Consider the following 71,019-nt stretch of genomic DNA (forward strand, 5'->3'; position numbering starts at 1 on the left):
CCGAAATGCCTTCTACGCAAAGCGGCAAGCCCCGGGGGAAACCATAACTGGGTTTGTGACCTCCCTCCGCCAAGCCGCCCGGTTATGCAACTTCTCAGAGTTGGAGAACATGCTTCGTGACCGCCTCGTCGGTGGCCTGAGGGACGAGATGTTGCAACGACGCCTCTACGCCAAAAAAGACCTCACGTTCCAGATTGCTCTGGAGGAAGCCCTGGCAACCGAAGCCGCCGAGAGGTCAACGCAAGAGGCACGACCGGCCCCGCCATCCCAACCGAGGGTCTACCACGAAGACCTCACCGACGAATCCGAATCTGACAGGGAGGAAGTACACCGAGTACAGCGGCGCACTCAAGCAGCACACACACCACAGCAGCCTCGACGAGAAGGAGGGAACTGTGCAAGCTGCGGGGAGAACCACGAGAGGAGGACCTGTCGTTTCCGCAACGCAGAGTGCAGGCAGTGCAGAAAATTGGGACACATTGCCCGGGTGTGTCGGGCTCGACTCACCCGTCGACAAGCATCAGATGACCGACCCAGGAGCCCCAGGTCACACGGCACCATGCACCAAGGCAACTCGACGGAGATCACGGACTACCAGGTATTCCAGTTGCCCCATCCCAGCACAGAGAAAATTTATATAGAGGTACAGATAGAGGGAGCCCCATGCCGCATGGAGCTGGACACGGGTTCAACTCTATCCATAATCTCGGCCCGAACATTAAGGGAACTGTGCCCTAATGGGGGTCCCAAACTAAGGCCGGCCCCATTCACCCTCCGGGACTTCCAGAAACGTAAGGTCCCTACAATGGGGGTGGGGACCTTCAGGGTGCAATATCGAGGGCGAAAGCAACAATTGGACTTGCTGGTAGTTAAGGGCCCCTACGTTAGCTTACTGGGACTGGCATGGTTTGGACCTCTGGGGCTAGCCGTTACCGGGGTGAACCGCACTAGCTTACAAGTGGACGTGGACGCCATATGCAAAGAGTTTCCAGGGGTTTTCGATGGGGCATTGGGACGATATACAGGACCCCCCATTGCCCTACAGCTAGACCCCGCTGTACGACCCATCAGGCACAAGGCCCGCCGGGTCCCGTTCGCCCTGAAACCCCGCATAGACGAGGAATTGGACCGGCTCGTGGAGCAAGGAGTGCTGGAGCCGGTGCCCAACGCCCCCTGGGAAACTCCAATTGTCACACCCGTCAAGCCTAACGGTTCGGTCCGCATCTGTGCAGACTACAAATGCACCATAAACAAGGCTCTCACGGCCCATGCATACCCAGTGCCAGTGGTCAGCCATGTCCTCGCCACCCTGGCTGGGTCAAAAATCTTTGGCAAACTGGACTTGGCCCAAGCGTATCAACAGTTGCCTGTGGACGAAGCCACAGCAGAGGCTCAGACGATTGTGACGCACAGAGGGGCATTCAGAGTAAAGCGGCTGCAATTTGGCGTTAGCGTGGCACCAGGCATATTCCAGAATCTAATGGACTCTCTCCTTAAAGGGATTCCTGGCGTCACCCCCTTCTTCGATGATGTACTGATCGCCGGGCCCACACCAGAGGAATTTGAGGACCGCCTCCGCTCCGTCCTGCACCGTTTCCAGACGGCGGGCCTCAAGGTGAAGCGGGAAAAGTGTTTACTGGGAGTGCCGCAGGTGGACTTTCTGGGATTTAAGGTGGACGCAGAAGGGGTCCATCCAACCGGTGACAAGGTACGGGCCATTTGTGAGGCCCCAGCGCCCAAGAGCAAGCCCGAACTTCAGTCATTCTTGGGACTATTGAACTTTTACCATGCCTTCCTTCCCCATAAGGCAGCGGTAGCGGAGCCCCTACACAGACTCCTAGATAAAAGGGCCCCTTGGGTGTGGGGCCAGCGACAAAGGGCCGCATTCCAGGCAGTCAAGGACTTGCTCGTCTCAAACTCGGTCTTGGCACACTTCGACGAGAGGCTGCCAGTGGTGCTGGCATGCGACGCCTCTCCCTATGGCATCGGCGCTGTCCTGGGACACCAACTCCCGGATGGAAGAGAGGTGCCGGTGGCATACTTCTCCCAGACGCTTGCTGCAGCCGAACGAAACTACTCACAGATTGACAAGGAGGGTCTGGCAATCGTGAAGGGCGTAAAAAAATTCCATGATTTCTTGTACGGGCGGCCCTTTACCATAGTGACTGACCACAAGCCGTTGCTTGGCCTGTTTGCCCCCGAGAAGCAGACCCCCCAAGTGTTGTCTCCACGTGTCCTCAGGTGGTCAATTTTCCTTGCCGGCTACCAGTATGCACTAATCCACCGCCCTGGGAAGGCGATGGGCCACGCAGACGCACTCAGCAGGCTACCACTACCAGAAACAGGCCCCGACCCAGCGCCTGCGCAAGAGGTTATGACCCTGGAGCTGCTTCCCGACCGACCCATTCAGGCACAAGAAGTTGCGCACCATTCCACAAAAGATAGGGTCATCTCCCGGGTCCTGGACTGGGTGTGGCGAGGATGGCCCAGCAGCAGCCCCGGGCCAGAATTCGCTGGCTACACAAACCGCAAACATGAACTGTCGGCCCACAAGGGGTGCCTGTTATGGGGAAGCAGGGTTGTTGTTCCCCAGCCCCTCCGCAAAAGGGTCCTCACAGCCCTACACGAGACACACCCAGGGGTAGTGAGGATGAAGGCCCTTGCCAGGAGTTATGTGTGGTGGCCGGGGATTGACAGAGAGATAGAGGCCTGGGTCCAACACTGCCAGACCTGCCAAGAATCCCGCCCGGATCCCCCAAGGGCCCCAGTCCAGCCCTGGGAGTCCGCCCGACATCCATGGTCACGCTTGCACGTGGACTTCGCTGGCCCCTTCCAGGGAAAAACATTCTTCATAGTGGTGGATTCCTACACCAAATGGCTGGAGGTTGCACTGGTACCGTCCACTTCTACGGCGGCAGCCATCCGGGTACTACGTAAGCTGTTTGCAACCCACGGGCTCCCGGACACCCTCGTCTCGGACAATGGAACCGCATTCACGTCAGAGGAGTTCCAGACCTTCACAGCGCAGAACGCCATCCGCCACATCCGCTCAGCACCATTCCACCCTGCCACCAATGGCCAAGCGGAGCGCATGGTGCGGACCACCAAGGACAGCCTCCGCCGCATAACACAAGGGGACTGGGAATACCGCCTTGCCGCATTTCTTCTAGCACAGCACAGCACCCCAAGCACAACGACGGGCCGGAGCCCAGCTGAACTACTCATGGGCCGGCGCCTTGCAACTAGACTGGACCGACTTCACCCCGACAGAGCTCAGGATGAGGTAGTGGTGGGGAAAGGCAGGAACCCCCGGACATTTGTGGCCCAGGACCCAGTGTATGCAAAGAATTTTGGGGCAGGCCCAGCATGGGTACCCGCCACAGTCACCAAGGTGACCGGTCCCGTGTCGTACGAGGTACTAACGGAAGGGGGGCAATGTTGGCGCCGCCACTGCGACCAGCTACGGCGACGATTCCCAGGAGGAACCCGGGAGGAGAGCGGGACAGAGGGGTCCCAAGGGGACAGCAGGGCAGTGAGGCCTGTAGAGCGAGAGGGGTGGGCAGGGGAAGCAGAAGCAGTAGGCACAGAGGGGCGCCCCGAGGCTGGAAGGACACCGGAACCAGAGTCACAACCTAGTGGTTCAGTGGCGCCAGACCAGACAGCCCCGGCACAGCCAGCAGCCTCGGAACACGAGCCAGAACCAGAACCCCTGACCAAGGAACACCCCAGGCCACAACGCACACGGAGGCGGCCAGCAGACCTTGGGGACTACGAATGCAACTTCCCGGGCAGGACTGGAACTTAGAGGGGAGGGGTGTTATGTACTGAGCTGAATCCTAGAACAATAGGATTCAGAATCAGCGGGAGCTACCCAATCCAACTCCAGGTGGAAGTGAATCCGCAACCTGATTGGCCTGCTGGAGCAGCCAATCAGTCGGCTGGCAGAAGTGAATCTGCTACCTGATTGGCCTGTAGGAGCAGCCAATCAGGCTGCAGGCAGAAGTCAATCCACAATATAATTGGCCCACAGGTGTAGCCCTGAAGTAGCCAATCACGCAAGGCCCATTGTGTAAATAATGTATATAAGCAGATGGTTTTGGGAAAAGAGCCTTTCGTCTTCTCTTCTTCTCCTTGATGAATATGAGCTGAATAAAGAGCATGAAACTCACTCTCGACTCCGAGTATATTTCACGCAGTTTGGTCAAACTCATGTTCGTAGCTTCAAGAACACTGCCCAACCATCTCGTCCTCTGTCGTCCCCTTCTCCTTGTGCCCTCCATCTTTCCCAACATCAGGGTCTTTTCCAGGGAGATGGTATTGTTCAGTACTTCAAAGGTTTGGACCAGATAACCAAAGGAATGGAGTCTAGACTATTAGTACATAAACTGAACCCTCAAGACACGTGAGAACTAGTTTATTATAGTACCACAATATGCGAGGTCTGCACTGGTGGGTGAGTCCCCGGCACAAATCTCACCCCAGCCACAGTCCCTGAAGCCTCAGTCCCTGCTCCCTCAATCTGCAAAATGGGACTAATAATACTGACCTACCTTACAGGGCTGTTGCAGCACAACTACTACCAGGATGAAACATGCAAAGCACTTAAATCACACACAATGCACTATGCAAATGCTACGTGGTACTGATGTCTGAGAAATGAAATACTGTATCCCAAACCTTAAGCAAGCAGCAATTTCCCATGGGGATTTACTCCTTATTCGGGAAGCTGTGTGGACACTTCTTCCCATGAAATAACCCTCTAAAGCTCTTTAATTTATGCACAATATACAGTGATATACAGACCTGAATGTGTAATACAAACACTGCAGAATCGGTTATTATATCCCCTACATTAACAAAAATATCTTAAGTCTTTGTTCGTTGGAAACGAGCCCTTTTAGCACTTACGGTACATCTTTCTCACTGCTGCCACCTAGAGGTAGTTGCCACTACTTGTTAGCAGCTGGAACCAATTGCTGTTCCAAGCAGTACTGATTTCCTGTACCATTAGCAGTCCCAAAACAAGGGCGAGATCACAAGGTGGAGCCCTTTCCATTGCCAGGCAACCCTTCGCTTGATGGATTTCCACTCATTGCATAGCCACTGAAGGCAGAAGATTGCAATCTTTTCTGTGAACCGCCCTGAGACCTCTAGGTATAGGGCGGTATATAAATTCAATAAATAACAATAACAATAACAATAACAATAATAATAATAATAAATATGTGTGTTGGGGTATTGATAACCATAATAGATTCTCAATAAATTATCACCTGATACTGAAGGTTTAACCAAGTCAGCACAGAAAGTGGGCCAGGAAGACATCAGAGACCCTTGCTATAAGAAGCCGTAATTGTTGGAACCGCTTCTGCTCTGGCTGATATCTTCACAATCCAGGGACTCCTGAACCCTCTGTTGGCTGTTGTTCCTCCTCCATCTGAAATCTTGGATGCTCTGGCGCATAAAGTGTGTTTGGTATATGTTGTAAGACCCAGACACAGGATTTTGAAGGCAGTAGATGACCTGCAAGAGATCACAACACAAGGAAGGGAGAGTGAGCCAGAGGGCAAACAGGAATCGGACAACATGGGTGATAACCCAGTATACCTGAAGGAGCGTCTCCACCCCCATCGTTCTGCTCAGACACTGAGGTCCAGCGCCGAGGGCCTTCTGGCGGTTCCCTCACTGTGAGAAGTGAGGTTACAGGGAACCAGGCAAAGGGCCTTCTCGGTAGTGGCACCCACCCTGTGGAACGCCCTCTCATCAGATGTCAAGGAAATGAACAACTATCTGATCTTTAGACATCTGAAAGCAGCCCTGTTTAGGGATTTTTAAAAAATGTTTGCTGTTTTATTGTATTTTTAATATTTTGTTGGAAGCCATCCAGAGTGGCGGGGGAAACCCAACCAGATGGGCCAGGTATGTATGTAAAGGTAAAGGGACCCCTGACCGTTAGGTCCAGTCGCGAACGACTCTAGGGTTGCAGCGCTCATCTTGCGTTTTTGGCCGAGGGAGCCGGCGTACAGCTTCCAGGTCATGTGGCCAGCATGACAAAGCAAATTCTGGCGAACCAGAGCAGTACATGTGTAAGGGGGAGAGAGTATAGAGAACCTCCCCCTATCATCAGGAGCAGCTCCTCCCCAAGCAGCCATGGGAGCGCAGGGTCTGAAGGAGCTAGTCAGGAAGCAGAGAGGGAGAGCCAGGGCTCCGGCAGCAGGGAAGAGCCCCTGCTCCACAGGCGGGAAGAGAGAGAGACGGAAAGGGGGGAGAGGGAAAAGATGGAGCATAGACCCTTTCCCCCGGCAGCGGAATTAAGAAGGAGGAGAAAAGGGAGGAGATTCGCTGTCCCCAGGCTCTTATGTTGGTCCAAGGGGCGAAAAGGGGCAGTGCTGGATTCTGACACGGAATGAGAGGACATGAAACCGATAGCTCATCACACTGTAAATAATGTGCACCAATAAAGACTCTGAAAGGCAAGCGTGTGGAGAGGCGTTACTTGACAGTAAGAGCTGTTCGGCAGTGGAATTTGCTGCCAAGGAGTGTGGTGGAGTCTCCTTCTTTGGAGGTCTTTAAGCAGAGGCTTGACAGCCATCTGTCAGGAATGCTTTGATGGTGTTTCCTGCTTGGCAGGGGGTTGGACTGGATGGCCCTTGTGGTCTCTTCCAACTCTATGATTCTATGATTCTATGATTCTATGATTCTATGATTCTATACTCAGGAGTAGCCGTAATAACCTCTGACAACACGGAAACATCGTTTACCTTCCTGCTGTAGCGGTACCTATTTATCTACTTGCACTTTGACATGCTTTCGAACTGCTAGGTTGGCAGGAGCTGGGACCGAGCAACGGGAGCTCACCCCATCGTGGGGATTCAAACAGCCGACCTTCTGATCGGCAAGCCCTAGGCTCAGTGGTTATGTATGTATGTATGTATGTATGTATGTATGTATGTATGTATGTATAGATAATATAAAAATAAAATAAAATAATTATAGCTGTTACCCAAGACAACCTTCACCAGATGTCTTTTTGTCTGGGAACTTTGGCATTCATTCTTTGGCTTTTTCTAGCTGGACCCTCACCATATGGGTGGGAAAGAGACTTTGACTCTCTTGCACCCTCCCATATTCCTCTGACGTATCCCGGTCCCTCATGCCCATCACAGCATCTTCTGCAGATGGCAACTTCCCCCATTCCTTACCATGCATCCGATGCACATCAGGAGCACGACACAGAGCACAACGGCTGGGCCCAGGAGGAGAGGAAGAGCCCATTGTGGGAATTCATTTCCTGCTGGGTTGAAGAAAAGAGAAAGCATAAAATAAAAAGTATCTTTGTTCCCCCCCCTCCAAATAATATTTATTGATTTTCAACATTTCAACACAAAAACAAAAAAGCAAAAATAAAACATTTTTTTTTTTAAAAAAAATCAATTCTTACATTAACTTGACATTGTGGACTTCCTCAATTCCCCCCCCCCCCACACACACACTGGGTCCATTTATTAAATCTAAATTAAGCAATTTTCCTTTATCATCTTAAATCATTCTAACACAATTTTCCCATTATTTCACAACCAATTCTAATCTACACAAAGAAAAAAACCACATCGACTATCCTCAACCTATAATCCATTAATTAATCCAAATCTAAATTTGTTTTCCCGTCCATCTCTAATTCTTCCTTTAGCCTCACAATTTATACCCCCAAATTTTCCCATACATTCAGATATTATTTCTTCTATCATAATAACCTTTAACCACATTTAACCCTGGACTCCGGATCTCCCAGATGTATCAACCAGCTCCATAAAACATTCCAGTTTCGGACCATCTTAATCAATCAGAAAATAACCCATTATTGCTCCTCACCCTATTCCCACCCTTTCGCCACCTGTCCACCACTCTCCCTTCTTTGTCCCCTGCTGCTTCCCAATAAAACGTATCTTTGAAGTAGCTGGAGATAAGGAAAGTGCCTTGATATGACTGGGATACGCCCAGCAGTAGGCAAGGCACGATGGCTGATTTCTGTTTGAATCCAGGGCTGTGCCTATGGAGAAAGCAAGAGCCGCTTGGAGTGTGATGCTGGCAACCCCTCCATCATAGACTCAGGTTGAATATATGTGTAAATAAACCATACATCCTAAAGACACCACTGTCTCCGCTGTGCCTCAATTCCAAAAGAAAGCACTAACCCTGGGTAAGTGTCTGGAACCCCTGGAATCTCACACCTCTCAGAGACTGGCGTAGCGTGTAACAATATACTTGAATGAAATCATAGAATCATAGAGTTGGAAGAGACCACAAGGGCCATCCAGTCCAACCCCCTGCCAAGCAGGAAACACCATCAAAGCATTCTTGACATATGCCTGTCAAGCCTCTGCTTAAAGACCTCCAAAGAAGGAGACTCCACCACACTCCTTGGTGGCAAATTCCACTGCCGAACAGCTCTTACTGTCAGGAAGTTCTTCCTAATGTTGAGGTGGAATCTTCTTTCTTGAAGTTTGAATAAACTTACCAGCAGTAGTGATAGCTGACTGAGACGTTCCTGCGGCTGATTTTGCGGTAGACACACCATTGGCACCAGATGTCCCAGTGGGAGCGGTTCCAGCTGTTGAGCAAATGTATTGTCATGTTAATTTCTGCTGTGCCTTCTGTTTTGTTTCCCAGCTCTTCAACACGGTATCATACTTGTTGTGCCTGCCAAGATATGCTATTTCTGGCATGGCTGTGGTAGTAACACAACAGGAGGTCTTGTTTCTGGCCACAAAGGCAGTAGTAGCTTGGATGGTGAATAGGTACCCTTGTCTGAGGTGTAGGATCATAAGAAAGAAATAACAACAATTCTTACCTGTTGTTGGTGTAAGAGTGCTTGGAGCGGCTTCAGCAGATGGGGTTGTGGATTCCAACAGGGGAGCTGCTGATTTCAGCTCTGTTGTAGGAACACTGCCAAAGGTGGTTTGAACTTGAGAAATAAAAACAGTCGTAGGAGTAGAAGTAATAGTAATAGTAATAGCAGGGTTATCTGAATTAGTCATACACAGTGTAAAGTGATCTGATGATTTTTCCTCGTCCATTTCACCACTGTGTCCAGGCAGTGGCCCAGGGACTTCAAGTGTCTCCTGCTTCAGATGTCTGGAGAAATAGATCTGAGTGTCATCAGCATACTGATGGCACCTTGCCCCAAAACTCCTAATGACCACCCTTAATGGCTTCATGTAGATACCAGATAGCAATGTAGATAAGGTAATCCCCTGTGTCACCCCATAACACAGCTGCCAGAGGACCGAAAGAAACCCCAATGCTACTCTCTGGGCTTGGTCTTGATTGTAGTAATACAGTACCCCCTAATCAGTGGCAGAGCTTCATGCTCTGGCCCCGGGGGCGGGGCTGGTGCCCGTTATGGGGGCGTGGCACACCTCCCGGAGGGGCGTGACACGCGTTCCGGGGCAGGGCACGCATTTTTGGGGTGGGGCAGGTGCCCGCAATGGCGCCCCTTGGAGCCTGCCGCTCAGGGCGGCCCGCCCCCACTGCCCCTATCTTCCTACGCCCCTGCCCCTGATTCCTATTCCCTGGAACCGGTCCAGGAGTATACCATGGTCAATGGTATCAAAAGCCAACAAGAGATCAAGAAGCAGGAACAAGGTTGCACCCCCTCTGTCCTGCTCTCTCCAGAGGTTACCCATCAGGTCAACCAAGGCTGACTCAGTTCCATAGCTAGCCCTGACAAGATCGCCACCTTTCAGCTTTGGAAAATCCCCCAGAGCGTTCTGGGACACATCAGGTTCCATCAGTCTCCAAGGACAGGCAATCTGAACAGGCCCACCACCCTTAACAGGTGGGAATGCCACCATTAGTCCAAACTTAACCATATAATGGTCCAACCATTAGTCCAAACTTAACCAGATAATGGTCCAACCATTAGTCCAAACTTAACCAGATAATGGTCCAACCATGACAAGGGAGTTTATTGCATTCCCCTTATATTCACTGCATTCCCTCCTATCACCTGGAGCTAGCCCAACAGCAGCCTCCATTTTGGTGAGTCAAAACATCCTTCAGACACTAACCCTTGAAGGATAGGTCATGAGCAAGCAAAGCAAAGTTATGTTGAATAAACAAATTAAACTCTAACCTGTTTTCAGCATTGAGGTACTTGTGCCTTGAGGAGAGGTTGCATCAGGTGTTGTGGTGGAGTCAAATGAGGGAGTTGTTGATCCCAACTCTGTTGTAGCAGAACTGCTAAGTGCAGTTGATGATATAACGGTAGTTGTAAAGGTTTCAGGAGAGGTTCTTTCAGTCACAGTTGAGTTAAACGCTGCTGTAAAAGTACTACTTGTACTAGCTGCAGAGGTTTCAGGGTTGCTTGTTTCAGGTGTAGCAGTGGACTCAGATTTGAGAGTTGTTGACTTCAACTTTGTTGTAGCAATAATACCAACTACAGTTGTTGTTATGACGGTACTTGGGGATGTTTTAGAAATGGTTGTTTCAGGTATTGTGGGTTCAGTTAGGGGAGTTGTGTAGTCCAAAACTGTTGAAGCGCCACTGCTAGCTTCAGTTCTTGCTGTGACTGTAACAGGGGCAGTTTCGCGAGAGATCGTTGTAAGCATTGTAGTAGATTCTAGTTGGGGAGTTGGGGACTCCATCTTCATTGTAGCTGTAGTACTATCTAAAATGGTCTGTGTAACTGTAGTTGGAGAGGTTTCAGGAATGGTAATTTCTGGCGTTGCAGTGGATTCAGATGTGGGAGTTGTGGCGTCCATCTTTGTTGTAGCACTACTAGTATCTAAAGTCATTGGTGTAATTGCAGTTGGGGATGTTTCGGGCATGGTAGTTTCTGCCATTGTAGTTGATTCAGATGTGGGAGTTGTGGAGTCCATCATTGCTGTAGTAGTACTGCTTGCATCAGTTCTTGATATGACTATACCTGGAGAGGTTTCAGGGGTGGTAGCTTCTGGCGTTGTAGTAGATTCCAATTTGGGACTTATGGAGACCACCTTTGTTGTAGTGATACTAATATCTAAAGTTGTAGGCATAACTGTCGTTGGGGAGGTTTTAGAACTGGTAGCTTCTGGCATTACAGTGGATTCAGACGTTGGACGTCCAGAGTTCATCGTTGCTGTAGTAGAACGACCTGCCTCAGTTGTTGATATGACTGTAGCTGGGGAGGTTCTAAAAGTGGTAGTTTCAGACATTGTAGTGGATTCAAATTTTAGAGTTGATGATGCCAACTTGGTTGTAGCACTACTGTTAACTTCAGTTGTGAGAATGACTGTGGTCGGGGTGGTTTCAGCAGTGGTAGCTTCTGACATTGTAGTGGATTCAGATGTGGGAGTTCTGGAGTCCATCTTTGTTGTAGGGCTACTAGCATCTAAAGTTGTTGGTGGAATTGTAGTTGGAGAGGTTTCGGACCTGGTAATTTCTCCCATTGTAGTTGATTCAGATGTGGGAGTGGTGGAGTCCATCTTTGTTGTAGCGCTACTAGTATCTAAAGTCGTTGGTGAAATTGTAGTTGGAGAGGGTTCGGACCTGGTAGTTTCTCCCATTGTAGTTGATTCAGATGTGGGAGTGGTGGAGTCCATCTTTGTTGTAGCGCTACTAGTATCTAAAGTCGTTGGTGTAATTGTAGTTGGAGTGGTTTCGGACATGGTAGTTTCTGCCATTGTAGTGGATTCAGATGTGGGAGTTGTGGAATCCATCTTTGTTGTAGCGCTACTAGTATCTAAAGTCGTTGGTGAAATTGTAGTTGGAGAGGGTTCGGGCATGGTAGTTTCTCCCATTGTAGTTGATTCAGATGTAGGAGTTGTGGAGTCCATCTTTGTTGTAGCACTACTAGTATCTAAAGTTGTTGGTGTGAATGCAGTTGGAGAGGTTTCGGGCATGGTAGTTTCTGGCATTGTAGTTAATTCAGATGTGGGAGTTGTAGAGTCCATCTTTGCTGTAGCGCTACTAGTATCTAAAGTTGGTGTTATTGTAGTTGGAGAGGTTTCGGACTTGGTAGTTTCTCCCATTGTAGTTGATTCAGATGTAGGAGTGGTGGAGTCCATCTTTGTTGTAGCGCTACTAGGATATAAAGTCGTTGGTGTAATTGTAGTTGGAGTGGTTTCGGGCATGGTAGTTTCTGCCATTGTAGTGTATTCAGATGTGGGAGTTGTGGAGTCAATCTTTGTTGTAGCACTACTAGTATCTAAAGTTGTTGGTGTAGTGGTAGTTGGAGAGGTTTCGGACTTGGTAGTTTCTCCCACTGTAGTTGATTCAGATGTGGGAATTGTGGCGTCCCTCTTTGTTGTAGCGCTACTAGTGTCCAAAGTTGCTGGTGTAATGGTAATTTGAGAGGTTTCCGACTTGGTAGTTTCTCCCACTGTAGTTGATTCAGATGTGGGAATTGTGGCGTCCATCTTTGTTGTAGCGCTACTAGTATCTAAAGTTGTTGGTGTAATTGTAGTTGGGGAGGTTTCGGACTTGGTAGTTTCTCCCATTGTAGTTGATTCAGATGTAGGAGTGGTGGAGTCCATCTTTCTTGTAGTGCTACTAGTATCTAAAGTCGTTGGTGTAATTGCAGTTGGAGAGGTTTCGGGCATGGTAGTTTCTGCCATTGTAGTTGATTCAGATGTGGGAGTTGTAGAGTCCATCTTTGCTGTAGCACTACCAGGATCTAAAGTTGTTGGTGTAATTGTAGTTGGGGAGGTTTCGGACTTGGTAGTTTCTGCCATTGTAGTTGATTCAGATGTGGGAGTTGTGGCGTCCATCTTTGTTGTAGCGCTACTAGTGTCTAAAATTGTTGGTGTAATGGTAGTTGGAGAGGTTTCGGGCTTGGTAGTTTCTCCCATTGTAGTTGATTCAGATGTGGGAGTTGTAGAGTCCATCTTTGCTGTAGCGCTACCAGGATCTAAAGTTGTTGGTGTAATTGTAGTTGGAGAGGTTTCGGACCTGGTAGTTTCTGGCATTGTAGTGGATTCAGATGTGGGAGTCGTGGAGTCCATCTTTGTTGTAGGGCTACTAGTATCTAAAGTTGGTGTAATTGTAGTTGGAGAGGTTTTGGACTTGGTAGTTTCTGCCATTGTAGTTGATTCAGATGTGGGAGTTGTGGAGTCCATCTTTGTTGCCTCGCTACTAGTATCTAAAGTTGTTGGTGTAAATGTAGTTGGAGTGGTTTCGGACTTGGTAGTTTCTGCCATTGTAGTGGATTCAGATGTGGGAGTGGTGGAGTCCATCTTTGTTGTAGCGCTATTAGGATCTAAAGTCGTTGGTGTAATTGTAGTTGGAGTGGTTTCGGGCATGGTAGTTTCTGCCATTGTAGTGGATTCAGATGTGGGAGTTGTGGAGTCCATCTTTGTTGTAGCGCTATTAGTATCTAAAGTCGTTGGTGTAATTGCAGTTGGAGAAGTTTCGGGAATGGTAGTTTCTGCCATTGTAGTTGATTCAGATGTGGGAGTTGTAGAGCCCATCTTTGCTGTAGCGCTACTAGTATCTAAAGTTGTTGGTGTAATTGTAGTTGGAGAGGTTTCGGACATGGTAGTTTCTGCCATTGTAGTGGATTCAGATGTGGGAGTTGTGGAGTCCATCTTTGTTGTAGCGCTACTAGTATCTAAAGTCGTTGGTGAAATTGTAGTTGGAGAGGGTTCGGGCATGGTAGTTTCTCCCATTGTAGTTGATTCAGATGTGGGAGTTGTGGAGTCCATCTTTGTTGTAGCGCTACTAGTATCTAAAGTCGTTGGTGAAATTGTAGTTGGAGAGGGTTCGGGCATGGTAGTTTCTGCCATTGTAGTGGATTCAGATGTGGGAGTTGTGGAGTCCATCTTTGTTGTAGCGCTACTAGTATCTAAAGTTGTTGGTGAAATTGTAGTTGGAGAGGTTTCGGACATGGTAGTTTCTCCCATTGTAGTTGATTCAGAGGTAGGAGTGGTGGAGTCCATCTTTGTTGTAGCGCTACTAGTATCTAAAGTCGTTGGTGTAATTGTAGTTGGGGAGGTTTCGGACTTGGTAGTTCCTGCCATTGTAGTTGATTCAGATGTGGGAGTTGTGGCGTCCATCTTTGTTGTAGCGCTACTAGTATCTAAAGTTGGTGTAATTGTAGTTGGAGAGGTTTCGGACTTGGTAGTTTCTCCCACTGTAGTTGATTCATATTTGGGAGTTGTGGCATCCATGTTTGTTGTAGCGCTACTAGTATCTAAAGTTGTTGGTGTAATGGTAGTTGGAGAGGTTTCGGACTTGGTAGTTTCTGCCATTGTAGTGGATTCAGATTTGGGGGTTGTTGGCTTAAAGTTTCTACTAGTCAATTCTACTGTTGGTAGTATCATATTCATGAGACCGCCTAGATTTAATCCTGTGAAGATGTATGATCTTTATAATAGTTTTAAACAAATAATATTATAGTTTCTGGTGTTTGATCTATTGCTTAGTTTAAACTTTCAAGTCTATAGTAACCACATAATCCCCTTTTTGTTACAGGTAGGTAGCCGTGTTGGTGTGCCGTAGTCGAAACAAAATAAAAAAAATTCCTTCCAGTAGCACCTTAAAGACCAACTAAATTTGTCATTGGTATGATCTTTTGTGTCGAAAGCTCATACCAATGACAAACTTAGTTGGTCTCTCAGGTGCTACTGGAAGGAATTTTTTTTATCCCCCCCCTTTTTTGTGTTAAAGATAAGAAATGTTATCTCTACCTGTTTCCATATCTCCCTTTTGACATCTTGTATAAATTCTGAATTGATATCTTGCCCAGTCATCTTTTCCTACAGAAGGGCACTTTCTACTGCATTGGAAGCACTTTCGCCAGTCAGGGATCTTAAATGAACCAAAAGTAGTCCTACACCTCCTGTTCCAAACCCGTCACTTTTTGTTTCTGCAAAAGTAGTGGGGGCAGAAAGTGAAGGGGCTGCTGGTCAAGCCTCAGGATTCTCTTCCTACTAATCTCCTCCCATCACTTGCCGCAATCTAAAAGGAGCAGTAGCTGCTGTCCTTTAGCTGACTTCATCCAGCACTTATCACCACAAGTTGTCAACACAAGAGGGGAGCTTGGGATCAATGTATCATTGTCAAGTGTGTTGCATGCAGCTTCCTGACAGGTAAGGAGTAAATCCAAGTGGGTAATTTACCCCAGATTCAAAAGGAAATCCCCACGACTCCTGAGGCTATTTCTCTTCAAAATCTCCCTGGGGAATGGGGAAGGAAGACTGCACAATACCCTTTGAGCTGATGCCTACATTTATATGCACACTTTATCTGGTATATGTGCATTTTTGTGCACAGGACATTGCTGGAGAACTGCATTACCAAAATTGGGAGCAGTGGGAATTTTGAAGAATGGCTGTGCTTCGGTCTGCATATTGTTTCGGGAAATGCAGATTAGGCGAGTTTGCTGTTAAAGGTGGGCTGAATCGAAATTCTTCCCAGTCCTCAGCTCTACCTCTGAGACACTACTGGGGATAAAAGAAGGGTGTGTAGGGCCAGGAGAAAACAGATTGAGAAGGCCAGTACACATAAGAAAGAGATGAAAGGATGAAAAAGAAATAAAGGTTAAAGGACAAATACACCTCAGAGTGAATAACTTTGAATGAGTGATGAAAAAGGAAGCCTATGCAATCAAAAGCAGATAAATAAAATAGAAATAATAGATAATTATATAGAGACAAATATATAATGTATGACATATAAGAGAAATCTGAGTCAACAGTGTGATGCAACAGCAAAAAAAAGCCAATGCAATTCTAGGCTGCATCAACAGAAGTATAGTGTCCAGATCAAGAGAAGCAATAGTACCACTTTATTCTGCCTTGGTCAAACCACACCTGGATTACTGTGTCCAATTCTGGACACCACAATTTAAGAAGGATATTGACAAGCTGGAATATGTGCAGAAAACAACCAAGATGATAAAAAGGTCTGGAAACCAAGCCACATGAGGGGAGAGTTGGATATGTTCAGCCTGGAGCAGAGAAGACTGAGAAGACTATTTAACCACCTTTGAATATCCAAAGGGCTGTCACATGGAAGATGGAGCAGCTTGTTCCCCACTACTCCAGAGGGCAGGACCTGAACCAATAGGTTAAAACTACAAGAAAGGTGATTCCAAATAAACAATAGGACTTGCTGCGATCCCTGCATTGCAGGAGATTGGACCACTTGACCCTTGTGTGGGGCGGTGGTGGAGGGGGGGTTCCTTCCAACTCTCCAACTCCCCAATTCTATTATTCTATATTTTTTACATGATTGACAAGTCAAACCATGGGCTCACCAGAGATTTAGAGCCATCTTCTCTCTCTCTCTCTCTCTCTCTCTCTCTCTCTCTCTCTCTCTCTCTCTCTCTCTCTCTCTCTCTCTCTCTCTCTCTCTCTCTCTCTCTCTTTGCCTGTTGTCTTTGTCCATGGAGTTTTCTTGGCAGTGATTACTGGAGTGGCTTGCCGGTTCCTGCTCCAGGTGGATCACGCTTAGTCAAAACTCTCCACTATGACCTGTCCATCTTGGGTGGCCCTGCACGGCATAGCTCATAGCTTCTCTAAGTTATTCAAGCCGCTTCGCCACGACAAGGCAGTGATCCATGAAGGAGCTTTTAATGAGGGTGAAAGAGGAGAGCGCAAAATATGGTCTGAAGCTCAACATAAAAAAAAAACTAAGATCATGACCACTGGTCCCATCACCTCCTGGCAAATAGAAGGGGAAGAAATGGAGGCAGTGAGAGATTTTACTTTCTTGGGTTCCATGATCACTGCAGATGGTGACAGCAGTCACGAAATTAAAAGTCGCCTGCTTCTTGGGAGAAAAGCAATGACAAACCTAGACAGCATCTTAAAAAGTAGAGACATCACCTTGACGACAAAGGTCCGTATAGTTAAAGCTCTGGTTTTCCCAGTAGTGATGTATGGAAGTGAGAGCTGGACCATAAAGAAGGCTGACCCCCGAAGAATGGAAGCTTTTGAATTATGGTGCTGGAGGAGACTCTTGAGAGTCCCATGGACTGCAAGAAGATCAAACCTCTCCATTCTGCAGGAAATCAGCCCTGAGTGCTCACTGGAAGGACAGATCCTGAAGCTGAGGCTCCAATACTTTGGCCAGAAGACTCCCTGGAAAAGACCCTGATGTTGGGAAAGATTGAGGGCACAAGGAGAAGGAGACGACAGAAGACAAGATGGTTGGACAGTGTTCTCGAAGCTACCAACATGTTTGACCAAGCTGCGGGAGGCAGTGGAAGACAGGAGTGCCTGGACTGCTCTGGTCCATGGGGTCACGAAGAGTCGGACACAACTAAACGACTAAACAACAACAACAACTCTTTTTTTAATAGGCCAGAGTAATACTCACATTATAATCTTAAAAGCTTTGAGGAAAGTCCACCATACACAGTAGAGAGCCATAGAGAACCCGTGATTAATCCAGCTTCTCTTTCCCAGCAGGCCCAGGCCAGCAGTACAAACATTGTGGTTTAAGGGTCACCCAACAGCTTCCATCCAATGAAGCTGCTTGTTGGAAGATTGAGGGCAGACAAAAGAAAGGACTCCTTCACACAACACCCAGTTAAACCATGGGAGTCCCTCCCACAAGATGCTGTGAGGGCCAACAACTTTTTAAAAAGGGTTAGATAAATTTAAGGAATGATAAAGCTATCGACACCTACTAGCCACAGTTGCTATGTTCTGCCCTGGCACTCTTCAGCCAAGGAAGCCACATGTTTGATAGCTACCTCTTTACTGACAAGAAAAGCACTTATAGCAGCTTCCACAGTGCTCTGGATGTGCACACACACACACACTTCTAGCCTCAAGGCAGCTGTCCACAGTTCTGGGCCCTACAGAGCAGTTGCAACAACAGGGACACCTTGCCCCACTGCTGGCTTATATACCCTCTTATGACAGATTGTGCGCCCGCAAGCTGAGACTTCTCCTGCACGGATACCACCACTGCTCTTCCCACTTCATGCCTCTCTTGGTTCTAGGAGTCAGCGGCCAGGGGAAGGTGGGAAGTCTACTGCCCCGTCTGTCAGCTAAAAAGCCTCTTCTTTTGCCACATCTGGCGCACCTTCCTCCATCTCGGATTGCCCTGACTCTCCCTCCACCCCTGGCTTCTGCATTGCGGACAGCGTCCAACCCCATGAATCACTGATCCCCTCTCCTGGGTCCCTCTCTGTCCGGGGGCTGTCAGGGGAACAGGTTTATCAACAGGTCAGAAGGGAGACTCGGGGACTCAAAGTCTAGTCAGCTATTTTATTTAGGAAATTAGTAAACAACAGAGATCACTTTCAAAACCAAGAATGCAACACAGAAATGATAGGTCCCAGATAGGGCAGGGGGAGAAATTTGATTCAGATTGCCATATCGATCAAGTCTGCATTTCCTGAAACAATATGAGAACTGTAATACAGTCATCCTTTGAAATTAACACATATCTGAATTTTGCAATGCAGTTCTTCATCCAACCTGTGCTTACAAAAGTGCATATATTATGGGCAAAGTGTGTAAAATAATAATAATAATAATAATAATAATAATAATAATAATAATAATAATATATTTATACCCCACCCACTCTGGGCGGCTTCCAACAGAAAAATAAAATACAGTAATCTCTGAGTAAAGTACCTCACTTTCTAATTGAGGAGGAAAGGAGATACTTGGCCCGCCCAGCCAGATATATTTATTCCACCTGGAAATACCCTCTCATAGAAGAGCATTCACTTTGGCCCGTAACCGCATAATGCCTTCAGCAGTTCTCCAGGGGAAGTACAAACGGATCCCCTTATGTGAGAGATGCTGCCTGTGTGGATCAGGAGAAATGGAATCTATCGGCCATATACTTTTGCGATGCTGCTTCTACGAGGAGGTGCGAGACGAGCTTATCCACACTATACTGGCAGAGCTATCTGGACGCTCGGATAATTTTTATATAGAGTGGCTTCTTTCCGAACTCTAATGTGTCAGCAAAGGTAGCCAAATTCTGTGCTAGAGTCATAAAAATTCAGTCTAATCTAATTACCTGTGTCCAAATATCTTCAGAACATCTTCAGGACTAGCTAAAGAGGACCCAGTGTTATTAAATGCTGTAGTCTACCTCCCTAAGTAGTAACACTCCTTTTAATCAGTTTTCTTTTAAACAATTGTTAAAACCTATATTTATTGCCTATTTTTAGATTATTACTGTTTTTCTTTTATTGTTTTATGTATTGCATATTTATGGGTGCTGGTCAAGAACCACAATCAATCAATCAATCAATCAATCAATCAATCAATAAATACAGTAATCTATTAAACATTAAAAGCCTCCCTGAACAGGGCTGCCTTCAGATGTCTTCTAAAAATCTGGTAGCTGTTTTTCTCTTTGACATCTGATGGGAGGGTGTTCCACAGGCCAGGCGCCACTACCGAGAAGGCCCTCTGCCTGGTTCCCTGCAACTTGGCTTCTCACAATGAGGGAACCGCCAGAAGGACCTCGGTGCTGGACCTCAGTGTCCGGGCAGAACTATGGAGGTGGAGACACTCCTTTAGGTATACTGGACCGAGGCCATTTAGGGCTTTAAAGGTCAGCACCAACACTTTGAATGGTGCTCAGAAACGTACTGGGAGCCAATGTAGATCTTTCAAGACCGGTGTTATGTGGTCTTGGCGGCCGCTCCCAGTCACCAGTCTAACTGCCACATTCTGGATTAGCTGTAGTTTCCGGGTCATCTTCAAAGGTAGCCCCACGTAGAACGCATTGCAGCAGTCCAAGCAGGAGATAACTAGAGCATGCACCACTCTGGAGAGACAGTCTGCGGGCAGGTAGGGTCTCAACCTGCGTACCAGATGGAGCTGATAGACAGCTGCCCTGGACACAGAATTGACCTGTGCCTCCATGGACAGCTGTGAGTCCAAAATGACTCCCAGGCTGCGCACCTGGTACTTCAGGGGCACAATTACCCCATTCAGGACCAAGAAGTCCTCCACACCTGCCCGCCTCCTGTCCCCCACAAACAGTACTTCTGTCTTGTCAGGATTCAACCTCAATCTGAATGAATTACACGCACAAATGCATTATATTAGGGGAAATTGCTAGCAGAAATGTGTGCATTAGTCAAAAACTGCGTACTAGAAAAGCACACTAGAACGCTGATGAATTTTCAAATGGTTTTTTAAAAAAACATACTGCAAATCGCTGCAGAAATACAGAGAACCAAACTTAACATTTGAAAAATCAGAACTGAAATTCACAGACCCTTGCACCCCAGAATCATGGTGGTGGTGGGGAACAAAACACCTTACCTCCTTCTGTCACATGCGTGCTCAGAGCAAATATAATCCACAATGCAACCCAGGGTGCTTTTTGTATTCCGTTCATTGTGCTTGCTGCAGCTGGATGCCAAGTGCTTTGAGAACACTCCTCTGCCTTATATAGCTTCTGAAGCACTTGAAGTATGCCTCATTTGGGGCTTACAGGTGTTGCTCCAAAGCTGTAACATCGCCTTTTGATCAGAAGGTGTGGCCTGCTGAGCTCATGTCATGTATTTTCGGGCCTAATGAAGTGTACACAAAAGACTGGGCTGGGAAAGAACGATTAATATACCTTGGATTGTTTATCTGCCTCATCACAGGCCCTGTATCTGATTATTTTTAGACATGTTGTTCTTGGCAATCAATTGAGGGGAAGTTGATTTAGTGACTTTCAAGAGCCCTAAATGATGGGGCAAGAGCTCTGGCCAAGACTGGACGTTGTCTACGTAGGTAGGCTTTGAAAGGTGGTAACAGAGGATGCTTTGTAGCAGAAGTCAGAGGGGTGGAGGACTGGATGTGGCAGGTGCAAGGTATTAAAGCGGTGATTGGGTGGAGGGGAGTACGGATGAAAAGAGGATGGAGGAATGGTGAAGGTTACATGTCCTATATACGTTATATGAGCCTGCGTGATATTTGAGATCATCATAACGTTCTTGTCGAGGTGTCCTCACGTGAGGGTCCCGTGGATGGCAACTTGTCAGGGACCGTGAGGAGGAGGACTGCACTGAGGAAGAATGGTGAGAGCCACTCCCCCCCCCCCCCTGATCCTGAATCTTCCCAGGAGCAGGACAGTATAGATTTGGAACAGCGGTTTGCAGAGGGGCATACTGTAGTTCAGAAGGCAGAAGCTGGGAAATACTGGATGGGGAACAGCTAGAAGAAACACTGGAAGAGAGAGGTTATCAGATTCACAGTCTCTGGATGGGATTCACCCCAGTTCCCCAAAGACACGGAGAGCTCAGAAACTGTTAGAACAGAAAGTGCAGAGGATACAAAAGCTCAGATTACAAGACATAGGAGTGACGTAGATTAATAAGGCTGGAGGGGGGAGTGACCCTTAATTGGGAGTGCCGCCATTCTAGGAAGACATGTTCTTTTGTCTCTCGCTGTGATTATTAAAGAACCTAACTGGTAAGACGTTCCTTTCATTTGATCTTCTTATTTACTGCCACGGGGGAGGAAGCTGATTCCCCAAAGCCTGACACAACTGGGGAGAGGATCTTGGGGGGGGGGGTTACACCCCAACTGTAGAACATCCTCCCAAGAGTGGTCCGCCTAGCACCTTCATTGTTATCTTTCCACAGATGGCGCCAGAGAGGGGGGCACACACAAGATTTCCCAGACTCTGTGTTGACGCTGCTCAGCCTTTATATACCTTGTATCACAGAAAAGGCCACTACGTAGTCTCCAGTGAAAATCTCAGCTCAAGCATCCATGACCGACGGCCATCCAACCTCTGCTTTGAAGCCTCCAAGGAAGGAGAGTCCGTCACCTTCCGAGGCAGTCTGTTCCATTGCTGAACAGCTCTTACTGTCAGAAAGTTCTCCCTAATGTTCAGTTGGAATCTCCTTTCTTGTAATTTGACTCCAATGTTTTATGAAGGGTTAGTTCTATGTTCTATTTTCCTCTTAGATTTTATGACTATGTCCAGTTCTGCACTCTTATTCTTAGCATCTGTTGTGAAACTGGTGTGTGAGTGGTTCTTTGTACTGTATCCAGGGCAATTACAAAGTGAACTTCTTTGTCCTGAGGGGATTTATGACCAGATTCACATATATTAACCCAGAGTATGATGTCTGCACTAATGTGCCAGCTCACACCTGCTTTGCTTCTCCCTTCCAGGAGTTTTCGATTAGTATAGGTCAGCAGTTAGTCCATGGTTTGCCTCAGTAAGCTATCCGAACCATGGGTTGTGGTCAATATCCCTCCTCTTTCACCAGGGCCTCTAACTATCAGCTGAACCTTGGTTAAGGAGCAAAGACTTTAATTGTGATCCCAACTAAGCCAAACCTTGGTATAGCTGCCATGACACACAGAGCTAAAAAGCCCAGGGAGGTGGAAAGTGTCTGCAATCACCTCCCCAAAAGCCAGCAGATTCTTACTGAACCATGGTTGAGTTTAGCATGACATGCAAACATGGTCAATGAGTCCTGATAGAAGGAGAGAGAAGGGATCCCACTGAGATCTTGTCCAACAGGTCTGCTCACCTTCCCCGATGGGCGGTGTTGCGGCTGGGCATCTGGGGCTTCTCAGTGATCCGGCTAGGGGGCAGACGGATGCTGCCCTCATTGAGCTGACTCCCGACAGTGTCATATGCCTGGCTGCCCAAACATCATCATGGCCCCCAATGGCACCCCAAATACCAACTGATGGGGTGGCGCATGGGTTTGGCAATTGAATTCAGATATACAGTATGCAACTGAATGTATGGTTTATTCATATTCCAGACAGATCCCCTTTTCAATTTCTTCTATTCTCCAGGGACTTTCTATGGACCACATTTTGCCCTCCAAACAATCCATGGACTATTGTATACTCAAAGAATAGCCGTTCAATCAAAGTTCATTTCAAGCTAAGGCTGAATTAAAGGCCGGGCACTTCCTCGTCGTTAAATCCCACTGACAATCACTTTAGCGCTTTCCTGTGTCTCTGGTACATTTAGATAAAGCCCTTTGTCCCCTCCCTTTGTTTCCTTTTCTAGCCATTGCATGACACCAACAAAAGGTGCATTCCATAATATGCTAGCTGTGTTTGGTTTGATTTAGATATTGTTCTCTTTGCTTAACTTGTTTTTTTAATGTCTTTCTGCAGCTGTTTGTGGTATTAGTTCCATCGCTTCTGTGTTGGTGCTGGTGTTACGTAAATCAAATCTGTCCCCTTTACTTTCATGCTGAGCTGGGTTCAATGTTCTTGCATTAATTCACAAAGCTTGAAACATGTTCAAAGTCCCTTGAGGGATGGCAGATTCCTTATGCTACACCTCAGTTGCTTAGAACTTCCGATGGAGCACTTTTGGTGGTCCCACACAGCCCTGGAGTTTGACTGGCCTTTACCAGGAACTAGAGATGCAGAGCTTTCCCATTCAGCCCTGTAGTTCTCACATGCAACCATGTTTCTGCTCTGCTGGAGTTCGCCTTCTGCCAAAATCCACCTCCTTCATCTCTGTTCCCACTGTGGTGAAATTACTTAGCCCATGTAACTCACGTGATTTGCACAAATAATTACATTAGTGTCAAGTTATTCCATTCCATTGATTTCAGTGCAAAGGAAACCCAAAGCAAATGGTGTGCATGTGAAACATAAATCAAATACACATTGTTTGTAGACTCAAAGCAACAACAGCAAATATTGCTCATATTTGATGGATTGGTTTCTTTTCCAGACATCAGACGTATAAGCGAAAATTGGCAATTTCTACTTCCTTACCCATCGGAATTCTTCAACATCTGCTCAAGAGATCAAGCTATTGATATGACAGGCTCTGCCCTGTGGAACTCCTTGCCAGCAGAGGTTTGGCTGGAGTAGTCCCTGCTCTTTTTCAAACTTTTAAAAGAACATGCATTGTTCACACAGAGCTTTTGAACCTGAGATACTTTGCCAACTAGGTTTTATTGATGTGTTTGGCCTTTTTGTTGTTTTTACGGTTGTATTGTGTACAGGGGTTGTATAGTGGCTTGCAATGTTTTATTTGCAGTCTATAACTATCTAAATAAAATAAATAAAAGATATTGTTTATTGCAACCCTAGAAAAGCTTTTATATTCATGTTGAAGATGACGGCTGTCTTACTCATTTCCAATATATTGTTTCATGTTTTCCAACCCTTTTATAGGAGCGTCTGCTCATGAGGAAATATTGCCAAGATGTATATGGTTTTGTAGTACAGTATCTGTTTAACAGCCCCCACCCAAGCACGTGGGGTGGGTGAGTCACAAAAATCTGAAGAGCTACAAGGAATCAAAGACCATTAAGGGAGCATCCTCTGCAAGCAAGCTGTACGTGTGCATTGACAGGAGGTTGTTGTTTGCAATACCAAAGCAAAACCAAACCATGGTTTAGTGAAACATGAACAAGCAAGAATTAGTTGCAGTAAGCCTGGGCTTGCACACTCCCCCTTCCTCTGTGCTCAACAGATTTTGCTTTTGGGTTTTGTTTTTGTTTTGTTAACCACAGTTTGTTGCATTGTCTGGAGCAATATACTACGAATAACTTAACTATGGTTAGTTTCAAACAAGCTGATTTCAAACCGTGGCTTGTTTAACCATGGTTATTGTTAACTACAATTCCTGGTCCAGGTGGCAGCGCAAAACGATGGTTAGCTAAAAGGAGAAGTGAAAGCTTCTGAACTCTTCTCGGTTGTGCAAGCGGGGGAGATGGGAGGGGAGTGTGTGACCCTGAAGGCTACTGTGGCTCACCCATCATCTGGTGCAAGGAATGACGACTGGCAACCTGAGGGCCACATGTGGCCTACATCCTAATTTCATGTGGCCTCGGCCTAATTTCATGCAGGTGGCAGGTGGCATGATATATCCTGACAGAAAGAGAGAGGAAAGGGACAGGACACACCAGCCCAGCATGCAGCCCCAACAGATCACTCACCCCTTGAAGAAACAGGGGGGGGGACCCCAAAAGTGACGTGTTCCCGCTTTGTTTTGAGAATCGTTATTGCATTGCCCCGTGTGAGGATCCTAGCAGTCAGACTTGTTCCTTAATCCCGTTAAGCTCTTTTCAAAATAAAATCTGCAAAAGGAGTATGCCTTGCCACCTCAAACAGGGTGCAAGAATCACACACAAGGATGTGAGTGCCGTGTTAAAGAATAACTGTGTGTCACCGAACCCTCCAAATATGTAATTAGGGCACAGGGATTTTATTAACAATTATATAAAGTGGCGCAGAAAAAGAGAAAACACAAAAATACCTTTTGGGTTAAATTAAATGTTTGGGGGAGCAAAGAAACACAGGAAGCTACCTTTTACAAGTCAGACTCTTGGTATTGTCTTACACACATGGATAGAAAACCTCTGATCTTCCAGATGTTGTTGGACTCCAAGTCCCATCAGTCCCAGGCAGCATAGACAGGAGCTTTGCATCCCATTTTGCTGCTAGAGGCTAAACAGGAAGTGCTACCCCACTTGGCAGTGCAGCCTGCCCCACTGCCTCTGCCTCTGATCCACCTGTAATGATCTCTGGCAGACAAGCAAGCCCCGGGAAGAAGTAATTGACTCTCTGGCAGTTTTATGTATGTTTATTTACAAAAAGACACATTCAGAGCCCAGCTTCTTGCTTGTTCGCACTTACGTTTGTTGGTCAGTCTGAAATTTCGCCCCTCCCACAACAGGAAGGACGCCAGGCTCCCATCTCCCCTCTCTTGCCCTTCCGTTGCCTTCTGATTTCATCCAATCGTCTGAATCGGGGGCTGCGAGGCTGCCCCTCCTCATCACTCAACCCAGACCAGCTTATCTGCTGGTTGCCTGGCAATGCTCCAGCTGCCTTCCAACTCTTCCTCCCCTCGAGAGCTAATAGAGTCTTCTCCAAAAAGGGGGGTTGAACTGCCCTCTCTCGATTCTGACAGGCAGTTCTCATCTGCAGAGTCGATCCCTAGTTCAGTCTCTGAGTCTAACTCATTCCCTGCACTTTGGGGGGGGCACGTTCCTGACACCACCTGCCCATGCGATTCGCCTATACCTCATAGCACCTAGCGCTTTGCATTTGGGAGGAAAAGCAACACACCTGTATTTCAGGGAGGTCTTTGGTGTCTGTCAAAGTGGCAGGATGAGAGGCCCTGCTGCATAATGCATGAAGCAAAGCAGAGAGCTAGTAACTGCAGCCTAATTCATCTGGGCCGGCCCTATCATTAGGCAAAGTGAGGCAACTTTCTCAGGCAGCAGATGCTGGAGGAACAGCCGACACCATCCAAGCTGTTTCTTCAGAGCCCACACACTCCAGCCTTTCCTCTCTGCTGGAGTGCAGCAGTGTGTACCAGGCAGGCTTCTCGGCATCCCCTTAGCTAACCTGCTGCCTTGGGGTGATGAATGATACTGCCCCATGGAGCTATCTGTAGTATGCATTTAAAGCAGGATCATGACGCTCCCCCACCCACCCAAACTGTAGTTTGTTAAAGGTGCTGAGAGTTGTTAGGAGACCCCTGTCCCCCTCACAGAACTACAGTTCCCAGAGTGGTTTAACAACCAACCCTCCTTCCCAAAGAATTGCAGATTCTTCGGGGGGAAGCCATGTGCTATAAACATATTTGTAACCAGTTGTCAGGCGGCAGAGGAACCAACCCCCACGGCAGGTTGCCAGGAACAGATAAGACAAGGGAAAGTCCTTACCATCTGCTTTTTATTCAATATTTACAGTGAATAATGGCATTGTCCGGAGTAAATTTCCACCACCCCTTCTCTCCCACTTCCTCATTCATCAACAGCACCCCCCCATGGTCTGAGCTGCCAAGTCTCCCGGGTTTTTTTGCGGGAAACCCCCGGATTTTAATCCGTTTCCCGCTGTTATCCCGAATAGAAAAAAATCCTGGAAATCCCCGTATTTCCTACCTGCCAGGGAGGCTCCATTTCGGGTGCCGGTCTGCCCATGTCTGGACACCGAAAATCGGGCAAAGCGGCACTGGAAGTTGCTTCTACGCATGTCTGGACATGCGTATAAATGACTTCCGGTGCCGCTCTGCCCATGTCTGGGCACCGGAAATCGGGCAGCACCGGCACCAGAAGTTGCTTCTACGCATGTCCAGACATGCGTAGAAGCGACTTCCGGTGCCACGCCGCTGCTGATCCCATATTTTTCAGTGGGAGACTTGGCAGCTATGCCCATGGTTGCCACTTAGAGCCTTCTGTATCTGAGCTCTTTGCTCTCCTACCTTTAAGGCTTGCTGGGTTCTGGGAGATGGTGGGTCTGGAATGCTTTCTAGTGATAACATGTCAGCCAGCTGCTCCAGCTCTGCCTCCTCCTCCTCCTCCTCCTCTCCCATTATTTCCCAGCTTTCCCCCTCATCTGCCTCTGAGCTGTGATCTCCCTCCAATCCCTGTTGTAATTCTGAACTGTCTCCTTCTCTGGAAGGGTCAGGCTGGGGAGGCGGTCTCCACCATTCCTCCTCTGCCCAGTCCCTGACACCAGTGCAGCTCACTTGAGGATTGCAGCACACATCAGCAGTGGATCAGAAGCATGATTCCTCCTCCACCTTTAGATCAATATTAGCAATGCGAGTTTATAGCTCTGTCCACGTTAATATGCAGAGCAGGGGCTGGGCTCTAAGTTACAGTGAGTGGCACTCAGCTCATGGAATGGTCTGCCTAGTGAAATCAGGGGTGATTCTCACCAGTTCCCTCTGCAGCCTCATTTCCCCCCTGAAAATCTGCAGCAAACCTATTATGCATTCAAAGGAGGGAGGATCCTGGCAATTGAAATACACTCCCATCTCGTTCCTGTTGTGGAGGGAGAGGACAGCTTACAGCTTTGGAGAATTCAAATAGAGCGAGCGGGTATCATATAATTTTGAGGCACATAATTAGTTAATTGCACAGATTATTTTTGTAACTTACATGGCCAGACAGAGCTTGGGACAACGGTGATTTTGCTGGTTTGGGCTACTTTAAGCAGGTGACATTTTAGGAACTCTGAAATCACGGCTGGGTGTGAGGCAGATGTCACTTTTTAATCTTCCTGTGTTTTGAAATGAGCACTTTACTTGCTCTGACATTGTTGCGGTTAAAAGCACACACCCCAGTGATATGTTTTTGACAGTGACTCCAATTTAATGTGTGTGTGTGTGTGTGTGTGTGTGTGAGAGAGAGAGAGAGAGAGAGAGAGAGAGAGAGAGAAGTCGTATTGGACATTATTGTTTCTTTCTTTTCTTTTTTAAAATAATATTTATTAAATTTTCCATTTTAACATTCCAATCAAATCACATCATATATTCCAAATTATACAAATTATTCAATAATTAAACAATCCAAATATTAGACGTTCATTCTATTCTGTCCAGATAAATCCAATCAAGGCATCCGCCCCATACTTTCCCCAAACCAGTTGTCATTCAAGCATTAGCCTTTGCTGGGAAGGGTTTTAGTTAAAAATACAAACATAGAATATTGAAGATTCACCTCCCCCTATGACTATACACTTTGACAACAAACTGGTCTGCGCTTTCGTCCATAATGGCGGCCAATTAAAACTGCATCATAAATCCCAGGCAGTCATCCAGAGTTCTTTGGCGTCTTTCCAGCTGTTAATGAGATGTTGCTTCTATGCCAATATCGTTTATCAAACCAGGAAATCTTTTTCCAACAAGCCAAAAGTCAAAATCCTTAATTTTCTGTTTAAAATACAGGTGAAACTCGGAAAATTAGAATATCGTCGAAAAATGCATTTATTTCAGTAATGCAACTTAAAAGGTGAAAATAATAATAATAATAATAATAATAATAATAATAATAATAATAATAATAAATTATTCCCCCAGGCACTCTGGGCGGCTTCCAACAAAATACTAAAATACAGAAATCCATCAAACATTAAAAGCTTTCCTAAAGGGCTTTAAAGGTCAACACCAACACTTTGAATTGCTTGGAAACGTACTGGGAGCCAGTGTAGATCTCTCAGGACCGGTGTTATGTGGTCCTGGCGGCCGCTCCCAGTCACCAGTCTAGCTGCTGCATATATGAGATAGATGCATGACATGCAAAGCAAGATATGTCAAGCCTTTATTTGTTGTAATTGTAATTATAATTATTTGTCATTAGGCGGGTCAATTATAAATGGAATGTAATTAATGAAATGTAATAGCGATGTTTATTTTTGTTTATTTTTGTATTATTGTAACTATTTGTTTTATTACTGTGGAATTTCCAAAGGAAAGCATTTGTAAAAATAAAAATAAAATAAAAATAATAATAAGTTGCATTACTGAAATAAATGCACTTTACGATGATACTCTAATTTTCCGAGTTTCACCTGGAATTGTTGTCTCCACACAGTTGATGATTATTAGACCCATATTATATCAATAAATGCCAAACTTTTTCGGCCTCACTTGCTTCATAGTTAATCAAGTAGCCAGACCTTCTAGAGGGGATTTTGCAAAGTAGCATAGCAAAACAAAGTATAATGAAAACAATAAGGCTTACCCCCCCCTTCCGTTCCAGCATACCTCCATGCAGATAATAATCCTTCTTCCAATCAAATCCTTTTTTAGCACCTCAGTGGCTGAAAATTAGCAGAGTATTTTCTCCCTCCTCGCTCAGAGCATGTCCATAACGTAAATCCAATTTTTCCTCTTAAGAAATGGAAGTTTGTCGCTCGCGAAGACAGCTTTGGAGAGTTGCCAAGAAATGCCCCATGCTATGCATCCAGCCCCCCAGCCCCCCTCATTCCTTCCGAATTTGGGGCCGGGTGTTGGGTGAACTGCGGATGAGACTGCCCCCCGAACCTGGGGGGGGGGTTGGGAGGCTGATGACTCCCATCTCATCCTCTAATTACCAGTGTGAATGGCTGTGATGGAATTTCAGCCATCTTCATGGCGCCAAGCCGGAAGTCTAGGTTGGACATTATTGTTTCTAATGAAGACTTGGATGGTGCTTTACTAGAGCTGATTACCAAACATTCAAAAAGGAGATATATAGTAGTCCTGGGAGACTTCAACTTCCCCAAAATTTGTTGGACCTCAAACTCTGCCATGAATGTAAGTTCCGACAAATTCCTCCATTGCCTCGCTGACAATTTCATTTCCTAGAAGGTGGAAGAACCAACAAAGGGATCATCTACAGTCATACCTTGGTTTAAGTACGCCTCGGTTTGAGTATTTTCAGTTTAAGTACTCCGCAGACCCGTCTGGAACGGATTAATCCACTTTCCATTACTTTCAATGGGAAAGTTCGCTTCAGGTTAAGAACGCTTCAGGTTCAGTACTCCGCGGACCTGTCTGGAACAGATTAATCCACTTTCCATTACTTTCAATGGAAAAGTTCGCTTCAGGTTAAGTATGCTTCAGGTTAAGTACAGACTTCCGGAACCAATTGTGTTTGCAAACTGAGGTACCACTGTATTTTGGACCTGGTCCTCACCAATAGGGAGGAACTGATTGGTGAAGTAGAAGTGCTTGGAAACTTGGGAGGAAGTGATCATGTTCTCCTGGGTTTCATGACACAAGGGAAAGCTGAATGTAGTTGGACACACACTCTGGACTTTAAGAAGGCCAATTTCCAAAAGCTTCAGGAGCTACTGGGTAGATTCCATGTTCAGAAACAGTCAAAGAGAAGGAATCCCTAACTGCAGTCTATTGCGATGTCTCAACCAGGGCAAACTGTGGTTAGTCTTAACTGTGGTTAGCAGTAACCACAGTAGATGAGAATACGCTATTTTTACTAACCATAGCAGCTTTGGGTTTATGGTTGAGATGTCCTGCTAAACTGTGGGCTAACCTAAAATGGAATTGGAAGCTTCTGATCACTTCTTAATTATGGTGAAGCCAGGGTGTGAGCCTGAGGCTTACGTCAACTCTTCTTTGTAACAGTAAACCGTGGTTTTGCTTACCATGTGTACAGTGACAAAGCAGCCAATGGGGTGCATAAGGAGATTTGGATCAGGGCCATGGTGCAAGGGAGAGGGAGGTTTAACATTTCGTCCTAGGCACTGCCCAGATCCAATTGACCCACTGAAGCTGTAGTTGACTGTAGAAGAGGAACTCTGCTGTTCATTGGAGGGGCTAAATGCAAAGCAATGAAGCACTCTGAGCACTCATCTTCAAGCTCTTGAGGCATCACCTGGTGTTTTAGGGGACGGACCATCATTGAGTGGCAAAGCACACACCTTGTACGGAGAACCTCCCAAGATCACTCCATCCCACCTCCAGAAAAAAAGATCTGGTATCAGGCGAGATGCCATTTTGACTAGATAAGATGGGGCTGGATTATAGGGTTGCCAAATTTCAAACACAATAAATAAATAAAAGCTGCCATAAGCTGCCATACATTTGGATTTTCCTGGACATTTTCCTGATTTCCGCCCGGACACTGCTGCCAACTGCAGTATTCCGGATATGTCCAGGAAAATCCAGACGTATGGCAACCCATCTGGATGATGGGTTTTGCTTCAGCCAAAATCAGGTCCAATAGATGCAATACGATGAGTGGCTCCCTTGTTCATTGCTAAGAAGACCTTTATGCCTTTCATAATGCAATTCTACATGCACTTTATCAGCCCACATTCACACCATACATTGAAAGTTCTGTGATACCCCTTTAAACAGTCATGGTTCCCCCAAGGAATTCTGGGAGCCATAGGGTTTTTCCCCTGGGTGCTGAGAGTTGTTAGGAGACCCCCTCACAGAGCCACAGTTACCAGGATGGTTTAACAACCAATCCATCTTCACATGGAACTCTGGGATTTGTAGCTTTAAATGCATTTTGTCAATGTGGCTTCAGAAGTAAAGTCCTTACTGTGTTCAGAGGAGATTCCTCACATGTAGCTGTTCACAGAATTATAGACTCGTGTTTTTAATGTAATGCTGCAACTTGACAAGTTTTTTTTTTTACCTGCAAAGTTTGTTGCTATTTTATTCCTTAAGGATCTCTCTCTCTCTCTCTCTCTCTCTCTCTCTCTCTCTCTCTCTCTCTCTCTCTCTCTCTCTCTCTCTCTCTCTCTCTCTCTCTCTCTCTCTCTCTCTCTCTCCCTCCCTCCACCCTCCCTCCCCCTCTCCCTCTCTCTCCCCCTCTCCCTCTCCCTCTCCCTCTCTCATCTATAATTTTTCTTTGCTAATTAGATTGCCGGCTGGCTTGAAAACCAGCACATAAAGCTGTAGAGCTGTCTTGTAAATAAACAAATATCACCCTATGGATCATTAAGCCTGAAATCTAAAAAGCACTGGCCTGGCAACGAGCTCCACTGAGCAGAGCACCCCTGGCTCTTTCAGGTGAGGGATATATCCCAGGTTCAATCCCTGGTTTCTCCAGGAAGGGTTGGGAAAAGCCTCCCTGCCTGAAACTTTGGAGAGCTGCTGCCAGTCAGTGTAGACCAGGCATCCCCAAACTGCGGCCCTCCAGATGTTTTGGCCTACAATTCCCATGATCCCTAGCTAACAGGACCAGTGGTTGGGGAAGATGGGAATTGTAGTCCAAAACATCTGGAGGGCCGAAGTTTGGGGATGTCTGGTGTAGACAGAACCAAGGTAGATGAACCAGTGGTCTGACTAAGAACCAAGGTAGATGAACCAGTGGCCTGCTGGGACAGAGTGAGGACGGCACTTGCTGATCGCACTGCTGCCTCTGCATTGAGAAGCCAGCTAAGAAATGCCATCACATCCTGCTCCACCCTGCAAACCACTCCTGCTTAGGGATAAGGCAGTTTAGCATGTTTCTAGGTCATTGCGAGAAACTAGTCATTTCCAGCAAAATCAGCCGTTTCCTAATTATAGGATTGAGGTAAAATGTTGGCTGGTGAGCCTCTCAGGAAGGCACTTTTTCTTTGAAATTATGGGGAAGGAACACCTCTTGTGGACCTTTCCTCCTTGTGCCCTGTAGTCCCAATGAAAGCCAACCACTCCCTCTGCCTAATGATAGGGCCGGTGCTGCTTGTAGGCTGCTTCCAGATGACCTGTTTATTGAGCAAATCCATCCTGATTAGTTCGCCATAGCTGCCAAGTTTTCCCTTTTCTCGCGAGGAAGCCTATTCAGCATAAGGGAAAATCCCTTAAAAAAAGGGATAACTTGGCAGCTATGTAGTTCGCAGGGAGATTAGACAGCTTCGACTATTTAAGGAACTTCCCTTCTGATTGGTGGAGAGGTTAGATGACGTTGCATCAAAGCACGTCTCGCGTTTCCCAGTCCATTATCCCACCCGGTTCTTTATTTGCAAAAAGTCTGGTCCTTTCGATAAGTTGGTTTGTTGTGCAAGACTATAATGTTGCAATCTGAATTGCCATGTGTTTGAATCCTGTCCCGAAACAGCAATAACCTAGATGTGCCCTTGTACATTTGTTTGATCAATGGCTGTTAACCATAGCTGCCAAGTTATCCCTTTTTTAAAGGGATTTTCCCTTATGCTGAATAGGCTTCCTCGCGAGAAAAGGGAAAACTTGGCAGCTATGCTGTTAACCCCGAGGGATCTGTTCTGCTTCTACTTTTGGAGGCAGTCATGCGTCTGAACCTCACTTGCTGGAAACTGCAGCAGGGGTGTGTGTGTGTGTGTGTGTGTGTGTGTGTGTGTGTGTGTGTGTGTGTGATCATAATATGCACAAACTCTTTAAATGTTCCTCTTCAGTCAGACCTTTGACATCCAATGCCTTTAAAAATGTCTTGTGAGAGAGGGAATTGTTGGTTTATGGTTGTTCTTATTCTGTTATGCATTTTGTGGTTTTTATGTTGTTGTTTAGTCGTTTAGTCGTGTCCGACTCTTCGTGACTCTTCGTGGTTTTTATATTGTAATGTTATTTTGTGTACCACCTTGAGATCTACAGATGAAGGGCTGTGTACATTTATTAAATAATAATAAGGTGCTTGCAAAGAAATCGGTTGTGCAGTTAGATACAGTGGTACCTCGAGTTACAAACGCCTCAGGTTGCAAACTCCACTAACCTGGAAGAGTTACCTTGAGATGAGAATGGAAATCGTGTGCTGGCAGCGGCAGCAAGAGGCCCCATTAGCAAAAGCGCATCTCAGGTTAAGAACGGTTTCGGGTTAAGAACAGACCTCCAGAATGAATTAAGTTCACAACTAGAGGTACCACTGTATTCTAAGTTGCTGGGACAGGTTGCATTTCTCAGTTGTAAGCACTTGGTTTTGTTATAGGGCACCGACCTAATCCAGGAAGATATTCTTACATTTGTTTAAAATATTTCTAGACTGCTCTTCTAATAGCTCAAAACAGTTTACAAACGATAATTAAAAGCTGGTTACAAATCCATATCTCTAAATACCGATCAGATTTGGTTTCGCTCTGTGGCCTTTCTTGATGAATACGGGTTTTGGTATGCTTCCTCAAGGGCAATTAGTAATAAGGTAGCCATGCCAAGATCAAACAATGGCAGACATATCATAGCCAGGAGAGGCGCGGGAGGATGAATATCATACCAAGGAGCTTAAAGAGACTGTATTTTTATTTTTTATTTAATATTCCTTTCGGTGCCCAACTATAGCTGCTGCATACCAGCTTGGCTTGGCACCACAACAAAGCTATAAAGCAACAGAGGGGAGACAGGAATCTGGAAGTTCCTTTGGTGCTGATCTGAGTTTGGTGGCTAGGTGGCGACGTCTCCCTTATGTGTTTCAGTGCGTTGTTAGGTCTTTCTATCTCTCTTTCTCTATATGTTGTGCCTGACATTGCAGGTCTTCCGTTTGCTTTATGTGAGGGATGGGGAACCTGTGGCTCTCTAGATCAGGGGTCAGCAAGCTTTTTCAGCAGGGGGCTGGTCCACTATCCCCCAGACCTTGTTGGGGGCTGGACTATATTTTGGAGGAAAAACCCCCGAACAATTTCCTATGCCCCACAAATAACCCAGAGATGCATTTTAAATAAAAGGACACATTCTACAGTGGAACCTCGGTCTACGAACGCAATCCGTTCCACGGAGGCGTTTGTAAACAGAGGCATCCGCTCCCCGAAGGCACGCTTTTGCGCGTGCGCAAAGCGCCGATAGAGCACTTCTGCGCATGCGCAATCTGCGCAGAAGCGATATGCACATCTGACGCCACGGAACCCGGATGTAAACACGGGTTCGCGGCGTTCGTAAATGGAGGCGTTCATAAACAGAGGTAGTTGTAAACCGAGGTTCCACTGTACTCATGTAAAAACACGCTGATTCCCGGACCATCCGCGGGCCGGATTTAGAAGGTGATTGGGCCAGATCCAGCCCCCGGGCCTTAGTTTGCCTACCCATGCTCTAGAGCAGGCATGTCAAACCTGCGGCCCTCCAGATGTTTTGGACTACAATTCCCATCTTCCCCAACCACTGGTCCTGCTAGCTAGGGATCATGGGAGTTGTAGGCCAAAACATCTGGAGGGCCGCAGGTTTGACATGCCTGCTCTAGAGGATGCTGCTGGACTACACTGCCCATCAGCCCCATCCAGCATGGGATAATGGGAGTTGTAGTCCAGTTGTAGTCCACCTTGCCGACAAAGGTCCATATAGTTAAAGCTATGGTTTTCCCAGTAGTGATGTATGGAAGTGAGAGCTGGACCATAAAGAAGGCTGATCGTCGAAGAATGGATGCTTTTGAATTATGGTGCTGGAGGAGACTCTTGAGAGTCCCATGGACTGCAAGAAGCTCAAACCTATCCATTCTGAAGGAAATCAGCCCTGAGTGCTCACTGGAAGGACAGATCATGAAGCTGAGGCTCCAATACTTTGGCCACCTCATGAGAAGAGAAGACTCCCTGGAAAAGACCCTGATGTTGGGAAAGATGGAGGGCACTAGGAGAAGGGGACGACAGAGGATGAGATGATTGGACAGTGTTCTCGAAGCCGCCAACATGAGTTTGACCAAACTGCGGGAGGCAGTGGAAGACAGGAGTGCCTGGTGTGCTCTGGTCCATGGGGTCACGAAGAGTCGGACACGACTAAACGACTAAACAAAGTCCAGCAACATCTAGAGCAGGGGTCAGCAACCTTTTTCAGCTGTGGGCCGATCCACAATCCCTCAGACCATGTGGTGGGCTGGACTATATTTTTTGGGGGGAAATGAATGAATTCCTATGCCCCACAAATAACCCAGAGATGCATTTTAAATAAAAGCACACATTTTACTCATGTCACCAGGCAGGCCCCACAAATAACCCAGAGATGCATTTTAAATAAAAGGAATCATTCTACTCATGTAGAAACACACTGTCCGCAGGCTGTCCGCAGGCCGGATTTAGAAGGTGATTGGGCCGCATCTGGCCCATGGGCCTTAGGTTGCCTACCCCTGCTCTAGAGGGCCACAGGTTTCCCAGCTCTGTTTTATAAAATTTTACCAAGACTTCTTAGACTGTGTGATCCATTGCACTTGACCTCTTTTTCTTTCGCATGCTTTGCATCAATCCCTTCCCGTCTCCGTTGCTATACAAGTCACTTTCCCTGTTCTCCAACCCTGCATTTCCTTTCTGTTACTTTGCCTATCATCTATGCTTCATATCCTTATATACACGTTTCTGAAAAACAGTAACAACAACACCATAATGTTCAATCGTATATTGATTCCTCTTCTCTAAGGGGATCCTGTGTATATCTGTTTCACCCTACTTGTGCGAAGTTTTTACCATCAGATATTGTTTCCCGTACATTGATAAAGGTTTCCTGCAAAAACTATTTTCTTGCATTTGATGTTGTTAAGTGCTCTGTGCTTCCAACAAACAGTGAGGACTCTGGAGGTAGTACAACAGAGTTTATTTTCCTTTGGATGACAGGGCACTGAAATATTATGATGCTTTTGTAATATCTGTTTATTTACAATTATACAAATAATAGCACAGCAGAAGCAAACAAGCACTACTATAGCATGCAGCAAATCCACTAGCTTGCATCAGAATCCTAGAAAAACTCCCTGCCTCCAGGGTGATTCACCTTCAGCCGACTTGCAGCTCCAACATTCTCTCTCTCTGGTTCTTTCTAAATCCAAATTGCATGCTACATCCAGATTGTGTTCTTCGCACACTTGTTGGAAGGAGTCACCATCCCACACTTTTCCAATGGTTGGAGAGAGATTCCCAGCTATCAGGTGAAAACCTCTTGTCATTAGTTCCCATTAATGAAACATCAAGCAATCACTCTGGACTCCTAATCAAGCTATCAGTCTAATAAAGGATGGCTTCATAGCATCTGTGACACCATGATCTGCAGATTTGTTTCCATGTCTACCATTACCAGTATATTATTAGACAAATGCCCTTCCTATTTAGTTTAATCTCTTTGTCTGCTATTGATTGCACCCTCTATACATAAACAGCACAGGGAATAGTGAGCTCTTTGTTCAATATCATTTGCTCTAATAACTTCCTGGTTTTCTATTTATTATTTTTATTTTTATCTCATCATCTACTCCTGCCTTCTGCAATGTAGTGGACATTTTATCCCATCTTGTTCTATCTTCTTTCTATATAAGGTCATTTCTGCTTTCTCTACTTTCCCCATCAATATCTGGATTGCAAGGGTAACTTCTCTTGTCCCTCTTCTCCTTATTTCCTAAAACCAAACTAACTGCTCATTAAATTTTATTCCAATCTTTCTCTGAATGATAATTTGTTAGCATTTTTGAAGGACAGCTGCACCAACTCATAGTTGCATGCAGTTTGAATATGAACCTCCCTAAAATTACACGGCATATTGCCACTCTTGTCTGTTTCTTTGATTTATTTAAACAGATGTATTTTGGAATAATCCTTTGCATGCTATGAAAGCTTGGTAGAGTTGCTGTGTCTTTCTGCTATAGTTCTTTTCAGCTTCTCTGTCAAATTCGTATCTTGGAATGTTCTCCTGTCATTTTCACGCTTGCATAAGGGCATAGCTGCCAAGTTATCCCTTTTTTTAAGGGATTTTCCCTTATGCTGAATAGGCTTCCTCGCAAGAAAAGGGAAAACTTGGCAGCTATGGCATAAGGGAGAGATGTGAAACCACATTGGCAAGTCTGTCTTATTGTGCTATAGTTTTAGTAAACCGGGTCCATACAGGACACTTTCTATTCTCTTGGTTGCATATTTATTAAAGGTTTGTTCCTTTGCCTGGGCAAGGACCAGTGGTATAGAGTAGCAAGGCAATAGTAAGGGTTAGACCAGGTGTGGTCCCTCCAGATGTTGCTGAGCTCCAATTTCCATCGTCCCTGGACATTGGCCATGCTTGCTGGGGCTGATGGGAGTTGTAGTTCCACAACATCCAGAGGGACAAAGATTCTCCACACCACATCAAGCTATATGAGTGGATATTAGCTAAGAATAAAAGCTTAAGAGGCAGTCTGCAGACCAGACTCTGGAGAAAGAACCACAGCAGCTGACCAGCAAGAGTAAAGATGTCCTGGCCTGGTTGTAAGCAAATGCATGGTCCTTATTCCAAAAATATTTATAATCTGAGCCCTGCGAAGTGTAGGAAGCAGAATGTCCTGAGTAAAGGTCAATTCAAGCAGCAGCGACTGAGCAGGTCGGTTACTCGGCACATTCACATCTGATTATACCATCTCCATTGCGTGGCTTCTCAAAATTTCCCGCACGGCATAGCATGTGCAACATAGCTCCCTCCTGACCCACATGTGTTCTGTTGTTGAGATTTTCTCATTTTCAGACAGTAGCAGACCTTAGAAAAATAAAAAGGAGTTAATACATTAGGTTAGGGACGCAGGTGGGGCTGTGGTCTAAACCACAGAGCCTAGGGCTTGCTGATCAGAAGGTCGGCGGTTTGAATCCCCGCAACGGGGTGAGCCCCCCGTTGCTCGGTCCCTGCTCCTGCCAACCTAGCAGTTCGAAAGCATGTCAAGTGCAAGTAGATAAATAGGTACCGCTAGAGTGGGAAGGTAAACGGCGTTTCTGTGCGCTGCTCTGGTTCGCCAGAAAGCGGCTTAGTCATACTGGCCACATGACCTGGAAGCTGTCTGCAGACAAATCCTGGCTCCCTCTGCCTATAGAGTGAGATGAGTGCCGCAACCCCAGAGTCGTCCGCGACTGGACTTAATGGTTAGGGGTACCTTTACCTTTACCTTTAATACATTAAGTTGTGTTCACCTAGCGACAGCCAAATCCATCAATTTCAGTTTCTCATTTCCCCACCTCTTTCATTCATTTCTCCATATGTCCACATCAGTTTGTGGAAAATTCACCTGCATTTTAGTGTGAATTTTTCCTAACATGCACACTTTTGCATACAATTTTGCCTCCTATGCACATTTTTGCAAAGCAATTTCCCCTAATAGAATGCATTTTGTATGCTATTTTCATGAATATGTGCATTCTAATGCTCATTTTACCCTAGTATATGCATTTTTATATTCATCACATTACTGAAGAACCACATTGCAACATTCAGAGAAGTGCGGATTTCGAAGGAGGGTTGTCTTTCAGTTCATGACTTATTTCAGGAAGTGTGGATCAGAAATATTCACCTTTGAATGCAAACTAATTCCATTGTCTCCCCAATCCCTCTGCTCACCTCCCTTTTGCCTTACTATAATTTTCTGGAAATGGCTCCCCCTGGAGATAGGAGGGAGGAATACACAATTGTGCTGATTTCCCCCCCTGGAAGACCTGTTCTCTATGCCTGCTTCACTTAGGGGATAGCAACAGGGCCCATTACAGCTGACTCCCACCCACTATTCTGCTGTTCTGTACTTTTGGAATGATTTCTAGATTGAAACTTGGTTGGGACAGCACTCAACTGGAATTCGGAGAAGGGTTTGTCATAATTTCTCCAAGGGAAAACTGAACAGCTTTTCCTTCTGTTTCTTTTTGACACCAGTGTTTACAATTCTTTCCCCATCTGAGAAACGTTCGGCTCCCCCTTTCAGTGAACTGTTGGCCGTGACATCTTGTCATTAAGAATAAGTGCCCGGCTTTGCTTCCTTCCTCCTTCCTCGCAGCTCCTTTTCCTTTTAGGTCGTATAGTTTAGATTTGCGAGCCTGAGGGCAGGGGCTCAATTCTGGATCTTTGTGAGCCACTCAGAGGGACAATTGAGGTTGAAGAACAGGGATTTTTAAAAACCCTTCAAAGAAATTAATACAGGAAATGCTCCTTGCAAGGGGCAGAAACATGGGAATTGTGGGAATGGCCATGCACGTTTTCCATTGTGATGCATCTGACATATGTCCCTCAAGCTGGCTCACACATACAGCTAGGATCAGATAAGTGAGCACAGGACCTCTGAAGGGAAAGGTCCCATAGTCTCTTTTTCTCACCCCCGGGAGCAGATTTGTCTCCTCCTCCTCCTCCTCCTCCTCCTCCTCCTCCTCCTCCTCCTCCTCCTCCTCCTCATCCCCTAATCCACTCCCCCCCCACGGTGATCAGTGCAGTGACAATCTTTAAAAAACACCCATATCACATACTTACGGTTAAAGTTGTTCCAACAATCGCCATGCCTGCACCAATACAACCCAGAACAATCAGGGAAAGGGCCCAGGGCGCAAGCGATACGTGATCTGAAGCGGTTGTAGGTTCTGTAGGACAAAGGAAAGCTAGAAGGAGAACAAATCGAGCCCAACACCCTTATTATTCTCCAACCTACTGATTTGCAGCATAACCCATTCCTCAGCGTCCGATCACCGGGCAAGGGAAGGGTTGCTACTAAGGCTAAGCAAACTTTAGATTCTAAAGGACTATCCAATGACCACATCCCTAAAATCTGCTCTAGAGGGTTGAGGGACCCTTTGGGAAAGCCTGAAAGGTGGCGTGGAGCTATGGGGGTGGGGTGGGTGGGGATGAAGGTGGAATTAGCAATCATTGCCTCTCTCCCAGCACCGCTGATTAAAGACTCCACTGCCAAAGATCTCAAAGTAGCACGCATCGTTTTCTGCCCTTCATCTTTCCCCCTCAACAACCCTGTGTGGTAGGCTGACCAGCCCAAGGTGAAGCCCAGTGGGCTTTCATGGGCAAGTGGGGATTTGAACCTGAGTCTCTGTAGCCACCGCCCCACTCTCTCATCATTCTACCAGGCTGGCTCTCTCTGAGTTACATTGGAATCAATCTTACCATGGGTGGTGCTTGTGGTGGTGGTGGTCGGAGTTGTGGTGGTGGTTTCTGTTGGCAGAGAACAAGGGGCAAGGACATGCATGAACACTGTGGAATGCAATTTCAGCTTGCAAGCGGAGAATGAAAGAGGACTTTACTTGGTGAAATGTTGCCAGCATGACTAGCTTGCTATTGTTGACCCTACTCTGGGTTGTAGTCCAATTTCAAGGACCGCTTCTTACCTCAAGGGCTGCCTCTCCCCATCTAAACCAACCCAGACTCTTCATTCATCATCTGAGGCCCTTCTTCATCTGGCTCCTCCAAGTGGTCTGGAGGGTGGCAACATGAGAACAGGCCTTCTCTGCAGTGGCTCCCCATTTCTGCAATGCTCTCCCCAGGGAGGTTCGCCTGGCGCCTTCATTATACGCATGAAGATGTTCCTCTTCAACTAGGCCTTCAGCTGATTGACAACCAATGTCCTTTTAAATGTGTTGGGGGCAGTGCCGGATTTATGCAGAAGCTAAACAAGCTATAGCTTAGGGCCCCACTCTCTTGCCCCCCCCAATTTTAAATGGAAAAAACCGGATGTACATTTCCAAGATATAAGATAAAAAGCAAATAAAATAAAGTTTTGTGGTGCTAGTAATGGCCCCCGTCTGCTCACCTGCTCCCTAAAATATCACTGGTTTGCTCATTTCTATATATAGGGTGCCTGCATTCTTCATGGACTGGTTGGATGGCAACATGTACAAATGGCTTTAGATACCTATTAGGTGCATAAATCACCATATAGCATAGATTCAACACCAAAAACAGCGACAATTTGGTGTTGACAAAGGACAGCTGGACATATAAAGGGCCCCATTACCTTCAATAACTTAGGGCCTCATCAAACCTAAATCTGGTCCTAGTTTGGGGTGTGTGTGTGTTTGTTTTGCTCTTGCTTTTATTGTGTTTTTTGTGTTTTTACTTTATATTTTTAACACCCCTGAGATCTTCGGATGAAGGGTGGTATACAATTTGTGTGTGAGAGTATATATATTCTTTTAGGAGAGCACAGTTCAAATTCCTCTTCAAGCAGGCTGATTAATATTCCACAGCCGTCTAATTGTATCTGTGGTGGGGAGGGGGCTTATTGTTTTGCTGTCTCAGTTTAATTTTTTACTTGTGTTTTATGTTGCATTTATTCTGTGAACTGCCCTGGGGTCTCCCGATGAAGGACGGTGTAATAATAAAATAAAATAAAATAAAAATAACTTTCTAATCACTCTACCACAGGCATGCCCAACCTTCGACCCTCCAGATGTTTTGGACTACAATTCCCACCATCCCTGACCACTGGTCCTGTTAGCTAGGGATCATGGGAGTTGTAGGCCAAAACATCTGGAGGGCCGCAGGTTGGGCATGCCTGCTCTACCAGGATGGCTCTCTGTGAGTTACACTGGACTCAATCTTACCAGTGGTGGTAGTCGTCGGAGTCGTGGTGGTGGTGGTGGTTGGAGTCGTGGTGGTGGTGGTTGGAGTCGTGGTGGTGGTGGTTTCTGTTGGCAGAAAGCAAAAGCAGGGACAGACATGAATGCTGTGGAAATTCATTTCAGCTCGCAAGCGAACAACATAAGATGACTTTACCTGGTGAAACGTTACCAGTGTGACCAGCTTGCTACAGCCGACCCATCTCCAGGTTGTATTAAAAGAGAAAAGGCAGAGCTTTTGCTTAAATGTGGGGTGGTAGAGTGGGGAGGCAAAAAAGGTGTGGCTGTGGCAGAAAATATCTCCCGCTGTATTTCATAGCAGTGGCAAAGAAACAAAACACACAGACGAAAGCAGTGACAGAGAAAAATGGCAGCTACGAGCCATTGGTGGCTGCCATCCCCACCCCACCACTCCTCAAAAGAACACTACATCATTACGCAGCATAAAGTTTCTGTGGCAAAAATGGCAGCAGTGCTGCAGAGGGTGGTAAATAATGCCTTTGCTCCGAAACAAACAAAACAAAACAAAACAAAACAAACAAACAAACACCAAAATAGTCTTCCCCCCCCACGTCTATTTTACATGGGTTTTGGGCAGTGAAACGGACAGCTGTTTTAGTTTCCCGACCGCATATGCCTCCACACTTCCTTGGAACACCTCATAGTGTCTAAACTTGCAACCGGAGGAAAGACTTACTGATGTTCTCATTTCGCTGGCATCTCATGGCCCAGCTGTTTCGTATGTTTTCAGAAAGAGATAGAATCTTACCCGTCGTTGTGGTTGTTGACGCCGTTGTTGTTGTCGCCGTCGGGGGTGGGGTTACCCCCCCTCCCCCTCCTGAGAGGAGACCACCAAGGCCTCCATTTCCTCCTGAGAGGAGGCCACCAAGGCCTCCATCCGTTCCTCCTCCTAAGTTGAGGGAGCCAGATCCGTCCCCTAAGTTGAGAGAGCCACCTGGGGCTCCGCCTTCCCCTCCCAAGGTGAGGGAATCACCACCAGAGCCGCCTCCTAACAGCTGGGCAGCTGTTGAGAAAAGAGAACAAAAACTGACGATGGTGAAGCAGGTCAAGCACCCTCTTTCCAAGTTCAAGTCACAAACACACTTAAATCCCAATTCTTTATAGAGAAATGATTGGGCCTTCATTCAGAACTGTACCAGCCAGAGACATCTCTGCTTTGCCACAGGTCGGCCTCTCTACCTCACGGACAAGAACACATGTTCTGTCTCATGCCCTGCTTCTCAGGAAGTCTCATGTCACAGAAGTTACCTTCTCCTCAAGCCTTGGTATGCCATGAAAACCTAGAGTGGCATTCTGGAGGTAGGCCATCCCAGGTTGAGCCTGTTGAACCAGCAAGCAGATTATCTGAAAGCAAGGATAGGGAACCTGAGGGCTTCCATGTGTTGATGGACTCCAGTTCCCATCAACCCCCAACATGGCCAACAGTCTGGGATGATGGGAGCTGTAGTCCAGCAACATCCAGGGCACCACAAATTCTCCATTCCTGTTTTGAAGGATGGGATTGGAACATTTTCAGTAAAAATGGCGAGTATTAGGCTGTCAGACTTCATAGTTTGCAACAGCTGAAGTAGGTTTCTAGTTACAGTGGTACCTCGGTTTACAAACACAATTGGTTCTGGAAGTCTGTACTTAACCTGAAGCGTACTTTCCCATTGAAAGTAATGGAAAGTGGATTAATCCGTTCCAGGTGGTCTGTGGAGTACTTAAACTGAAGCGTACTTAACCTGAAGCAAACTTTCCCATTGAAAGTAATGAAAAGTGGATTAATCTGTTCCAGACGGGTCCGCGGAGTACTCAACCTGAAGCTTACTTAACCCGAGGTATGAGTGTAATTGGTTCCGGAAGTCCGTACTTAACCTGAAGCGTACTTAACCTGAAGCAAACTTTCCCATTGAAAGTAATGGAAAGTGGATTAATCCATTCCAGACAGGTCCGCGGAGTACTTAAACTGAAAATACTCAAACCGAGGCGTACTTAAACTGAGGTATGACTGTACATCTTCTGCAGAAGCTTAGATCCGAGATAATCAAGCTGCTCAATGGCTTTGGGTCTTTGTCATTCAGTAATATCAAAATCTTAAGAATAAAGGTTGCAAGATAACTGAACTGTGATTGGGTTTTAAGGTCCAAGAGAGTAAGGGACAAGCTCCAGCCCAAACTTGAATTGGATTGGCAATGGAAATAAACCAAGCTATTCCCCCAAAATACTTTCCTGAAGCAACCTGATTTTGGAAACAAAAATGGTCCACACTTCATCTTAAGAGATTGATTTGGTATTCAGGTGCTCCCCTGCCCAGGTAGTTTTACAGAGCCAGCCTCTTATGCCCATCTTCCTTATACTTTTTGACTCCTGGGCGCCAGCAAATTTTAAATCATCACCTGCTGACTGGCATTTGGACTGAACTGAACACTGGCCAGCAAGCCAAAATACTAGTTGGGCTCGTTTACAGTGTATGACTGACTAAGCATGAGGTTGGGTAGTTGGTTTGTTTAGTTAGTTAACACTTTTCTGTACTGTCTTTCTGCTCTAGGGTGGTTCAAGAAGAAGAACAACAAAAAATGTTCAAGAAGCACAGAACAAGAAGCAACCATAACAAATCACAGGCAGAACCGTCTCTTGTCATGAACACCCAGCTCCTGTCACCCAGTGATTAATTGCTAAATCTTTTGGCAGAATTTTTAACACCAAGCGTCGGATGGCTATATAAGGATCTCACACGCAGCGTTTCACAGTTAGTGTGAAGGACCCTCGATGGGATGCTTCAGCCTCTGTTAAAATGTAGGCTGCCCCTGATTCCATGAATAGTAGGGATGTTTGTAGGATTGGTTTTTGAGCCAAAAACCTAGGATTTGGGAAGCCAATTTCCCAAAAACTCTCTTAATGGTCAGACGTTTTCATCTCTCTTCATTGCTGTTTGTTCATGATTCTCTTGCATTTTGTATGTAATCCACCTTCAGGCAAAGGCTTTTTCCTCCTTCTTGGAATGCTCTGAATCAGTCAAGGGTCATATAGTGAATGTCTCGGCTATGTAGCTACAACTAATCCAGAATGCGGCAACTAGACTGGTGACTTGGAGCAGCTGCTGAGACCACATAACACTGGTCTTGAAAGACCCACATTGGCTCCCAGTACGTTTCCGAGCACAATTCAAAGTGTTTGTGCTGACCTTTAAAGCCCTAAATGGCCTCGGCCCAGTATGCCTGAAGGAGCGTCTCCACCCCCATCGTCCAACCTGGACACTGAGGTCCACTGCCGAGGGCCTTCTGGCAGTTCCCTCACTGTGAGAAGTGAAGTTGCAGGAAACCATCAGATGTCAAAGAAATAAACAACTATCTTACATTTAGAAACAAAATTTTAAAATTCCTTCCAGCAGCACCTTAGAGACCAACTAATTTTGTCATTGGTATGAGCTTTCGTGTGCATGCACACTTCTTACCAATGACAAAATTAGTTGGTCTCTGAGGTGCTGCTGGAAGGGTTTTTTCTATTTTGTTTCAACTACGTCAGACCAACACGGCTACCTACCTATTACATTTAGAAGACATCTGAAGGCAGCCCTTTTTAGGGAAGTTTTTAAATGACTGGTTTTTAAATGTATTTTTAATCTCTGTTGGAAGCCACCCAGAGTGGCTGGGGAAACCCAGCCAGATGGGTGGGGTAGAAATAATAATAATAATAATAATAATAATAATAATAATAATAATAATAATAATAATAATTAATGTTATGGTGGGAAAATATCTCTGAATTGGATTTCCTTTGCTCTGTATAGGTGAACACACTCTCCATCTTTAAGCATCCTCTCCCCAAAATAATCTAAAATGGTACACCCTCTACTCCCCATGGAGAGGGGAGTAGAATGGCTTTTAGAGTAGAATCAGCGGGCACAGCTAGAGCTAAGCAACTCTAGACCACCTGCTTCTTCTCCCCTAGAAAAGCTCCTCCAGCATAGCAGCAAATTCAAGTTTGGAAACACCTGGTTGATGTCTAGAAAGCAACATGTAGTTCTGCCTTCAAGGAAGCTAGATTTTGAGTGCACCTCTTAGCTTTCTCAAACCATCTGTAGTTATCCTTATCACAGGGCAGGGGTGCCAACTTTAATAAAATAATGGGGACATGGCAGGTTAGCCCCACCCTGCACAATCAATCACATAATGTGGCAGAGGCACACTATTTGAATGGCAAAGCCCATCAACTTTGGGAGCGGCCAGCCCTTCAAATATTTTAAGGGGGGGGAACCGAGGGGACCTCGTCACCTAGGAACTGGCTCCTTGTCACTGGGCTGTGTGAGACTAGAGAGGAAGAGGGGGAAACTAGTCGGTAGGATGGAAATGTAATAATAAACAATAATACAATTGCATTGTTTATGTGCCACATTTGCCCACGAATCTGCAGGCTTCAGGTAGGTCAGAACAGGTAGCACGGAGGACAAAAAAAACACTGAATTGAACCAGCTGTTTTTGATCATTTACCAATATGGGGCTTTGTTATTCTGTCCTGTATACCCAGCAAACTACCTCTGGAACAAATGTAACCAACATGGATTAGCCACAGCAATGGAAAGAAAAGGTCTTACCTGTTCCCTGGAAGCACAGAGCAAAACATATGAGCACATTTCTTAAAAGAGGCACAAATGACATCTTGGACAGGCCCATGGCTGGCAAGAGCAAAGAAGAGGAGACTTGCAGCTGGCTCTCAGATGTGGTGGTGGTAGTTTCAGGACTTCTGGGTTCCTCCAGGTTTCTGCTGCTTAAATACTTCTGAACAAAGTGACTCCTCACATCCAGCTAACCAGTTCAGGCTGTCATCACGAGATTGGTTTGCTGACATACATTTTGCCCAACAGGATCCTTTTCCATGTGTTTTCGTAAGAGGGAAAGAAATAATCCTACTGTCCACTCATTCGAAAAAGGCGGATGTGACAGGAAACTGACGCATTATTCCACCTAGATATTAGGGATCAGGAAAAATCACTCTGCGTGAATTTAGGGAAGTGATGTGCTGGTACAGTGGGAAGAACACCGGAAAGAAGAAAAAAACCCTGTGAAAATTTGGGATTTTGCTCTTAGAGAACAGAGTCCCCTTGTGCTAGGCTAGCAGGATTTCATGTGTCTCAGTTGGTAGAGCATGAGACTCTCTTAAATCTCAGGGCTGTGGGTTTGAGCCCCACATTGGACAAAAGATTCCCATATGGCAGGGGGGTTAGGATAGATGGGCCTTGTGGTCCCTCCTAACTATACAGTTCTGTGATTCTAACGCTGCTTGTACTGTGTTGCATTTGCTTTCGAATGCCAGTTGCTGGAATCACAAGTGCGGAGAGCACTGTTGCATTCAGGTTCTGCTTACGAGTCTCTCACAAGCATCTGGTTGGCCACTGTGAGAACAGGATGATGAATCCCATCTAGGATTGGCCATTGGCCTGATCCAGCAGGCTCTTTTTGCATTCTTATGGACACAACCCATGGCTTGTAACAGTAGGAGAGAGCTAGTTCACAGCCCAATGAGGCCTAGAGCTCAACAACTGCTGTGTTGTTGTTTAGTCATTTTTTTGTGTCCGACTCTTCGTGACCCCATGGACCAGAGCACGCCAGGCAATCCTGTCTTCCACTGCCTCCCACAGTTTGGTCAGACTCATGTTCGTAGCTTCAAGAACACTGTCCAACCATCTTGTCCTCTGTCATCCCCTTCTCCTTGTGCCCTCCATCTTTCCCAACATCAGAGTCTTTTCCAGGGAGTCTTCTCTTCTCATGAGGTGGCCAAAGTATTGGAGCCTCAGCTTCAGGATCTGTCCTTCCAGTGACTGCTTTACCCTTAGGCGAATGGATTACTCAAAATCAAACTGTGGATTTGGGGCAGCGATCCCCACTTCCCCTCCATAGGAGTGCTTTGAAATGGTTCCATGCAGAGGTGTTCATTGTGAGAAATCAGCCTGGAATAACAAAACCACATGGATTTCGCAAAATTGAAAATAAAAATACAGTGGTACCATGGTTCTTAAACTTACTCAGTTCTGGAAGTCTGTTCCAAAACCAAAGCGTTCCAAAACCAAGGCGTGCTTTCCCATAGGAAGTAATGCAAAACAGATTAATCCGTTCCAGACTTTCAAAAACAACCCCTAAAGCAGCAATTTAACATGAATTTTGCTATCTAACAAGACCATTGATCCATAAAATAAAAGCAATTATCAATGTTCTGTACTATAAAATAAATAAGACAGTATTGTAGATGATAAAAATAAAAATTAATTGTTTTTCTTACCTGCCCTGATGAGAGTCATTTTTTGGATGGGGGGCTTTTATCCATTTCTGCAGTCACACAATCAATCAATCAATCATAAAACGAAAAACAAGCCACAGTCACAAAAATGAAAAAGCCACACAAACAAAAACGCAAAAAATAGCAAAAACAAAAGGACCAAATATCACCTCAGAACACTGCAATCAGAAACGGAAGGCTTTAATTACGATGGAGGGGTGGACTTAAATTAGCTGCTCAAGGGTAAAACGGGACGAAAAAACCTTTATTACGATGGGGTGGACTTAAATTAGCTGTGCAAGGGTAAAACGGGAGGAAGAAAGCCTCAATTACTATGCGGTAAACTCAAATTTGCTGCGCAACAGTGAAAACGGAAGCTCAGGAGCACATTCAGCTTCCGAGGCAAAGTTTGAAAACAGGAGCATCTACTTCTGGGTTTGCAGCGTTCGGGTTCCAAGTTGTTCGGGAACTAAGCTGTTCGAAAACCAAGGTACCACTGTAAATCCACAAAGGTAGGAATCCTACCTAGATCCTGGGGACAGGTGATCCCCTGGAGGCAAGGCAAGCATTTTATGAGTCAGCAATGCTTTTTGCCAGTTTTCTCTGTTTTGTAGTTTTACGTCTGAATACCGGTATTTAAATGGTTTTGTCATTTATTTACTGTAAGCTGCCCACAGAAGCTTACAGTATGTTATGGGGTGGCAAATTAGGCATTAGCATTAGGATTCAGCACTGATGGTCTGCTGACTTCATTCTAAGGAATGGCCACCAAAGGTGAATGTGGGAATGTAATTAAATGGGAACAGGTTGGATATGTAATGAGGCACTCGGCATAAGCTGGTGCCTAAGAAAGAGATTTGAAAGATTCCAATCTGGGCTTTCGTCACTGGCACAAAATGTCCCTATTAAGTGGTGCCATTCTGGACTTCATTCAGTCATGATCTATTGTTTTCTGAGGCGATGAGGGAAAAGTATGCTGGATTTCGAACTGCCCCGGTCGAACAAAGTTCTTGTTTGGTGTTACTTGCTGATTCTATGTCTCGTTTAATGTTTCGTTAGTTTATTTTACATTCAATATAAGAAGAGACATGAATGGCAGAAAGGTGGTAAATGCCAACATCTGGACTATTGGGCATTGTGTATGTGTGTGTTCTCTATTTCCAGTAAATATTTGCGTTTCTTAGTGCGGAAGGTATTGATCTGATTTGTAGAGATCTCTCATATTCTAATTAATTCAATAGGGTTCTGGAAGCTTCTCTGTGTGAAAGAAGCTTCATGATGTTTGGGTTATACCTCCAAAGAAGCTGAGTACAGCTGGCTTAAACTGGTTTTGTTATCTCTTCTCTCAAGGTCATGCTAACTATAAAAGGAGGGCCAGAAGGAACCTGGGTTTCTCTTTCTCGTTCTGTCTTCCTTCTGGTGTGGTGTTCTTTATACAGTGTTAAGGTTTAGTCTTATTGTAAGTTATTGTAAGTTTGGGTTAAGTCATAGGTGCCAAGTTCCGGATTGAAAAACCCGGGACCAGCAGTGCCGCGTCACCGGAAGTCGCTTCTACACACTTCCGGACATGCGTAGAAGCAACTTCTGATGCTGCTGTGCCCATTTCCAAAATGTCCACAGCACCAGAAGTCACTTCTACGCATGTCCAGAAGTGTGTAGAAGCGACTTCTGGCACTGCAGACATTTTGGAAATGGGCACAGTGGCATCGGAAGTCACTTCTATGCATGTCCGGAAGTGCGTAGAAGCAACTTCTGGTGCCGGCACGGCACCAGAAGAACATGGCCACCGGCAGGAGCTCCGTAATCCGGGGGAATACGGGGTATTTTGCCATTCGGGATACCTGCGGGAAACGGTAAGAAAATACGGGGTTTCCCGGGGAAAACGGGGTACTTGGCAGCTATGAATCTGCTGCAACTGGACTTCTGAATGTATTGGATTTGTGACCATTATTCTCATTTGCCTTCAGTAGCAGTAAAGCACTGTTAATTGACTCTGGTCTATTTTGGGGGGGAATCCTGCAATGTATTTAAGTTTTTACTCTGCTAACTATACACATTGAAATCTACTCTGGATCAATATTGAGTAGAATTTCAGTGACAATATCGACAATCACATTTTGCTGAGTGTCAACATTCACATCTTCAACATTAACCTGAAGGAAGCAACAGCGACCATTTCAACATATGACCACCCAAACTCTCTTTCGCCCTGCTCTTCTTCCTGCAGGTGCAAAGGCGGTTGACCACAAACCACACGATACAATCAGCATTAAATAATAGTTAAAAAGTCAACACACAATGCAACATTAAAGGCATAGTCCAACTGTCAGGGTTGGAGGCAGATACACATTTATTCAAGGAAATGGCACACAGCTCAGCAAGACTTCGCAGTCGGCCTTGCCACTGTAGAGCAGTTGACAGGGCTGAAGGTCCCTGCCTCCCACCCTTTCTAAAGCTCCTCCTCTCCTGGATGTTTCCCAAGCTGTCTCAAAATTGTGTCTGCGCACTGTGAAGGGACAATGAGTCTCTAACACCCAGACAGTAGTTCCCACTGTTCTTTCAGCAAAAGCGGAATGAAAACCTCCAGTTTCACAAAAGATAGGGCTTGGCTTTAAGTTACCTCAGGGCACGTTATCTAAAGCCCCTCACCACCTTGCCACCAGTGGGATTTCCCTCTCATGGATCCCTACTGCTCTGGTTAGCCTTCCCTCAGGCAACTTTGTGGCTTTCTTGGCTTTACTGACCAGCCCTTAGCATGTCAGAAGTACTTTGAACTAGCTTCCTTTACTGACCCCAGGGAAGCTTGCTTCTCTTCTTAGTCACACAACTAGAGGAACTGACACACTGCTGGAGTCAATTAGCATTTTGGCACATTTTAAACTTTCTTTATTAACCTGAGAACATGGATTTCACTGGTAACTTATAGCGCATTCCTCTCATTATAGGACACAGACTTAATATAGCATTTCATCCCTCCAAACCTAACCTCCTCATTCCCCACACTTCCTATCCACCTTCCCCAACCGACTCCCCCTAACGATTAGCCCTCTTTAGTTTTTAAACACAGTCTAGTTCCACCTCCTGAAGAACTGCCTATCATTGGAGGGATAGTTACAGGTAGGTAGCCGTGTTGGTCTGAGTCGAAGCAAAATAAAAAAATTCCTTCAGTAGCACCTTAAAGACCAACTAAGTTTTTATTTTGGTATGAGCTTTCGTGTGCATGCACACTTCATCAGATACACTGAAACAGAAGAGTCAGACCCTTATGTATATACAGAGGGTGGTGGTGGGGGTGGTGGGAATGGGTGATAGGCTGATGGGAGTGGTAAACCTGTAGATGGCTGTTAATGACTGCTGATGACTGCAATTGGTCCTGCGGGGAAAAAGCAAGGGCTGAGGCACTAAAGAAAGCTTGATCATGCATAATGAGATAAGAATCCAATGTCTTTGTTCATACCAGGTGGCTCCATGGTTTTAAGCTTGGTAATGAGTTCCAATTCAGCAACTTCTCTTTCCAGTCTGTTCCTGAATTTTTTCTGTAATAAAACAGCTGCTTTGAGATCTTGTATAGAATGTCCTGGAGGGATAGTTTAACCCCCAATGCACCAGAGTCCTCGGCAAGCACTAATCCGCCACACGCACCTCTGACCTCTGTTCTGCCCTTACACACTATTGGGGACCAGGGGGCAGGAGAAGGAGAGTCCTTTGGATTCCACAGCAGCCTCTTGATTCCCCCCCAACTCCTCTGCTTCACCCTCGGAGTCTGAACTGCTGCCTTTCACTGGCTCTCCCTGCTCATTTGTGAGGGATGAGTTGGGTGAAGAAGCCTGGAGGCTGCTGGTGGGACACCGGCCACACCTAAGAGGATGGGACCAGCTGAAAAGTGCTAAAAGCAGGGAGCTTGAGGGATAGCGAAGAGATGGAAGCAGGCAGGTGCCCCCCCCCCCAGCACAGGGCAAGGTGATGAAGTTTCTCCAGTTTGGATGCAGCTGCCGACAGCGATGACAGAGGGGAGGTAGACTCTGCAGTTCTGCCACAGAGTCACTCTGACAGCTTCTCCGCTGACAGCTCGCCGGCCCCTCTCACTCCTAGAATTAGGCATTCATTGCATGCCGGCAGCCACAGAGGAAGTCCCTTGGAGCTCACTGTAGCAAGTGATAGCAGAAGGAGGGGCCTGATGCAGAAAGCTACAGTAGCGTTGCCATACGTCCAGAATTTCCCAAGCATAGCCGGCAATCGGCTGTCGCGGAAGCAGCGTCCGTGCAAAAATCGTTATCTGGGAAAATCCGGACGTATGACAATCCATGTCGGCAGTGTTGTTTTGTGTGATTTTCCTTTGGCACAATAACTTTGCTCAAAAAAAGCTCAACAATTTTTCTGCCCGGATTTTTGCTTTTTGAAATATGGCAGCTCTAAGCTAGGGAGTGAACGAGCTCCTATTTTACACATGATCCTCAACTAAAGAGCGCAACAGGCTGAATGGTAATGTTTGTAACAATTTCCAAGTAGATAAATAGGTACTGCAGTGGTGGGAAGGTAAACGACATTTCCATGCGCTCTGGTTTCCGTCACGGTGTTCTGTTGTGCCAGAAGCAGTTTAGTCCTGCTGGCCACATGACCCAGAAAGCTGTCTGTGGACAAATGCCAGCTCCCTCGGCCTGAAAGCGAGATGAGTGCCACAACCCCATGGTCGCCTTTGACTTGACATAACCGTCCAGGGGTCCTTTGCCTTTTAAGTTTTATCCCAAGAGGCTGAAAAGCAGGTTAAGAACTAATTTACAAGCAGTGGTGGGTGGGCAGAACGGTGGCCAGCAGAAGCAACTCTCCAGGTGGGGTGGAGCAGGTACACTACATTCCTGACAGGTGGGATGCTGTTGCTTACTGGGAGGGAGCACTGCAGAGGCGAGATGGCGGGAAGGTCGACACAGGGCAAACAAATTGGTGGGTGCAATCCAGCAATTCTGCCAGTGCCTTTGCGCCACTCTGGCTACCTTAAGAATCTAAGATCACAAGAAGAGCCTGCTGGATCAGGCTGGTGGCCCATCCAGTCCAGCATCCTGTTCTCACAGTGGCCAACCAGATGCAGGATTCGAGCACAATAGCATTCTCCCCTAATTTGGTTTCTGGAAAGGGGCAGGCACATAGCAAGGGAGGGGAGAAGGGGGCGGGCCAGCCCTAGCTCCACTCTGGTGGGGCAGCGCGGGGCAGCGCACGGGGGCAGTGCCCCTGGCCCGCCCCTCACCTCCTCTGCCCGAGCCGGAAGAAGCAGAGTGGGCTATGGAGTGCGTTGCCGGGTGACAACCTGCCACCTGGCAACCCACTCCATAGCGTGCTCTGCTTCAGAGCGTGCTGGCCGAGCAGAGCAGCAGCACCAACCCGGATGGACTGCGCATTTGCAGACATGCACAGTCCGTCCTGGCTCGTCCTGGTGTGCACGTCGTGTGTCATGACATCAGGACGCATGCGCACTGCGGAGTGAAGCCCCGCCCCCAAGAGGTGCCGCCCCGGGCAGCCAAGCGGCACCGTTTGCCACTTGCAGGGGGTCTTCAGACGTTTTGCTGCCTCCAGTTGTGGAGGCAGAGCATATCCACCATGGGAAGCCCTCTCCTCCATGAATTTGTCTAATCCTCTTTTCAAGCCATCCCGGTTGATAGCCATTGCTGCCTCCTGCTGCTCTCTCTCCCAGTAAGCAACAGGGACCTTCCTACTGGGAAGCTTCTGTTGACCAGTAAAAGAAAACAACTTGCTTCCTTACAAGGAAAATGATCAGGTGCTTTCTTTCTCTGTTTTGTCTTCCATTCTTTTCTTTCCTCCATTGGGCTTGAGGCTTCTAACATAGCTGAAGATTCCTCCTACTTTCCTTTCCGTTCTAACTTGCTCCTTGTCTTCCTCCTTTACCTGGCAAACAAGAACCTCATAGCTAAGTTCCTGAAGAGAGGCAGCCTCCGCCCACAGTTGCCTGGAAGGGGGGGGGGGGAGTAGAAGCAGCCAAGCGTCTAGGTGTAGTCTTAGGATATACATGTCTGTCTTCTCGACCATACATTCCTCTAGCAAGCAGCCTCCCAAACCTAGGCTGCTCTGCCCCTCTGTGATATCAGAGCATCTAAGCCAATGGCAGCTGGGTAGACTTGAACCCCAAGCTGCACAGTGACATTGCAGGAGATCAGCACCGCTGGTGTCTAAGTATTGTGAGGATTGTAGTAGTGACTTACCTCACCGGATTCTTGTGAAGATAAACATAATGAAGGCTATGACCATTTTGCTGTAACTCGCCCTGGGACCTTATGGGGAAAGGTGGGGAAGTAACCCGGTAAACAAACAAACAAACAAAGTAATAAGGCTGCAGATTGATGGTGCAATCAAAATGGCGAATAATGTCTGGTTTTCCAAAATGGCACAGTTGAACTGAGGGTCAAGGGACTCACAAGCTTGTTGAAAGTCAGCGCGGCACTGACGTTCTGATGGATTTGTGACATCTTCCCCCCAGTGCATGCTTCTGCCAAGTAACCGAGATCCTAGGGTTCATTTTAGCCCTACGGCATTCCTGTGAGGAGGAGAGACAGCTCAAAGCTATCCACTAAGTTCATGGCTGAAGGTACCCAAGTTTTTATTGCATCAGTTGCTTCTCAGGGCCCAGTAAAATGGTTTTACGTTCATCAAACGGTGTTTTATATCAAATTCTGAAGTTAAAGCACGTGCCACAAGACCTTTAACCTTCTTTGAAAATGTGGTTTTACAAACAAACGAATGTTCCTCTTTTTTTCTTCATCTATACTCTATATCAAAGAAGTTAACGAGTCAACAACTGGAAGATGCAGTTCTGTGAAACAGCAATGGGAATCTGATCCAGCGATAGAGATTGCAGAGGCCGATTGGAATAATTTGTAGGCTAAAAAAAGCCCACTAAATCCAGTAACAACTTGTACGCAAGAAAATGCGTTTAAATTATTACACCAATAGCATTTGATACTGTATAGCTGTATTAATAAAAACAACCCCACCATTGTGCTGGAGAGAATGCAACAGTTTAAGTACAACATTTCACATGTGACAGAGGTGTGGACGTAATCTGGCAAAGTGTATTTACAGAAATAAGTTAGAGCTCCTACTACAGTTCCCTTGATTCCTGGACACAAGGGTTTACTTTTAAACCAGTTTGGGTCGGTAGGGTAGCTTGGAACAGATTGTAATTTTATCAGTCCATTGTACCACTTGCTGGACTGGAATGGGGTCACATAGTTTAAATTCAGAACTCTGCCATGGGTACATGCAATGGACATTCTTCTACCTGAAGGAGCGTCTCCACCCCCATCGTTCAGCCCGGACACTGAGGTCCACCTCCGAGGGCCTTCTGGCGGTTCCCTCACTGTGAGAAGTGAGGTTACAGGGAACCAGGCAGAGGGCCTTCTCAGTAGTGGCACCTGCACTGTGGAACGCCCTCCCACCAGACGCCAAAGAAATAAACAACTATCTCACATTTAGAAGACATCTGAAGGTAGCCCCGTTTAGGGAAGTTTTTTATGACTGATGTTTTCATGTATTTTTAATCTCTGTTGTAAGCCGCCCAGAGTGGCTGGGGAAACCCAGCCAGACGGGCGGGGTAGAAATAATATATTATTATTATTATTATTATTATTATTATTATTATTATTATTATTACCACCAGTTATTGGGGCCTTGCAAATCATACAATCTCCTCTCTTTTTTTGAATTGGTGCTTCCAGGCTGGGATAATATATTGTTATGAGTTTGTGGGTGCCCGACTTCTAATCCCTAAAACCTAGCAAATGTTTAAAGCTAATCAAGCTAGGCTAGATGAGGCAATTGTCTGGGTGAAGGGCCACTAAGAGAACAAAGGGAAAGGTAGCTCTGTGCCAGACAGCAATTGGGTGGGGCCCCTTCTCCAGCTCTCAGAGAGCTAGAAGGAGAAATCTGGAGTTTGAGGGGAAAGTTTGCTGTTACGTGAGCTAGAAGCTGGAGAAAAAGCAGCAAGCAGAGGGTCAGAGAGCAGTGTTTGATTTTTGTTGTAGGTATGAGAGAAGCAAGACCCTTTTATATAATATAATAATAATAATGTATTATTTATACCCCGCTCATCTGGCTGGGTTTCCCCAGCCACTCTGGGCGGCTTCAAACAGAAAAATACAACAATAATCTATTAAACATTAAAAGCCTCCCTGAACAGGGCTGCCTTCAGATGTCTTCTAAAAGTCTGGTACTGTAGTTGTTTTCCTCTTTGACATCTGTTGGGAGGGCGTTCCATAGGGCAGGCGCCACCACCGAGAAGGCCCTCTGCCTAGTTCCCTGCAACTTGGCTTCTCGCAACGAGGGAACCGTCAGAAGGCCCTCGGTGCTGGACCTCAGTGTCCGGGCAGAATGATGGAGGTGGAGACGCTCCTTCAGGTATACTGGACCGAGGACATTTAGGGCTTTAAAGGTCAGCACCAACAAAAAATTACAAACAAAATAAATTTAAACAAACGCAAATTAAACACATTCAAACATATAAGGGTTGATGCTGTGAACCAGAATCGAAGGCTCAGGTTGTAAATATATGCAGGGCTGTCTTTAGCATGTACGCTGCCGGGGTGCAAAGATCAGCCCAGCACCCCCAAATTTAGTTAATTTCGTGTGCACAGCGCCATTGAGAATGACAAGTGCCGTCATTGAGTCTGACAAGTGCAGCCATTGTGAATGACAAGCACAGCCATTGGTGTGGCGCATCTTTGGTAAATGAGCACACAGAGTCGAAAGTCCTTTAGTGAAACAGTAGGTGTACATTCTGGTAATACCTAGGTATATATGTATTTTGTTTTTTCCAGCTTGATCAAAATTATTCATTATTTTATAACAGGTAGATAGTTAAGAGCTTAGGCGGCTTCAGTGGCGGGCGCCTGATCCCCCCCCCCGAATTCAGCGCCCGGGTGCCCCGCACCTCTTGCACCTCCTGGTAAAGACGGCCCTGTATATATGTTTTTTAAAAAACCCAAATAACAAAGACACCACAGTCTCCACTGTGTCTCATTTTCAAAAGGAAACATGAACCCAGGGGCCTAGAACCCCTGAAATCTCCTGCCTCTCAAAGACTGTGGTGGCGTGCAACAACATGTTGATTAAATGGTCATTTAGTCAAATAGATGAGCTCTTGCCTGCAAAGGGTATACCAATTTCTCTTGGTGTTTTTTTTAAAAAAATGTGCAATAAACATGATGCAAAAGAAGATGATTTCATCCCCCACTCCCCTAGTCAAATGCATGGAAAGCATGAAACAAATAAGGTTTTATCTGCTAACAGAGTCCTTGCACCTTTTATCTGCTAACAGAGTCCTTGCAATTTCAACAGCTGCATGGCAGGCAGAAATCCATCAGGTGCTGCTTCCCTAATCAGTGTACAAACTGTTTCTGCTTTCTGATCTCCCTGCACTCCTCCTCTGTGGTATCTTCTCTTTCTTTGACCCCCCCCCCCCGCTATTCAGCTGCATTTCCTTCCCACACCAACGAGTTTTGTTAAGGTGAGACCAATTGGTCAATCTGGTTTCCCTAAGCCCCACCCCCAGGTCCAGTTCACTACATTTCTGCATTGTTTGAATTTTTAAAAGTCCTCACACAAAAAAATATCAACATTTTAGGGCACATTCTTTCTAATATGCAACATTTCTGTTCTGCCGAATTCTGCCGAATGTGCACATTTTTGCCAGCAATTTCTCTTAAAGCGTTGCATTTCCCCCAGTTATTTCCAGTAACATATGCATCTGCATGCACACTAATATATGCATTTTAATATTTTTGTGTTTGTGTGTTGGAGAACTGTGTTACAAAATTCAGAGAAGTGTGCATTTCAAAGGATAACAAGGTTTCAGGGAGTGCACATTAATGATCCCTTCCCTCTTCCTAGTGTCGTAACTCCTGCATCTACCATCAGAACCCAGAGGAAATGCAGAAGGGTAGTCCTTTAGAATAATCTGAATGTTTGTTTTTGCTGGCAGGAGAGTAGAAGAGTTGTAAGTTATCAGAAGAACAGATTCCCCTGAACTATAGCAGGGTATCAATGTCAGCTAGGAACAGGTGGATCCCAACTTAAACTTAAGGTGCCAAGCAGCTCCAAAATGTGCTACACCAGTTTTTCACAATCACACCAAATCTGCTCGTTCTCTTTCTCATTTTAAGTACACCGAGTTTTGTACCAAAGTAACAGTAAACCTATCCATTCTGAAGGAAATCAGCCCTGAGTGCTCCCTGGAAGGACAGATCCTGAAGCTGAGGCTCCAATACTTTGGCCACCTCATGAGAAGAGAAGACTCCCTGGAAAAGACCCTGATTTTGGGAAAGATGGAGGGCAGAAGGAGAAGGGGACAACAGAGGACGAGATGGTTTGGACAGTGTTCTCGAAGCTACGGACATGAGTTTGATCGAACTGCGGGAGGCAGTGGAAGACAGGAGTGCCTGGCGTGCTCTGCTCCATAGGGTCACAAAGAGTCGGACACGACTAAATGACTAAACAACAACAGTGAGCCTCAATCTCTGTTGTAGCCCCATTGCAAATAACACATTCGAAACAATGTCTTCCTGGGAATGCAGAGATATCAATGGCAGCACTGAAGACAGAATCCATGAATCTTGGTCCTGGGTTTCCGATTGTCTTTGTTTATTTCTTCTCATTCTACCTGGTGAGTTTGTTCCTCAGGAACCACGTAGATTTTGCGGTTATACCGGGAACACTGCTGGGGCTGCATGTGTCGGCCCTGAAGGAAGCAGTAGAGCTGGAAAGCAAAATCATGGAGATTAGCACTGATATGGTAGCACATGGGAGGGTGGGGCTGTGTCCCTCTTGATGTTTGTGGACCACAACTCCCATCATCCCTGGCCAGAGGCCATGTTTGGTAGGGATGATGGGGGCTGGAAGCCCAACAACATTAGAAAGCCACAGATTCCCCATGCCAGTGGTGGTGATGATGATGATGATGATAATAATAATAATAATAATAATAATAATAATAATAATAATAATATTTATACCCCGCCCTTCCCAGTCAAGACCGGGCTCAGGGCGGCTAACAACAGGAATATTAAAGCAAGCATAAAAGAAACAATTCTATTAAAATACAGATTAAATACAATGTTAAAATTCAATTTTAAAATTAGGAACCTACAACCTCATTTAAATATCTGTAGGATAAAGCCTTAGGGGAGGGTAACACCGGGGTCAGACTGAGTCAGTCCAAAGGCCAAGTGGAACAGCTCTGTCTTGCAGGCCCTACGAAAAGATGACAACTCCCGCTGGGCCCTAGTCTCCTGAGAGAGAGCGTTCCACCAGGTTTTGGGGCTAGTACTGAGAAGGCCCTGGTCCTGGTCGAGGCCAGTCTAACCACTTTGTGACTCGGGATCTCCAGTATGTTATTATTTGTGGGCCTTAATATCCTCTGCGGGGCATACCGGGAGAGGGTCCTAAGCTGCATAAGGCTTTAAAGGTCAAAACCAGCACCTTAAACCTGACCCTGTACTCCACCGGGAGCCAGTGCAGCTGGTAAAGCACTGGATGAATGTGATCCCGCGGCGAGGACCCCATAAGGAGTCTCGCTGCAGCATTCTGCACCCGCTGGAGTTTCTGGTAGCAGCACTTCCTCTTGTCCTGCAACAGTGAGTCAGGATTGGTAGTGTGTTTCAATGAGTATTGGACGAGAAAGATAAGCTGGAGATCTGCCCGGGGCTATGGCGGGACATCAGACCTTTTGTTTGACTCTGACAAACAAGATGGCAGGTGACACAGCGGAAAACGCAGCCCTTGAGAGCAGAGAAGAGAGAGAGTGAAAAAGTGGAAGCAGAGAGCTGTATATGTTGGATTATAACAGGAGGAATGAAGAAACAAAGGGGGAATAAACACCTCACGCAGAAATTTACAGGACATAAACTCCTCTTGCAGAAATAAAATTTATTAAATATGCAATTACAGTGGTACCTTTACTTACGAATTTAATGCGTTCCAAATGTACATTCGTAAGTCGAAAAGAATTGTAAGTCGAATCCCATAGGAATGCATTGGGAGAAAAAATTCGTAAGTCGAAGCAACCCTATCTAAAAATTCATAAGTAGAAAAAATCCTATCTAAACCGCATCCAAGATGGCGGACGGAGCTCCATTTGTAAGTAGAAACATTCGTAAGTAGAGTTATTTGTAAGTAGAGGTACCACTGTACAAATGAAAGTCATGAAATCAGTGGCTGCTAAATAAAGGATCAAGATCAGAACTGTTGTAACTGGAATAATCAAGATTATGGAAGCAGAAAGAAATAAGGACTTTGTATCCTGAAATCCAGCACATGGAAAGTCACCCAAAATTGTTTGATTTGGTATTTGAATAATTGGCTTTTTTAATTGTATTGTAATTTGGTATTGTGATCATGTGGCTCTTTTGGATTATTGTAATTAAAAATTAATAAAAAAAACTATTATACCAAAAGGAAAAAAAGATTGGTAGTGTGTGCGTAGTATCACTTACCATCAGTGGGATACCAGTCATCAGGAACACGGTCACTATGGTGCCTAAACAGATGAGGAAGATGGCCCAGCCCTGCAAACATGCAGGCTCTGATGGTGTATTATCTGTGGAGAATAAGGGATGCAATGAAACATGACATTTATTCCAGGGATGGGGAAATGTTTGGCCTTCTCCATCTCCATCTCCCATCAGCCCCAGCTGGCTGGGCCAATGTTCAGGGACACTGAGAGTGGTAGTCCAATAGCAGGCCAAAGGTTCCCCACTCCAGTTTTAATCATTTGTTCGTGCTTTCGTGTCTAAAATCTGTATCCTACCTTTGCTTTCCATGGGAAACCAGGATGGCCAAGTGCAAAAATATAACTGCAGTTAGTTATTAATATTGATTTATTTTATTTTATTGGGGGAACGTTTATCTTACGCTTCCACAGAACCACTCAGTACTCTTAAAGTGTGAGTGTGACATTATTATTATTATTATTATTATTATTATTATTATTATTATTATTATTATCCCTTCCTAAAATCCCAAGGATAAAACACAATATTAAAAACAGTTTAAAAGAACTTTCAAAGAAATCAGATGCATCTCCAGTGACAAAAGAAAGGGCAAGCAGGTGTGTCTTCAGAAACATAATAATGGACCACATTGAAAGCATCCTCATGGACAAAAATAGATGAGTGGTCTTGGCTACCCCCACACACCAAGATCACACAATGTACCCCCCCCCTTTCCATTTCTCTGCCTGAAAATTGCATGAAGAATTTTAGAAGGTCATTTTCACTCTGATTTCATCCAGGAGACTGCGCCTATTATCATGGAGGAGGAGGAGGAGGAGACTCACACGGATCATAGGAACGTTCAAGCCCACTCACCATGACAAGGTGATGATCCAGCGAGTGAGTGCAGGCAGGGGGTGGGTGGGTGGGCAGGATAAATCCATAGGACCATTCAAATTAGATAGCTACATTTCAGGTTTCATGGCACAGCTACCATATTAACCATATGAAGGAAAAGCAACAATAACAACAATTTATTATTTGTACCTCGCCCATCTGGCTGGGTTTCCCCAGCCACTCTGGGCGGCTTCCAGCAAAAATTAAAATACATTAAAATGTCACACATTAAAAACTTCCCTAAACAGGGCTGCCTTCAGATGTTTTCTAAATGTCAGGTAGTTGTTTATCTCATTGACATCTGGTGGGAGGGCGTTCCACAGGGCGGGCGCCACTACTGAGAAGGCTCTCTGCCTGGTTCCCTGTAGCTTTGCTTCTCGCAGTGAGGGAACTGCCAGAAGGCCCTCAAAGCTGGACCTCAGTGTCCGGGCAGAACGATGGGGGTGGAAACGTTCCTTCAGGTATACTGGGCCGAGGCCGTTTAGGGCTTTAAAAGTCAGCACCAACACTTTGAATTGTGCTTGGAAATGTAATGGGAGCCAATGTAGGTCTTTCAAGACTGGTATTATGTGGTCTCGGTGGCCGCTCCCAGTCACCAGTCTAGCTGCCGCATTCTGGATTAGTTGTACTTTCTGGGTCACCTTTAAGGGCAATAAGGGAGTTCTTTCCACTGTTTGTGTCAAAGCCCTGCATGGTTTTAGAATGTTTCTGACTCTCCCCAGTCCGCTGACTTACCAGTGGTATTGGGTGAGGGGTACGTAAGGGGTGCGTGAGTGGTATCAGAGACACTTTCTGTGGCATTCGGCGCAACTGCTGAGGTGATGGGGAAGCAATTTGTTGCGTAGGGTGTAGTACTATGGATGGGCTGAAGAGTCGTGGAAGCTACAGGAGCAGCTGTGGATGTTGGAAGCTCAACAATTTCAGGAGAAGTGCTGTTGTCAGGATACGTGGTCGTGTGATGGTTTTGAGAATCTGGAAGCAAATGACAGGAGGCAGAGGAGAGAGAGAAGTCAAGCACTTCCTTTGGGGAGGGGTTATGGTTTTACTTTAGTTTGCAAATATGGTGGTACCTTGGTTCTCAAACTTAATCCGTTCTGGTTGTCTGTTCCAAAACCAAAGCGTTCCAAAACCAAGGTGCTCTTTCCCATAGAAAGTAATGCAAATGGATTAATCCATTCCAGACTTTTAAAAACAACCCCTAAAACAGCAATTTAACATGAATTTTACTATCTAACGAGACCATCGATCCATAAAATGAAAACAATAAACAATGTACTAGAGTTCCACAATCAATCAATCAATCAGTAGCTGAACTGGGTCCCACACAGTCCCACACAGTCCCCCCCCCCCACAGCCGCAAAAACAAAAATGCGAATTTTTTTTTAAAAAATATTTTTATTGGTTTTCTAATGTTACAAAAAGAGATAACAAAACACAGAAAAAAAGAATACAAAAAAAAGAAAAATTCAAAGCTTGAAGAAAGAAAAAGAAAAAAAAGACAAAGAATAATACACATCAAAATCTCGTTTGGGGATCCTTATTCTTAAACCTTAACAATAATACCCCTTAACCAAATTTGCTCCCCTATGAATTCTTGACCCTGTTTGACTTCCTCCTCCCCCCCAGCCACGTTTCTATTTATAACTAACATTGGCACTCTCTAATTCATTCCTCTATTCTTGATTCTAATCCGCTTATTACATTACTATTCCAATTCTATTTTACATACAAATATAAAATAATTAAAAAACTACTTAGAATCTGGAATCTATAATCACTATTTAACATATAATCATTTCTCTCCTTATATTTAACTTCTCGCCTCTTCAGCCTCTTATACTTCCCCCTCCCTTGTTTCTTTAACCTTATAATTTTTCTCTAAATATAACTTAAACTTCTTCCAGTCGTCTTCTACTGTCTCCTCTCGCCAGTCTCGGAGTCTTGCAGTCAGTTCAGACAGTTCCATAAATTCTATCAGCTTCATTTGCCAGTTGACAATCGTAGGTAAATCTTCAGTTTTCCAGTTCTTTGCCAAAAGTATTCTAGCTGCTGCCGTGGCATACAGAAAAAAGGTAATATCTTTCTTTGGTAACTCTTGTCTTGTTATTCTGAGTAAAAAAGCTTCTGGTTTTTTAACAACTTTTTTCAATTCATTATAAATCTTATCCCATTTATAAGATAAGATGGGATAACAAAAATGCGAAATAAATAGAAAAAAACAGACTTCAGCGTAACACTCAAAATGGTAGTGTGGCACTCAAAACAGAAGCGTAACACATGAATCTGATGCATAACACTCAAAACTGAAGCGTAACAATCAAAACGGAGCATGTTTGGCTTCCGAAAAAGGTTTGCAAATCGGAACACTTACTTCCCGGTTTGCAGTGTTTGGGTTCCACGTTGTTTGAATACCACGGCGTTTGAGAACCAAGGTACCACTGTACCTAACATTTCCATAGCAACTTTTCATTGTGTTAACTTAAAAACAAATGTGTGACACAAACAGCTTCACTAGATTGTGAAATTGAAACACAGGTTAGCTACCTTACTTTGCAGTTGACAGTGGATGTGGCTAACCTTTCCGTAACAGAGGCAAAAAGTCTTTAATCAACAGTTGCAGATTTGCCAAATGTCTAGGGCTTGTTACGTTGTTCTTGGGGCTCATATAAATTAATTGACCAGTTTGTTTGCCCAGGATCCTGGAGTCACAGAAACATTAGTCTGATGTTATCTAGCCCATACTGTATATAGCTTTGAGCATTTCCTGCCCCCTTACTTTGTTCCTTTCATTCAGAAGCAAAGGTGGTGGTCCCTCAATTTAAATATGGTAACCTCTTCTAGTCCTGGATGGCTGTCAGGGGATGAGTAGCATTTAAGGATACTGCTGTCAGCTGACTGTCATATTTTTATATTTATCCAATCCGTCCCCAAATGGACCTACCTAATTCATTATTAGTTCATAAGATAAAGTGAAGAGGGCACTTGCTTTTTCACACGTCAGTTTGAAAGCTGTAAAAAAAAAATGTTCATCCTTGCCAAGCTGCTGTTTTCATATATTTCATTATTATGTAGATATGTATTTCATTATTTTGTATTTCACATTTCCTCCAAGGAGGTCAGAACGCTGATACGAGGGATGTCCTATTTTCCCCTCACAACAACCATGTTGGGTGGAAGAGGATTAGAAATAGTGAGTGGTCCAAAGTAACGTGGGTTATAGCCCTCTTCAAGCCTTCAAAGATACCCTGTGAGGACTGAAACTCAGGGGTCGGAGAGGCAGGTATGGGTCTGCTCCATGTTCTGGCTCCAGTTCCAGTTTTCAGAGTTGAGAAGGAAGAAGAGTAGAAGAAGAAGAGTTTGGATTTGATATCCCGCTTTATCACTACCCTAAGGAGTCTCAAAGTGGCTAACATTCTCCTTTCCCTTCCTCCCCCACAACAAACACTCTGTGAGGTGAATGAGGCTGAGAGACTTCAAAGAATTGTGACTAGCCCAACGGCACCCAGCAGCTGCATGTGGAGGAGCGGAGACGCAAACCCAGTTCACCAGATTACGAGTCCACCGCTCTTAACCACTACACCACACTGGTGTAGGAAGGTCTGAAGGGGCTTCTAGAGTGTGCAGCGGAATGCACTTGGAAGCCATCTTGGAATGGAGAATCATGAGCATGCAGGATTCCCAATCATGGGGAGGCTTCTAAACACATGCAAGGCAATGTACCAAAAAACAAACAATGCACCCTTCAGCTCTATCTGCTCAGTGACAGAAGGTTAGGGAGGGAGTGCTCATGCCCGGTGCATGTGGAGTCAGTGAGGAAAAGGACAACATGCACATATCCGCCCCCCTCTCCAATTTCAGCCTTCGCTTGTGTTGTTGTAATTTGGAAAAATGGGTAAAATTGCATCAAGTGCTTGGGGCCATGTCTTGAGTAGCCTATCCCCAACGTCTGGATTCTGTTCAGAGTTAGCATCCTGCAAATGCCACTGCCTCCCTTACCCGCCGCCAATTTAGCAATACTAGACAATCAATGGGGGATGCAGGTGGCACTGTGGGTTAAACCACAGAGCCTAGGGCTTGCCGATCAGAAGGTCAGCAGTTCGAATCCCCGCGACGGGGTGAGCTCCTGTCCCAGCTCCTACCAACCTAGCAGTTCGAAAGCACGTCAAAGTGCAAGTAGATAAATCGGTACCGCTACAGCGGGAAGGTAAACGGCATCTCCGTGCGCTGCTCTAGTTCACCAGAAGTGACTTTGTCATGCTGGCCACATGACCTGGAAGCTATAACTCGGCCAATAATGCATAGCTGCCAAGTTATCCCTTTTTTAAAGGGATTTTCCCTTATGCTAAATGGGCTTCCTCACGAGAAAAGGGAAAACTTGGCAGCTATGCAATAATGCGAGATGAGTGCGCAACCCCAGAGTCGGTCACGACTGGACCTAATGGTCAGGGGTCCCCTTTACTTTACTAGACAATCAATGTAGCTCCCAAGCTCACAAGTTTCCTTCAAAACATGTAGTTCCCTCATGGACCTTTAAAGAAAAAGAAAATGAAACCCTGCTTTGTCAAACTAAATCAGAATGGAACAACAAGTTGCTCCCTCAAATACTGACAAGATCCCATTTCAAAATGGCCACACCAAATGGCACATGAAGGACCTCACCTGTTGCTGTACACAGAAGCAGGAGCGCAGATGTAAAGAGGATCATTTTCATGTCCTTGGGATTCATCCTTTTCTCTTCCATGGGAGCACAACAGTGCACAGAAGTAAATCTTAGATGCTGTAGTGTAGTCCTGGCTTCTCTCCCATCACTCTTGCTATCTCCCTTATATATACTATCGCAACAGCGAGAGCTCTCTCCTAATTCGGCAACACCTCTACATAGGCAGAAATGTTCCAAAACATGACAGTTGTCATATTTTGCATTCAGGAAGATAAGATGTGTGTGTGTATCGTTTGCGTCACCAAATGTAACATTTTTCTTTAAAAAATAAAAATAAAATACAAAAACACATTAAAGGGTGTGAAGCGTGATCATAAACCCAGTTATTTGTTTGTGTCAGATAAGAATTTCTTCAAGGCAATGGAGAAGTGGGGATGGGACAGAAATTTATTTATTTTTTAAAAAAAAGTTGCCTAGGATCATGCAATCGCTGAACAGCATAAACCTCATGCCTTTAATTATACCAAGTCAAAAAAATTAATGTTTGTATCCATGTGATTAATTGATGTGTTGGAAGGGAGCCCAAGCTGAACTCAGCCATGGGTGTTTCTGCAGATGACAAATCATGTTCCTGAGGTGTCCTGTTATTATTTTTCTGTATATAGTCACTGTCTTTGTAATAGCTCGCCACTACCTTGTTACCTGTTCCTCTGAGAATGATTAGAACAACCTGGGCAGGGAACTCCATCTTCAAGGAGGCCTCAGTGTACAGCTTTTTCAGAAATCAATGCAAACAATAAACCCAGTCAAACGTAGGTACTACATCTTGGCATGGAAGGTGCCCCACAGGATGCCAGAGTCACTGGCATGACACAGAGATGGAGGGCAGGTTGGAGATATGGGAGATGAGCATGGGCTTTGCAATCCCTGCAAGAATTGTCAGATGCTGGTGTCTCAGAGGGCCTTCTCGGTAGCGGCACCCGCCCTGTGGAACGCCCTCCCAGCAGATGTCAAGGCAATAAGCAACTATTTTACTTTTAGAAGACAACTGAAGGCAGCCCTGTTTAGGGAAGTTTTTAATGTTTGATGCTGTACTGTTTTTAATATTCGGTTGGAAGCTGCCCAGAGTGGCTGGGGAAACCCAGACAGATGGGCGGGGTATAAATAATAAATTATTATTATTATTATTATTATTATTATTATTATTATTAGTGCAGAAGAGTTAACGTCTATTACTGGCCAAATAATCCACTACTCAAGGAAAATAAGCGCTTCAAATTGTGATGTGACTTGACCTTATATATCACAGGCCTTATAAATATCCTTGTTATTTGAATGATAAATGCCAACTCTTGTGAAGGTGGCTGACCATGTTGTCAGAACAAGCATTATATGCCACATCTTAAAGCGAAAACATGGGTTTTCTTTGAAGGAACTCTCATGTTTATTAGGAGACCACATTGATGATAAGCTATGAGGTGATAGTCTCCTTCCCCATGGCACACATGCCCACATAGAACCATTACAAACTCATGTGGGTTACAGGAAGATTATCAGAGAATCCTGGCAAAAGCAAAAATGGAAGCGGAAATTGTCAATGCTCACTCATTCATAATGTCTGGAACATAAATAAATCCTGCAAATACGCTTGGCATTCACTGTTGTTGGTGCAAATGGTATGTAATTGATTACATCACTGAATTCATCCAGACATCATCATCATCATCATCATCATCATCATCATCATCCTTCTTGCCTCATCTTAACATGGATTCTAGCCGCATGTCTTGGATTATAAATCAAAGGAACTTATTCTTCAGCCTCGTTCGAAATAGAGTTGCTGTCTTAAAAAAATAAAATAAAGCTTGCTGGGATGATTAATGTGAATTTTGACCCATTTTAGCATTTTAACTTTGTGATTGTTTTAACCTATTGTTGGGACGGGGGAGGTTTGGTTTTCTTGTTTTATCTTTCTGTAACCCACTTTGAGGTTTTGTTTTGTTTTGTATTTTTACAAACAAGCGGTGTAGAAATTTTATGAAATAAATAAAGAATTTCGCCTGCTATGCTGCATTTCTGTGTTAACACTGTTTTGGAATTTTGCACATAGCATTCCCAAGTGAGTTACTTCCCCTGTTGCAGCAGGCTCTGACCTCACCTGAGCTCCTGTAACCACACTGAGGCTGTGAAACCCCTCCTGTCCACACAAACCTTCTTACATGACTGACAGAAAAGGGAAGGACACTCTTGTCTGTTTGCAGATTATTACTCACATTAAACCTCCACATTCTAATTACAGTTTACCTGCACTTCCATAGGAAATATCAGGCATTCAATGGACTTGCGATGAGCCAAAGGAGGTGCGACAAAAATGGCCCAGCCACGATCTTAAGCCTTTCCTAGTATTTTTGGCTTGATAAAACACAACTTACGACCATGAATCATTAGCAAAAAATGCCTCAATCATGAGTGTCTTTGTCTGGAACAATTCCACAATGAGGCAGTTAATCTTTCAGCAGTGGGGCTCCCTTTCGGGCAACATATAATTTCATATTCTGAAACTATTAGGGTACAAACCCAAGTATTCCAAACCAACCAGCTCATCTGGCCCAATGTTTTGGAATGCCTAGCCCATGTCCTAAATCAACCCCTCTTCTCTCTCTCTCTCTCTCTCTCTCTCTCTCTCTCTGGCATTTCCCTCTTGGTCTTCATCCCTTAAACCTTCATCTCTGCTTCTCTCTTCATCCCACTGATTTCAGGAGTCCAGCACTCCAGCCCCCCCCCCCAATGTTTTGATAGTACTGGGAGGTACTGTTTGTAGTCCATAGAAAGTTCTCGGGACATTATTATTATTATTATTATTATTATTATTATTATTATTATTATTATTATTATTAGGCAGTCTATAAATGGTGTAGACTGTAGAGATAAATTTAAAAACAGGGTGGAATCCAATTGGTGGACTCTCTCAATGAAGGGCTTCTGAGCCCGTGGGTGCCTGACCATTGGTTGTGCTGGCTGGGGCCAATGGGAGTTGGGGGGGTCTTGGAGAGTCAGAGGTTTCTCACTCCTGTTCTGTGCCTTGGCCCAGGCATGACTAATAAGCATGATGATCTCCACGTGTGATAAATCTCACTATTCAGCTTGCAATAGGAAAGCACATCCCCTCTGGTGACACCTCTGATGCGGGATTTGTGTTTGTGCAGGTACCGTAACTAAGACCTCTAATCAAATTATTACTGTGCAAATGTTGTTGTTGTTGTTTAGTCGTTTAGTCGTGTCCGACTCTTCGTGACCCCATGGACCATAGCACGCCAGGCACTCCTGTCTTGCACTGCCTCCCACAGTTTGGTCAAACTCATGTTCGTAGCTTCGAGAACACTGTCCAGCCATCTCGTCCTCTGTTGTCCCCTTCTCCTAGTGCCCTCCATCTTTCCCAACATCAGGGTCTTTTCCAGGGTGGCCAAAGTATTGGAGCCTCAGCTTCAGGATCTGCCCTTCCAGTGAGCACTCAGGGCCGATTTCCTTCAGAATGGATAGGTTTGATCTTCTTGCAGTCCATGGGACTCTCAAGAGTCTCCTCCAGCACCATAATTCAAAAGCATCAATTCTTCGGCGATCAGCCTTCTTTATGGTCCAGCTCTCACTTCCATACATCACTACTGGGATTCATGGATCAATGCCTTGTCGTGGCGAAGGGGCTTGAATAACTCAGAGAAGCTATGAGCTATGCCATGCAGGGCCACCCAAGATGGACAGGTCATAGTGGAGAGTTTTGACTAAACGTGATCCACCTGGAGAAGGAACTGGCAAGCCACTCCAGTATCCCTGCCAAGAAAACTCCATGGACAAAGACAACAGGCATATTACTGTGCAAATATCTTCATGTCTCTCTCTCTCTCTCTCTCTCTCTCTCTCTCTCTGGCATTTCCCTCTTGGTCTTCATCCCTTAAACCTTCATCTCTGCTTCTCTCTTCATCCCACTGATTTCAGGAGTCCAGCACTCCAGCCCCCCCCCCAATGTTTTGATAGTACTGGGAGGTACTGTTTGTAGTCCATAGAAAGTTCTCGGGACATTATTATTATTATTATTATTATTATTATTATTATTATTATTATTATTATTAGGCAGTCTATAAATGGTGTAGACTGTAGAGATAAATTTAAAAACAGGGTGGAATCCAATTGGTGGACTCTCTCAATGAAGGGCTTCTGAGCCCGTGGGTGCCTGACCATTGGTTGTGCTGGCTGGGGCCAATGGGAGTTGGGGGGGTCTTGGAGAGTCAGAGGTTTCTCACTCCTGTTCTGTGCCTTGGCCCAGGCATGACTAATAAGCATGATGATCTCCACGTGTGAT

The 71,019-nt window shown here is 45.6% G+C and overlaps 2 protein-coding genes and 1 long non-coding RNA gene across 6 annotated transcripts; 1 reads left to right on the top strand and 2 right to left on the bottom strand.

The window, feature by feature from the left end:
- Positions 1–4,398: 4,398 nt before the first annotated feature.
- Positions 4,399–20,384, bottom strand: LOC132591689 (uncharacterized). Of its 3 annotated transcripts, none has more exons than XM_060271212.2 (6): positions 20,232–20,384; positions 10,136–14,326; positions 8,852–8,965; positions 8,519–8,611; positions 7,203–7,291; positions 4,399–5,523 (listed from the first exon to the last, which is right to left on the bottom strand). In XM_060271212.2, exons 1-6 carry the CDS (start codon positions 20,305–20,307, stop codon positions 5,338–5,340), a joined length of 4,749 nt encoding a protein of 1,582 aa, XP_060127195.2. In that variant the 5' UTR covers positions 20,308–20,384; the 3' UTR covers positions 4,399–5,337. The 3 variants fall into 3 exon arrangements, with proteins under 3 accessions (XP_060127195.2, XP_060127194.2, XP_088518842.1); XM_060271211.2 differs by having other exon boundaries at positions 7,203–7,294; XM_088662716.1 differs by having other exon boundaries at positions 7,203–7,294; positions 10,136–14,343; positions 20,232–20,340.
- Positions 20,385–20,746: 362 nt separating this feature from the next.
- LOC148687029 (uncharacterized) lies at positions 20,747–23,981 on the top strand. 2 transcript variants are annotated; one of them, XR_015948607.1, is made up of 3 exons: positions 20,747–20,977; positions 21,545–21,843; positions 23,623–23,981. It is a non-coding gene; the product is annotated as an uncharacterized LOC148687029 (long non-coding RNA). The 2 variants fall into 2 exon arrangements; XR_015948606.1 differs by having other exon boundaries at positions 21,545–23,981.
- A 12,613-nt stretch (positions 23,982–36,594) lies between these two features.
- On the bottom strand, positions 36,595–58,065 carry LOC148687030 (uncharacterized). The gene is made up of 9 exons (XM_088662717.1): positions 57,920–58,065; positions 54,827–54,895; positions 48,618–48,664; positions 46,936–48,288; positions 43,108–43,362; positions 42,324–42,407; positions 40,888–40,935; positions 40,249–40,355; positions 36,595–38,505 (listed from the first exon to the last, which is right to left on the bottom strand). The coding sequence occupies exons 4-9, from the start codon at positions 47,012–47,014 to the stop codon at positions 38,407–38,409; spliced, it is 672 nt and encodes a 223-aa protein (XP_088518843.1). The 5' UTR covers positions 47,015–48,288; positions 48,618–48,664; positions 54,827–54,895; positions 57,920–58,065; the 3' UTR covers positions 36,595–38,406.
- Between the last annotated feature and the right edge of the window lie 12,954 nt (positions 58,066–71,019).

This window comes from Zootoca vivipara, chromosome 2 (assembly GCF_965207765.1).
Source record: "Zootoca vivipara chromosome 2, rZooViv2.hap1.1, whole genome shotgun sequence".
In the NCBI taxonomy this organism is placed as follows: Eukaryota; Metazoa; Chordata; class Lepidosauria; order Squamata; family Lacertidae; genus Zootoca; species Zootoca vivipara.

Excerpts from the sequence above, each read along its gene's own strand:
- LOC132591689 (XM_060271211.2), bottom strand. The coding sequence starts at position 20,307 with ATGAACGGAATACAAAAAGCACCCTGGGTTGCATTGTGGATTATATTT. Across the intron at positions 8,966-10,135 it reads TACCTCAATGCTGAAAACAG|TTCAAACCACCTTTGGCAGT; the intron begins GTTAGAGTTTAA and ends TTATTTCTCAAG. Across the intron at positions 7,295-8,518 it reads GTCAGCTATCACTACTGCTG|CAGGAAATGAATTCCCACAA; the intron begins GTAAGTTTATTC and ends TCTTCAACCCAG.
- LOC148687030 (XM_088662717.1), bottom strand. The coding sequence starts at position 47,014 with ATGGGCCTGTCCAAGATGTCATTTGTGCCTCTTTTAAGAAATGTGCTC. Across the intron at positions 40,356-40,887 it reads CACCACAAGCACCACCCATG|AACCTACAACCGCTTCAGAT; the intron begins GTAAGATTGATT and ends TTTGTCCTACAG. Across the intron at positions 38,506-40,248 it reads TTGTTGGAACAACTTTAACC|GTCTGCTACTGTCTGAAAAT; the intron begins GTAAGTATGTGA and ends TATTTTTCTAAG.